General features: G+C 37.7%; 7 protein-coding genes and 1 long non-coding RNA gene across 9 annotated transcripts; 4 read left to right on the top strand and 4 right to left on the bottom strand.

The window, feature by feature from the left end:
* The first annotated feature begins 3,886 nt into the window (after positions 1-3,886).
* LOC131304524 (uncharacterized) lies at positions 3,887-10,278 on the top strand. 2 transcript variants are annotated; one of them, XR_009192421.1, is made up of 4 exons: positions 3,887-4,464; positions 8,464-8,562; positions 9,376-9,537; positions 9,858-10,278. It is a non-coding gene; the product is annotated as an uncharacterized LOC131304524 (long non-coding RNA). The 2 variants fall into 2 exon arrangements; XR_009192420.1 differs by having other exon boundaries at positions 3,890-4,464; positions 9,415-9,537.
* An 11,920-nt stretch (positions 10,279-22,198) lies between these two features.
* On the top strand, positions 22,199-23,453 carry LOC131304525 (ribonuclease S-2-like). Its single transcript, XM_058331775.1, has 2 exons — positions 22,199-22,469; positions 22,828-23,453. The coding sequence occupies exons 1-2, from the start codon at positions 22,236-22,238 to the stop codon at positions 23,233-23,235; spliced, it is 642 nt and encodes a 213-aa protein (XP_058187758.1). The 5' UTR covers positions 22,199-22,235; the 3' UTR covers positions 23,236-23,453.
* A 328-nt stretch (positions 23,454-23,781) lies between these two features.
* On the bottom strand, positions 23,782-26,988 carry LOC131304527 (uncharacterized). Its single transcript, XM_058331777.1, has 3 exons — positions 24,884-26,988; positions 24,767-24,795; positions 23,782-24,183 (listed from the first exon to the last, which is right to left on the bottom strand). The coding sequence occupies exons 1-3, from the start codon at positions 25,030-25,032 to the stop codon at positions 24,020-24,022; spliced, it is 342 nt and encodes a 113-aa protein (XP_058187760.1). The 5' UTR covers positions 25,033-26,988; the 3' UTR covers positions 23,782-24,019.
* Positions 26,989-27,126: 138 nt separating this feature from the next.
* On the bottom strand, positions 27,127-28,632 carry LOC131304526 (F-box protein CPR1-like). The gene has a single exon (XM_058331776.1). The coding sequence runs from the start codon at positions 28,573-28,575 to the stop codon at positions 27,349-27,351; it is 1,227 nt and encodes a 408-aa protein (XP_058187759.1). The 5' UTR covers positions 28,576-28,632; the 3' UTR covers positions 27,127-27,348.
* Positions 28,633-40,228: 11,596 nt separating this feature from the next.
* LOC131304528 (thioredoxin F-type, chloroplastic-like) lies at positions 40,229-43,726 on the top strand. The gene is made up of 3 exons (XM_058331778.1): positions 40,229-40,842; positions 43,274-43,373; positions 43,466-43,726. Exons 1-3 carry the CDS (start codon positions 40,517-40,519, stop codon positions 43,598-43,600), a joined length of 561 nt encoding a protein of 186 aa, XP_058187761.1. The 5' UTR covers positions 40,229-40,516; the 3' UTR covers positions 43,601-43,726.
* Positions 43,727-46,092: 2,366 nt separating this feature from the next.
* LOC131302796 (cytosolic sulfotransferase 10-like) lies at positions 46,093-46,515 on the bottom strand. The gene has a single exon (XM_058329591.1). It carries the CDS (start codon positions 46,513-46,515, stop codon positions 46,093-46,095), a length of 423 nt encoding a protein of 140 aa, XP_058185574.1.
* Positions 46,516-46,681: 166 nt separating this feature from the next.
* Positions 46,682-53,358, top strand: LOC131302797 (cytosolic sulfotransferase 5-like). Its single transcript, XM_058329592.1, has 4 exons — positions 46,682-46,778; positions 48,120-48,223; positions 51,400-51,787; positions 52,577-53,358. The coding sequence occupies exons 1-4, from the start codon at positions 46,682-46,684 to the stop codon at positions 53,167-53,169; spliced, it is 1,182 nt and encodes a 393-aa protein (XP_058185575.1). The 3' UTR covers positions 53,170-53,358.
* Positions 53,359-57,127: 3,769 nt separating this feature from the next.
* Positions 57,128-58,090, bottom strand: LOC131302798 (cytosolic sulfotransferase 7-like). The gene has a single exon (XM_058329593.1). It carries the CDS (start codon positions 58,088-58,090, stop codon positions 57,128-57,130), a length of 963 nt encoding a protein of 320 aa, XP_058185576.1.
* Between the last annotated feature and the right edge of the window lie 13,246 nt (positions 58,091-71,336).

Raw genomic sequence — 71,336 nt, forward strand, 5'->3', positions numbered from 1 at the left:
GGTCGGGATTAAAAATTCCAAAATCTGACCGGGTTCGGGGTGGAAGTACTCCTCCCCGACACACACAAACACACACACACACACACACACATATATATATTTAATTATACTTTTATCCTAATTTAATTATCATTATACTTAAAATTTAACATTTTTACCCTAATATTATTATCATTATACTAAAAAACCTTATGCTTAACTTTATATTTTCACATTATACTAAACTACCATTTTTTTATAACTATTTTCTTTTAGTTTGCTTTTGGATTACCAAATTTTTTAATTTCTTAAGGTGCGGGGCGGGTAAACCCATTCTCCAATCAGAACAGGAGCGGTGTTACCCAAAAAATATCCGATCGGGTTCGATCGGGGCCGGGGCCATGTAATAATTTTCGGGTCAGGTACGTAAAAACCCACCCCACCCCGTTGCCATTCCTAATCCCAACCCCGTGAGATATGACTGCAGGGGTTTTAAACGACAGTGCAAAAATCAAACGAAAAACCTTTGAACAATATCTTTCCTCCTCCCCTCCGTCACCAATCACCATCAGCACCCTTCCTAGCTTAGCAGGAATGGCGTCGATTGAACCAGAGATGCCGATGCCGTTGTCGTTGCCGGAAGATGTGTTGATGCTTATTCTATATTGTCTCCCTGTGAAAACCCCCATCCGATTCAAGTCCGTCTCCAAGTATTGGTACTCTCTCATCCATAACCCTAGCTTCATCTCCCTCCACCACAACTGCGCCCAGCCCAACGACTGCCTCATCGCGACGACACAAATAGTCTCGGATGGACCCCGCCACGACCAGTGGTGGATCCAGGAATTTTCGACAAATGGGTCACTCCTTTAAAAGCGACCTTATATGTTTCAAAGTTGTAGGCTAACTCACATCAATTTTTATTATTTAATTAAAAAATGAGTGTATATATTCATCAAATATTTTTCTTGTTAGTGGTAGTTAATGTTAAGTTTGTAAAAAAAATATTAAAGAAAAATACATATTTTTATTTTATTTTATGTGGAACTTAGAATTATAGTAATTGATTTGTGTAGGAAATTACATTATTGTAAATGACTTTGTGGTACCAATGGTAGATGAGATAGTTTGGGTTTGAGGTTTGTACACTAAAATGGGTTTGAGGTCTTTACACTAAAAAAAAAAACACATGAAGAGGTAGTGTTTTAACCATTAAACACAAAAAAAATAGAGAATGTAGGCGCTAAGATTCGAACCTGAGCTTAGACTAAGGAGATGCTGCTTCCTTCCACTGGAACAACCAAGTACATGTGAAAATATTCGGGATATTTTATATATATTACAAACTTAGACTTGGGGCCCTTCTTTGGGACCCAATTTTCAGCTGGGTCACGTGACCCACCTGTGCCTGTGCTTACACTGAATCCGCCCCTGGCCACGACGACGGCACCGTGCTTCCCGATGGAACCAGCCACGACGACGGCGCCGAGTTTTCCATGTACCTGGTGCCCTACGAAACTGCTTCTCCTATCCAAGACCTAGATCTTTCTTTCTCCGGTCTGTACGCCAGCGGCGACGACATCACGTGTGTCTTTTTCTTGGGTTGTCACAACGACGTCATGTGTCTCGCCAATGACGTCATCTCCACCATCGTGATTATCAACCCGGCTACAAGAGAATTCAGGGCACTCCCTCAACCCCTTTATGAATCAAAGCACAGTAGCTTTTTAGCGTATACTTTTGATCCCAAGGCTGATGATTATAAAGTCATTAGATTTTGCACATTCTATGAATTTACGCCATTTGTTGGATTTTATGATTATTATGACCCTTATAACGAAGCATGGTTCAACTATGAAAACTACCGTCGCGATCAGAAAGTTCTAATCTATGACAAAAGTACCGATTCTTGGAGAGAAACCAACGCCGTTGTGCCCAAATATTACCCCTACTGCGATGAACCTCATTGTTGCACATCTTTGTCCGATGGGGTTATCTACTAGTTCGGTTGCGCTTTTGGCTGTTACGATTTCAATTTCGGTGCTGCTGTTAAGGCAATTAGTGCATTCCGCACAGTTGAAGAGGCGTTCGAACGAATACCCTTGCCCGATGGCATTTGTTATAAAACTGACTAACGACCAAAACCTTTGCCTTTTGCATGATTCCCTTGCCTTTGTTTTGTGTAAGATTGACGATCCGCTAGGGGAGACACATGTTGACGTATGGTTAATGGATGAATACAGAGTTAACAAGCGTTGGACTAAAAGATACACTATTGGACCCCTCTTAGGAGGTCACAATGTGTTGGGGTTTCGGCCAGATGTGGAGGTTCCTCAGGAAATTTTTTGACAATGGACAAATGGTGTCGTACAACCTTTGTACTCATGAGGTAAAAGAGTATAATCCGTTATGTGATAGGCTGGAATTGAGGTCGTTCTATGAACGACAAGTTTTTCCATGTGCAGAGGGCTTAATTTCAGTTAAGAGACGCGTTGATTGAGCTAAACTAGGTTGTGACTGCATATACTCATACCTAATCAACAAGGGGAATGTGAAAAGTGGTATAAATGGAAGTTTCCTTGGAAGTCTTCTGCTCAAGCATTGGGGAAATAAATGCAGTTTTATTCAGGTTTGTCAATGCATTGAGAAAAATGAAGAGTTGAATTTCCATTGCTTTGACAATGTACATATAATTCAGGTTTGCCAATGCGTTGAGAAGAATGAAGGGTTGGATTTCCATAGCTTTGACAATGTACATATATCCAGTTTCATTTTTTCTCATCTTTGATTGGTTTTTCTTCCATAGTTACTGAAACAGTTATTGTACAAGACAAGTAGTACCTCAGTCATTCAATCTTTTTGACCACTTGGTTGTGTTTCGCTTTTTTCTTTTGGGTTCTTTTTGACAATCTTGGGTTGATTTTTTAAAGGAAAAATAATGGTCAAGGACGTGTTTTGATAATTAATATCTGTCAAAAATATTTTCAGCATTAATAAATATTTTAAATATATTCTTAGCGAATACTCCCTCCGTCCCTAAATAAGTGTCCGGCGCGCAAAACTAGGTGTTAAAAATGAAGCATTTGTTTTGTTAAAAAAATCAATTTTTTTTTACAAATCAATAGATGGCAATGAGTTCTATTATATTGTGAAAAAAAATTAAAAAATTTTTAATAAAAAATATGCATGTTTTGTAAAGCTTAGTTTTGCGCGCCAGACACTTATTTAGGGACGGAGGGAGTATTAATTATTAAAATACGTCTTAAACCGTCATTTTTCCTTTTTTAAAGGGTTAACCCAAAGCGTAGGCTTTGATTGGTGGGTAGCAAAGTAACTTGGTAAGACCAAGGTCAATCCAAAAGGGGCGGGAATTTCGGAGTAAAAGTCTTTAGAGTTCGTTCCAGAATACATTCTTAAAAAATAAGTACTTATTTCATATTTTCAAACTAAAAAATAATGCAATTTTTCAATTTTTTTTGCACCATATTAAAGATCTCAATAGAATCTTTCAAACAAGATCCATATTGTATATTTTTAGATTTCAATAAACTTATCATTTTTGAGCTTGAAATTGACTTTTTAAAAAATAAGTATTTATTTTGCGTTGCGGAACGGGGCCTTATTCTGGCCATGGCTAATAGCTGTAGGTTGCTAACCCTTTTGGTTTTTCTTTTGATTCGGTAATTTTTTAGATGGTCTCTGCAGATGTGTAGCTTAAGTGATCGCAAACGTCGAATGAAGTTTTAAAGAGTTCAGATTTATTTTTAATTTATGACTTGCAGTAAACTATTATGATCGATAACAAATTCAACAAATCTGAACTATTGATTTTCTAAGATGAACTTTTTGGTTTTTCTTTTGATTCGGTGATTTTTTAGATGGCCTCTGCAGAGGTGCGGTTCAAGTAATCGTAGACGTCAAATGAAGTTTTTAAGAGTCCAAATTTATTTTTAATTTATGACTAATAGTAAATAATTATGACCAATAATAAATTTAACAAATCTAATCTACTGATTTTTAAGATGAATGATTTAGATAAATAAGGGCACGAAAGGTACAAATTTCTAGAAATAAACCACAAGGCTCTAGCCAAGGGAATAGGCCAGAATCCCATACAAATTTCTAGAAATAAACCACAAGGCTCTAGCCAAGGGAATAGGCCAGAATCCCATCTCTCTCATTTCTTTTCTTTTTCATCGCAGAATCTCTCTCTTTCTCTCTCTCTCTCCTCTTTGATATTAACGCCTGAATCGGCAGCCCTACTCTCCAAAGCAAACACCATCTCTCTCCACCTCTCAGTCCTACGCGCCACCACCCACGCCCCCTCCGGCCGTCGGTTAGATCGACGCAACTACGGCCCTGGGTTCTCTAACCCAACTCCGGCCATGGGTTCTCTAACCCAGTACTGATCGGAACAAACCCAGTATCCTCTCTCCTCTACTGATCGGAACTCTTTTCTTGTAGCCGGCGTCAGTGACCCATGAGGTATGTAGTACGATCTTTTTCCGGCGTCGGACCTGAGATTTGTTTTGTTTTCTGTTGTGCTCGAACCTGAAATTTCTGAATCGATTGAGGTTGCCCGCATCAGTTCTTCTGTTTCGTGAAATTTTCTGAAATTTCTGTTTTGTTTTCTGTCCTGTTGCCGGCACAAGTTCTTATTCTCTCTCTGTGCCAGGGAGGGGAAAGAAGAACGCGGGCCCGTAGGGGTATTTTGATAATGTGGGAAGGGGGATAAGATTTATCCTAGGGATATAGAAATCCAGGCTATAACATATCCGGGTCCAACAATGAAACAAACAACGGATTTAAGGCACCCGGATTTTTATATCTGGCATCTTCCTATTTCTGTTTGCAAGTAGTAAAAGCAGCAACTAGAAACTAAGAACCTGAAAATATGAAGGAAAAAAAAAAAAAAAAGCCTTGAAAATGTGTTGAAGGCTTCCACATGCAGCCATGGTTTGGCTCTCTCATGCTCTGTTTTCTCCTACAACTATGATAGAAATGTTTCTTTATATTACTACTTTAACCTTCATAATGCATGTCTGCTTTGTCACGAGTGGCCAAAGTGGTTGGCTTGAATTCTACTTGATTTGGTTTTGAAACCTGGTAGTTACAATAGCATTATTTTTGGGGAAAAAACATTTCAAAAGAAAAAATTACCCAGAAGACTTGTACTCGGACACTCCATATGGACTAAAATCAATTTACCATTGAACTTGCAAAGACATTTGTGTTATAATACGAACAAATAATATTTATACTAATTTAGAAATAATATTGGAGTACCACTCATGATTCCAGAACCTTGTTGTTGTAACCAATTCGTGAGTTGGCTGAATGTCAAATACGGGACTAGTTACAACGATGGGTTCTAGAACCATGAGTGACATTCTAATGGAGGGTGTTTGGAGGCACAGTATGATCAAGTTGCATTCTTCACGGTTATAGTGGATGATAAGTTTGGTTTACTTAAGATTCTAAGAGCAGTTGGAATGTACCACAAAGGTGCTGGTGCTTTCATGTGATTGGAAATATGACTAGTATTTAAGTGGAGATGCAAAAATACTCAAAAAGGTTCGAATTCGTTTCGACGGTGATTGATTGTCCTCCACATAATGACCCCAATGATTGTGTTGGCCCAGTAATCTACCTTCTTTAAAGATGAATCAAGCGTCTCTCCCTCTGGTTGGAGGAATCAAAAGTAATCCAGGGAACAATTAGATCTCTCTTCTTGTGATAATATCTTGTAAGAAAACCTTGAAAAAGACACTCTCTCTCTCAACCGTTTCTCATATCTCTCTCGCCCCCTTTATAAGGGTCCTTAATATTTTGCTAAGACTAAACCTGTAAACCACATGAAATTATTGATAAAAAAACTCCTTTTCCTAGTTTTTGCCTTTCTCCTAACTACTGTTTCAAAAACACTATGCACTTGGGATTTTGGGAAGTTGGCTTGCAATGGCATCGTGCATTTCCTCAAGGATTCCATCCACCCAACATGGATTTCACCATCCATGGCTTATGGATTGAAAATTTCATCAGTCCATGGCCTGACCCGCAGAGCCCCTACATTAGAGGCCTTCGCTCTACACGTAAGTACCTACATGCTACTCGATATTTTCCTCATTTTCTTGGTTTGTTGCATTTGCTGTAATCCTTCCATTTTTTTATGTTTGTCTTTTTAGTGGCCACAGCTATTCCAAAGGCTCCAAGTAAGCTGGCCGTATATCAAATGCAAAGATGCTCATAACGAGTGGTTATGGGGAAATGAGTGGCGTTCCCATGGAGGGTGCTTAGGTGCACTATATGGTCAAGTCGGATTCTCCCAATTGGCTGTAGATTTGAAAGATAAGTATGACTTACAAACAAGTCTAGCAGCAACTGGATTCTAGCCGGACTATTAGAACTCCGTTAGTTTGGCAAAGTTTAACAATGTCATAATGGCGGCTGCCATGAAGGTGCCGGTGCTTTCGTGTTACGGGGAATACAATGAGAAGCTTTCGTTGAAATACTCGTATTCCCAATAGCACGTAAGTACCGGGTCCTTTGTGGTAGTTGCAATGATGGCATTGTTGAATTTTGCCAAACTCACGGGATTCTGATAGGCCAGCCAGATTCTAGCTACTGCGAGACTTGTTTTTAAGTCATACGTATCTTTCAAATCTACAGCCAATTGGGAGAATCCGACTTGACCATATAGTGCCCCTGAGCACCCTCCGGGAACGCCACTCCTTTCCCCAAAACCACTCGTTATGAGCATCTTTGCATTCAATATTCGGCCAACTCACTTGGAGCCTTTGGAATAGCTGTGGCCACTAAAAAGACAAACAAAAAAAATGGAAGGATTACTGCAAATGCAAGAAAATAAGGAAAATATTGAGTAGCATGTAGGTACTTACATGTAGAGTGCCTGTAATGTCGGGGCTTCGCGAAATAGGGCTCTGTGGGTTAGGCCATGGGCCGGTGAAATTTTCAATCCATAAGTCATGGATGGTAAAATCCATGTTGGGTGGATGTAATCCTTGAGGAAATTTTCGATGCCATTGCAAGCCAACTTCCTGAAATCCCAAGTGCATAGTGTTTTTGAAACAGTAGCTAGGAGAAAGGCAAAAATTAGGAAGAGAAGTTTTTTTGATCGATAATTTCATGTGGTTTACCGGTTTAGTATTAGTAAAGGACCCTTATATAGGGGGCGAGAGAGATATGAGAGACGGTTTAGAGAGAGAGTCTTTTTCAAGGTTTAGATAATATCACAAAAAGAGATATCTAATTGTTCCCTGGATTACTTTTGATTCCTCCTACCAGGGAGAGACGCTTAATTCATCGTCAAAGAAGGTAGATTACTGGGAATCATTGGGGTCATTACATGGAGGACAATCAATCACCGTCGAAACGAATTTGAACCTTTTTGAGTATTTCCGCATCTCCACCGAAAGACTGGTAGTCGCCGCTATGGTATTGTTGAGCGATCTCAAACCCAAAGGGGCAGAATAGATCTGGTACATTCCAATTGTTTTCATTATTATAAAAACACCAATTTGGTGAATTTAATGGCATGCAGCATCTTCTAATATTAAGACTTCCCTTTTTATGTTACACTAGTGAATTACCTGTACTATGCACAGGATGGGTGAACAAAAATATTGTAAAAATAGGTTCTACAAAATCAAAATACTCCAATGCTTTCACCAGAGTATTACATCCACTACTACTAAATTTGTTTTGTATGTTCCTTTAAGGAATGAACCACATACCGATTAACTGAGAGGAATCTGCTTGATTATAGTTGCTCTAACCATCTGAAGACAACCTGCACACCAGGCAAACTTTTGAACCAAAAGCAAACCCTTTACAAGGAAAGGCACACACATCAAAATCAAGATGGATTAAATTGCATTCTCAAGCTGTATGTTGGGCAGTGTACATATATAGCTGGTGTACCCATAGCATTATTGTTTTCCTAAACATTCTCAGCAACCAAAAAAGAACATTCTAAAATCATATGAACAAGCTAAAATGGAATTAACTAGAATAAGAAAAGTGACAATTATGAAGTTTTTTCACCAATTCAATGCGATTGGCGAGGAAACTGTTGTTCCTCGTTTATCACTTTTTTATTTTAACAAATTTGATAATGGTATTAAACTATGCAGTTGTAAATGTCTTACCATCGTGATATTACAAATACATATGAACATAATTAATCATGACTTATATATCAAAAATTCATGAGTCCTAAAAAATGTGATGAAATAATTCATTGCCAAATGTAACCTTTTGGAGAAAAAAATAGATTTCCTCGCCAAAATGTTAAATTTGGTGAGGAAGTTATTTCCTCACCAAATGTAACCGTTTGGTGAGGAAATTAGTTTTTCCTCGCTAGAAAAGGCGACGAAATTGAATTTTCTCGCAGATAATGTACTTTTAGCGAAGAAATTCATTTTTCTCACAATATTTTCTCACCATCGCCCTATCATGTTGTAGTGATGGTTGATACTTCATATAGGCAACGCTACGTGGTACTCTGGAAGCGCTGAATAAATAGTTGTTCAAAACACACCCGTCGCTTTCCCTTCAACTTAGGTAATATATTATGGGTGTGTGTTCCCTAAATTTCTTTTGGTATTTTTGCCTAAATAGCATTTTTAGGACATTTTATCTTTACATTGAAGACAACTCTATTCTCTTCAAAAAATTCTTTCGGTGTTTTTTCCTTTTTCGTAATTTGTTGTTTACCTTTTTGTCATATTTTTGTTGAGATTAATTATTTGGTTGAGCGAGTGGGAATAGAAATACATGAAAATGTGAACCCAACTTAAAAAAATTAAGATAGGACGATAATAATGACAAAACCTCTTTCAAATTTTTTTCGTCATTAGTGATTTGTTTTTTTTTTTTTGCTTTGGAAGGTTTCATTTTTTTAGACTCTTGTTGTGATGAATGCGAGTTTCGAAAAAAATAACATGAATATAAGAAATTCAAAACAGATGAAAAGACCTAGCAAAATTTCTTGGAAGAATGAGCCTATCAAAAAAAAGAAAGAATGGGCCAATAATGAAGGGTATTTTGGGACTTCTGATAAGACAAGAGTACCCCAAAACAATTAGTGAGAACACACCTTATTACAGATATATCAAGGCACAACAGGATGTTTTTAGGGTCGTTTTGGGCTCATCCAAGGTCCATATTTGATTCAAAATACTCATTTTATTAATACGTTGAATTAATATTATTTAAAAATTACACTGATTTGACATCCATAGTACATGAAGGAAAAATATTCAGTTAGGTAAAAACTGGGATCAAAATCTGTGAACCGAAGAAATCATTTTATTTTCAAATCATACCCATCATGACACAAATTGAATGTGATTCGTTAACATGTTTGTTGGAAAGTTATTTTTTTTGAATTAGGAGATGGTCTTATTGATTCAGTGAAAGCTCCACAGTAGAAGAGAGACAAGCAGAGTTATGCCATATGGAGCAGAGTTATACCCAACCACGCTATACCCAACCGAAAAATAGAATGTCACCTGGAGCAGAGTTATGCCATATGGAGTATGTCCATTTCCTTTTGTTTTTCTTCCTAGATCAAGTTCTGCGTCTCTGAATATGTACATTGAATTGATTGAGAAGTAAGAACAAACAGGTAGAAAAATCAGTCTCAAATGCATCGGTAAACTCCACCTATAATACAAAAAGCTAGCGAGATTTCACTACTAGTGGACAAAAAACTATGACCAAATTCAATATCCAAGAAATCTTGCAACTTACAATCCTGAGATTCCAGAATAGTTCGAAATAGAAATAGCAAACTAGAAACAGTGATCTGATCAAGAACTGATTCAGTTAACCAAACTGCGGTCCGTGTTTCACAGGTGTTCTTAAAACACGTTTGCCTCCTCTCGGGTGGTGCTCAATGTTTATCCCAACATATGTATCCCAGGATACAACAGTTTCTCGTAGTCCAACCACACCACGTACCTACTAAAACTGCCTAGCTTACAGAATTGCACCCGGACTACTCCCTCACACCGGAAGAACGAAGCTAGAACAAAAATGGAAGGTACAAATAGAATTCTGGTGTAGGCATCAAGTGGGCGATTGACCTCTCAGTAGCAAACACAATCTATCCGTCAGAATGTATAAAATCAAATCTATTCAACCGTGAGACTATGATTTGATTCTGATTTTGATCCACTTGATACTTCATGTTGAGAAAGTTTCATTCACAACATTAGAAGCAACAAAGATTTGCACACACTTGGATCGATCTAAACTCGACAGGAAGCAACTCTCAGTTTATACGTGTGCCATCATATATTGATATATAATCAACAGGATAGTAGATCAAATCAAGTAGCATTAATGACACATTTTTATAGTCTGGTTTCTTCTTAGCTAGAGTATGTAGCAGCTGGCTCAGATGTTTGTTTGTAGTCATTTTCGCACAAATTTTTGTTTTTTGGCAGATGTAAACTGTGGAACGTGCCATTAATAAATTTAGGGAGTAGGATTACATATATATATAGTCTACATATATATATATATATATATATATGTATCCTCGATCGGATGGTACGTAGCTGAAAAAGACTTTTACTCTTCTTGGTCTAGTAATTACTACTAAGTACTTCCAAGCTATTGCATATTCTCTTCACCTTCTTACTTGGATGCATATGCAGAACTATGTACTTTTCTCTTAATATAAAAATGGCTTTTTTCTAGTATAGAAATAAGGAGAAACAATCCAAGACGATTCATACTACTTATGTGTGTTTTCTTCCATTTTTTCTGTTCTTTTTGGTGGCCAGATGTACAAAAGGATGAGGGCCAGCTGGCCGGAGGTCAAACGCGGTGCCCACGAGAAATTCTGGACTTATGAGTGGCATACTCACGGAGGCTGTTCAGAGTCGCTATACGATTAAGTTGCTTTCTTCACCCGTTGCACTGTATTTGAAGGATAGGTTTGATTTAGTTAAGATTCTAAATGCAGCTCAAATGTGTAATATTACACATTTGAGCTGCATTTAGAATCTTAACTAAATCAAACCTGTCTTTCAAATCCAGCACAACGGTAAAGAAGGCAACTTGATCGTATAGTGACTCAGAACAACCTCCGTGAGTGTGCCACTCAAAGCTCCAGAACTTCTCGTGGGCACCGTATTTGACATCCGGCCAGTTCGCCCTCATCCTTTTGTACGTCTATGGCCAGCAAAAAATGGAAGAAAACATATATTAGTAGTATGAATCCTCTTGGGTTGTTTTTCCTTATTTCTAGACTAGAAAAAAGGCTTTTTTATTTTCATGAATGTACATAGTACTACAAATGCATCTTAAGTAATAAGAAGATGAAGAGAATATGCAATAGCTTGGAAGAACTTACACGACAATTGATTAGGACAGCAGTGAAGGGGGTCTGTGGAACGGGGCTGGCCACGGCCCAATGAAATCTTTGGTCCATGACCCATGAATAGTGAACCTCATGGGTGGGGGGTACAGTGTAACCTGGGTTAGGAATTGTTGGAGGCCATTGTTGAGCTAGCTTCCAGAAACCCAAGGAAGACACTATTGTTGGAGTAGAAAGAGAGTGGCAACAAGAAGAGCTTCAAGGTTAATGTTTTCATATTTTTCAGGTGCTTTTGATTCTACCTAGTTGATGATTTTACTACTTGCAAACGAAACGAGGGTCCTTATGTAGGGAGAGAGAGAGAGAGGAACTAATTAATGGTTGGGTTTGGGGAGTAAGTGAGAACTGAGAAGGGGTACTGGAGGAAGGGGCCGTGGACCCCTGAGGATCGAGAAATTAGCTTGAATGGGGAGGGAAGGTGGAGTTTTTGGCTAGGAGCCTAGGACTGCAGGTAATTAACTAATTAATTAAGTACTAATTATTTTTCTCCCTGATAACTTGGTATAATTACTAAATTACTACTACTCCCTCTATCCTCTTATTATAGTCCAGTATTCCATTTTGGGCTGTCCTTTAATAAGTGTCCATTTGGTAAAGTTAGTGGGTAAAAGTTGGTATATTGTCTATTTTGTCCCTAAAAGTAGATTTCATTTTGAAAAGTTAGTGAGTAAAAAATGTAATGATGATGAATTAGTAGGGAAAGTGAAGGAAAAAGTTGATGTGAAAGGTATAATAATGATGTTTTTTTAATAAGTTGGAGTTACGAAGTAGGGCATTTAAAAAGGGACGGAGGGAGTACTATTTTGTTCCTCCCTTGATAACTCGGTACCTGACGTACTTGACCGACTATATATTAGTGGCTTTATTTGATAGACATACGTGTGTTGTATGGTTTGCTTAATTTGAACGACATAAGACGGGGGGCGGCCGGCTCTTAATTACATCAGTATGCCAGTAAAAATCCGTATCATGGGACTTTTATTTACTGTGAGTTGGGACTTTTATTTACTGCGAGTGATTGTAATTATACGTACTATACACAAAAGAAAAACAACTAGTAAAACATATGAGTATATCTGAATTGAATTACGGTATTACAGTTCGACAGTGAGTTCAAACGTTAATATATGTCCGTCTCCTAGTTTTTTAAATTTGTTCATGAATTCCTTGCACTAATGAACAAGTACTGATCCTCCCTCTGTTGCATTTATCTCTATGGCCGCCTAGAACCCCGCGCGCCTTCATAAATTAAAATTAAGCTAGCCGGCCACCAACCTAGCTAAGAGCATGTACACCAATCAATAGGTATTTTACCTACCTAATAATTTACTTTTTTCATTTTACCTACTCAGATTTCTATCAGAGCAAATACACTAGATGAGCAAAAATACATTTTTTGTTATTTTACCTAAGAGAAACATAAAAAATAGTTTACACCAAATAAGCTAAAAGAGGAGCTAAAATGCATTTGTGAATAGTTATTCTCTATTTCTACCTATGCACTATTTTTGCTCCTTTTTTTTTTTTATTATTTCTTTCTCTCTCTTTCTCTCCTCCCTCCTTTCTCCTCTCTTTAAACAATAAAGATAATAAAAAAATGGGTGAAAAATATATTTTTTAATTGGAGTTAGGTAAAATAGATAATATTGGTGTAGCATTAATAGAGATGTGAGTAGATAAAATGAAAAAAGTGCACTGTTGATCAGCATTTTTACATTTTCATTGGTGTACATGCTCTCAACCTCACACCAATCCTCTCTATCCTCCTCTCTATCTCTATTAAATAATAATAAATACTACCCAAAAAATACAAATATATATGTATGTATAATGTATAGGTTTTAAGAAAAACCCATGTGCAATCCCATTGGCTCATACCGCCGTCGACCGGTACTCACGTGCGGTCGTCTATCAAATTGAGAACTCTACAATTACTGTTTTTGTGTTTTTTCACCGTTAATTAGACTAAGAGTGGGTAATAGGTAATTTCGTGTCATTTTCGTGTTATATATCAAAATCTTATTTATAAAATCCCACAACATTTTTTAACTTATCAAGTCTTTCGGGTTGTGTCATTTTCGGGTTGTGTTATCATGTCAAAAAGTCCTACTTTTCGCTAAATTTTTATTTTTTTTAGTTGACAATTCATCAAACTAATGTCCAATGTATAGAATTACCCATAAAAATATTTATTTTTAACTCAATTGTATGAATTTATTTTGTTTTTCGCGTCAGGCATGCCCACCCCTAAATTAGACTATACATACACTGCATGAATATTTCTATATGCAAAGGCAAAAAAGAAAAACCAGAGGAAAATGGAATTTGGTTGAGGGCTGAAGCTTCTATATGTAAAGAGAGTCTAATTACACCAAGGAATCGAACCTGGGAGTGCTAGAGAAGAATCAGATCGCTGGAGAAAGAAACCTAGTTTTTCTTCGTTGGAGAGAACCCAAATCGCCAGGCCTCGCCTTTCTTCGTTTCTTCGCCGGACCCAGATCGACTCCGGCGAACAGTAGAGAGAGAAACCTAGATCGCCAGACCTCCATTGCAGTCGATTGATTTCAAGATCGAAGTTGATCGTTCGGGCAAGCGAACCAGGCTTTCTTTGTTTCTTTGTTGGAGAGAGAGAAAAAAGAATAAAAAAGCCTCGCCTTTCTTCGTTTCTTCGCCGGACCCAGATCGACTCCGGCGAACAGTAGAGAGAGAAACCCAGATCGCCAGACCTCCATTGCAGTCGATTGATTTCAAGATCGAAGTCGATTGTTCGGGCAAGAGAACCAGGCTTTCTTTGTTTCTTCGTTGGAGAGAGAGAAAAAAGAATAAAAAATTGGAAATTGATGAACAGTTTCTCGGTATAGGTAGCGAGGTTTTTTCTCAAAGGTATTTTATATTGCTTTTTACTGAGTCTAGTGCATAGCAATTTTGTGCCCTTCCTAATCAAAGTAGCTAAAATTGCACTTTTACGGATCCTAATGTACATGCTCTATTACTAGTACTTACTAGACCAAGGAGAAAAGTCTTTTTCAGCTAGGCACGTACCATCCGATCGAGGATACAAATATATAGTAATGCTACGCCATAAAATTTATTAATGGCACATACCACACTTTACATCTGCTCAAAAACAAAAACAAAAACTTGAGCAAAAGCTCCGTTCCGGTTTCTATAAAAAAGAATTTTTAGAAAATGAAAATTTTAAGCTCAAAAATCATATGTTTACATAAATAATTTTTCTATTAATATGGATCTTGTTTGATAGTTTCATTAAAATCTTTTAAACGGTGCAAAAAAAATTAAAAAATTATTTTTTATTTTCATTATATTTAAGCTTGAAATTATCGTCTTTTTGAAAAAAAAAATTTAAAAAGAAAGCGGAACGGCACCTGTCTAGCAACAAACATCTGAGCATAGTATGTGTTATTAATGCATGCTACTCTATTCTGGAGGGAGTAGCATATACTCATGAGCCTTCTCTGATCATCTCTCACTGTCTGATGTTAGTAAAGAGCCATCTCTCTCTCTCTCTCTCTCTCTCAGTGGAATGGTAACTTGACTGTACCCTTGCCTACGGTTAGGCACCAAGCGAAGTTATAACTTCTTTCCAAGTGTAACCCCAGTTGTCTTGGATTAATGATCATTGGAGACTGAGTGTAAGTAATCGTTAAAGATTAGGTAATTAATTGAGTACTGGATTAATGCGTTTGTTGCTCTTTCACCATCAACATTTCTCATATTTATAGCTACTTTGGCGTAACGTTTTACAGCGCGATCATTTCTTTTATTTTTCTTACATTTGCATAAGAATTCCTACGAATTAATTATTAATTCGTCTGATCACCAAAAGCCAAATCTTCTTGAATAGGTGATTCGTAGTTTGTTAATTAATGTAATTATTAACGGGGCTTTTATATAGCTTGGGCGTGTTGTTATGTGTCCCATGTTGATAGGCGCATAAATGTTCACAAAAGCGCCCTTTAATTTATCATTGTTACGTCCATATATATTATTACTTGGAGTTTTATACTTTATTTTTGTGATTGTAGGTATTTGGACAATTTGATATAAAAGCCACGAAGTTGAAATACTCGAAGTTTAGCTCATGCCACAAGCATGGCTGCATGAGTACAGAGGAAAAGGAGTAATATTTGCAAGTCAATTGGCCAAAGAATTAGACTATCTCTGCTATGTTTGGATTAGTGTTTGAAAAATATTTTGAAAAATAGTAGGGGTAAAAAGTAGATAGAGATAGAGAGAAATGTTGAAAGTATGAATTTTTTTTTGAAAAATTCTCTTTGAATTGTAAAGAGAACAGGCATGAGTAAAAATAACAATTGGCCTTGGACTTTCGTACACAAGTGGGCCCAATAATTAGTAATTATTTTGACTAAGTGGGCCATGGAGGGAAATTGGAAGTACACGGCTAGGTAGTACTGGGAGTAATAACTCGGCCAATAGGGTTTTTGTTATGGGAAGGCAGCAGCTTATAAAAGGAGGAGGCATTACACGCAGAAGGGATTCCCACGCACGAAAAACAGAACGAAGAACGGGGCTGCCGACGAGTAAACAAGGAGCTGCCATCGGGAGGATTTTGCCGCACATTATTGAGCAGTTTCTAACTTCCGTTGTTTTTTTTCAGAGTTGTTTTTCCTTTCACGTATTAGAAGCATGTTTCACGTTAGGTTTCTTTCATTTATAGTTTGATAATGAATGAGTAGTCGTATAGGTAGGGTCGCGGGGTGATTGGCACGCAGTGACCAGTTTAGACACTGCTCCTATTTTCAAACAACCATGAAAAGGCAATTTTAGGTTATTAAAATAATTCCGTTAGACGAATCCGGACACTGTCGGAGCTCATGTGAACGGGGGAATGGGGTACCAAAATTTATTCTCCGCTGCGCGTGGATAAAATTATACCCAAATACAAATTGGATGAGATATAAACCAAAAATAATCTCTCAAATTTCGGAAAAGCTTTTCAGGCTCTCATTATTAATGCACAGACTATTAATTAACTTTACAAGGGCCAAATTTTCTTATGCACATCATCATTCAAAATAATATAGTAATAGATTATCATTATAATATCAAAATATAGCTGTTGATTTTGCCACTTCCTTTTTTATTAACGGCACTGCCCTGCAAATGTATTTTTGGTGCAAAAATACACTTGTAGGGGAGTACCGTTAACAAAAAAAGAAGTGGCAAAATCATTTCTCAATATTATAAGCATACTCTTAAGATTAATCTAAAAGTTACAAATTTACAATATAGTAATTACTAGCTTCCGAACACCCGTAGTTACGTATGCGATGTGCTGATTATGCCTCACCTCCATTTATCTATCACCGCACAACTTCCTGTAATGCGTGATCTAACTAAGAGACGTTCTGGATTTTCTTGCATGTATTGAAGATATATTTGTTTTCCACAAAAAGTGCAAAAACCAAATCGGCTTGGAATCATGGGCGTGCCAGGGCAGAATTGCTGCCCAAATTTGCATCAAGGCCTGGAAGCCTCAATTTGACTTTTAATCGAATGAAAGTGCACGGCTTAAGGATAAAACCGTGAGGAGGTTCGTGGTTTGCCTTAACGGAAAAAAGGACTTAAAAATTTCCTAATCATTGTTAGAAAATGGAAAGAAAAGTATAACAACGCTTAAAACAGACTTAAAAGGACTTCATTAACGGTTTAACAAAGTCTGATTACAAGGAAATAAAATAAATTCTAGGCTTGGCTAGATTGAGTACAAATTTTGCTAGAAAGTAAAAGTAATTGAAAGATAAGCCGTGGGCTTTGATGGTCGTGGACTTTTGCCTGGGCCTTCAACTTTGGTATTTTTAGGTAGAAGTTCCAGCCCTTGAGTTGCTTCCACAGGCCTTCATGCATGGCTGCCAAGTGTCCTCCTAGTAAAGGCTTAGGCTTGAGCTGCTTCAACTTCCTCCAATGAGTGATTGCCACATGTCCAAGTCTTGCTCCTCACTCAAAGAAATCATTTGAGGCCTGAAAGGCCTGAAAAAACTCTCATTTCTTGCATAAAAATTTGTAAAAGGGCAAAAGGAATTTTGGCTGTGTAGAATCTCCAGGCCTTTTGAGATACTTGTAAGCTGTTTGAATGCCTGGATAGAAGATCTTTGGCCCACCAAGGTTAAAGGCCGAAGTTTTTCCAGGCCTTTCAACCATTATATTGACTTTTGAGTTCCTTTTGATGGCCCACTTGCTTTAACTTCAATCACCAAGCCTGGTTGAGCAGCTTTTAAGCTGCTTGAATAATGTTAAAAAGAATCTTCTAGGTCTTTGAACTGCTTGCAACTGCTTGTGAGCTATTTGGAATGTCTTTATGCATGGCTGCCATGTATCACAAGCTTTGCTTTGTGATGAAGGATAGTAAAGACTCAGGTCTTAAGCTACTTGTAAGCAGGTTACCTAGACCTACTAAGTAAGAACATTCTAGGCCTTCGAGCTCGTTGTGAGCAGCTTAAGGCCTTTTCCTGCCTAATTGAAGGCCATATGCGACATTGTAAGAAGCAGGTCCATCCGTCACTTGGGCCTGAGCTTGAGGTGAATCATAAGCCTCCATCTTTTGTAAGCCCTGTGAACCCAAGCCTGGAGAAAAACCCAGGCTTTAATTGATTTGGATATACTTGAAGGCCTTATTGTTTTTAAGAATTAGCCTAGGCCTGGATAAAATGCTCAGATCTGGGTCGACCCAAGACTTTGGCCAATACTGGGCTCAAATTTGTGAAAGTGATATTTTGGACATTAGTTTGTCCCAAGTCTTTGCAAACTCAATTGGCCTTTTTGCATTCAAACTGGCCCAATTCTGCAGGTGATCGATTTATAAGGCTTCTCAAGGCCTGAAACTACCTCCAAGGCCATTCTTCTTTTCTTTTTCTGATTTTGGTCAAAAATGGGCGTAAACAATATTCCACTTAATTTTGTAATTAAATGCCGGTTGCATGGGATACCTAACTCCTTGGCCACGTGATCACTGGCCGTAAAAAGCAAATATAATATTGTGTGGTTATATATCAATTCCACTACTATGCGATTCTGCAATTGTAAGACAAAAAGACCTCCCGTTAGAAAATGACAGGAATTCATAGTACTGCTAATGCATGCACTACTTGTATAGGCAAATTTAGATAGGCTGCCTCAACACTTTGATTAATTAAGCTCCTTTTTTTTGTCCTGTCGACTTCTCTTGTAATTAAACGTAGGTGGAAAACTTAATTGGTTAGTAAGATAAAAACATGCACCCAGCCCTCTAAACAAATTAGAAGGTAAAAAACATATATAGATGGTAGTTAGGACAGATCAAACACCCCACCATGCATGCATCTATACAAACATAGATGGTTGAAAAGAAAGGTGGTGGCCAGCCCAGTTGGTAAGGGCTGCTGTACGCTCCACGCTTCAATGGTAAGAAAAAGAGACACCCACTTCTACCTCTACACAAAAACGTAGGTGGAAAACTTAATTGGTTAGAAGTAAGACAAAAACACCGAACCATCTACACAAATTACAGGCTAGGGGGCAAAAACAGGCTAGGGGGCAAAAACTAATAAGAGACACTACGTAGGACAGAAACAGCCCACCAAGGGAAACATTGAAAATGGAGCATTGTTTGATGAGTTCAGATTGAACCAATACTTCTTAATTTGGGATGACGATCCCTGTCACAAGTGGGCCTCATAAATAATGCTAATGAAAGGTGAAAAAAACTTCACTGTCACTAGTGGGCATGGTCATAAATAATGCTAATTATGAAAGGTGAAAAAAATTGACTTCACACATATATGCACACTTCTTCACGCTACTAAGACGTCACGCTGACTCACACGCATTATACTGTATCAACAGGTAGCGAGAACCAATAAAAGAAACAGCTTTTTGAAGTTTAGTTTCTCTCCCTTTTCATTGTTGGATGTGCAAACTAACAAGCCGAGTTGAGCCATCAGGAGTATTAACATATTTAAGTTTGTTTAATTTGATACTTAAATATTTAGCAAGCTCGAGTTCGAGCCGAGCCCAATACTGACCTAGGTTTGAGTCGAACTCTAACATGTTCACAAACATTAATGAGAAAAAAATGTCATCCGTTTATCTTTGCACGTGGATTTATGGCTGCAAATACTACAATTTTTCATTACGTAAATGAATAAGTTCATGCATACAAGTTATAGAAAAGGTCTCAATTCCGAAATGTTTTAGAAAGAACCTACTATCTTTTTCTTGGGGTTGTACGTCAAAACACAAAAATTCAGATTATTGAAGCCCTTATTGAACCTTTAGCAACAGAGTCTTTATTGAATTCTTATCGAGCTGAGTTGAGCCAACCTGCGGTAGCTTATTCGAGCTCGGCTCATTTACGAAACGGATTTTAAATTTTGGCTCAAGCTTATTTGTTAACTTTATATACGAACCGAGAGTTGAGCCAAGCTCGTGAATTAATGGATCCATTTGTTTGCAGCCCTAGTAATTGATGAAGGTACGTCATGCATGCAACAACTTCATATAAATTTAGTTGTTACGTTCTCATGGTAGCTAGTGAAGGGCAGGGAGACTGATAGACAAAAGCGAGAATTTGAAGGTCCACATCACAAATTAACAAAAAAAAATTTTAATCAGCATAGAAAGATTTCCATATCATTAGTAACTTTTCCACACTGATATGTTAGCTATATATTGAATTACACGGTTATATTTTGCATGGAAAAAAAAGGCTTATATGACCACTAATGACCACTACAAGAAATTCAGGATCTCTCAACGGTTTTTTTCGCAACGGTTGAAAAAACCGTCGCTATAGATGGTGTATAGTAACGGTTTACAAAACGTTACTAGAAACATGACTATAGCAACGGCTTTCGTGTGACCGTTAGTAGATTACAACACTATAGCAACGGTTTTCATTAACCGTTAGTAAAAACTGACCTATAGCAACGGTTTTCAATAACCGTTACTATAAGCTGGATTATAGCAACGTTTTAAATAACTGTTACTATAAACTAGACTATAGCAACGGTTTTCATTAACCGTTAGTAGAATTTTACACCGCCAAAATCAATTTTCTTTCATGCGATCGGTTTTTCAAACCCGAACTAACGATCGAGACTGTTGATTTTTTTTTTCATGTTGATTAAATCGTTTTCGTAGAAATTTGGCTCGGTCAGATTTAGAAAATTTCTTTATCGATACACAATTTCATTAATAAAATGAGTTTTTCTGTCCGATAAGTGTGTAGCGATACTCGATTAACTTCATTCTTGAACATACTTTAGCCCCTTGACCGTGACACAATCATGATGATCGAGACCATTGCTTTTGTTAGGGCTATTTTTCCTAAATTTTTGTTGTGGTATTTTTTCCGGTATTGTTTATTTAACGTATTTTTTTAGCATTTTGTGGTAATTTTTGAAACTAATCTCATTTTGGGATTAATCATTCATCTTAATAAGAATAAAAAAAGTATAAAATTGTGGACCGAAGTTGAAAAAAATATCATATAAGATGACACTAAAGACAACAAATGTTAGTTGTTTGATATTTTTTTGCCCATATTGATTTTTTATGCTTTTAATTGCATTTTTTATTTTATTTTTTAGACTCATCTCATAGAAATGACTTACCAATAAAAAAATATTTGTGAATCTAACAAAAATTTAGAAAAGGCAAAATTAATATTGAAAAAAAATTAGGAAAACATAGAGGTTTTATTTTTTATTTTTATGTACATGGTGCAAGTCAATTTAATTGAAGATGAGTGAATAATGGAACTATTTTTCTCACACAAGATATCATTTTTTGTAAATGAATATTACAAAATAAAACACCTCTCAAAATTATTATCCTACTTTGCATCAATCTAAATAATTATAATTTCTGTTAAAAAAAAACAATTATAATTAAATATAGTATCATATATGATTACATGCATACAGTCTTGTGCATTTATACCAATTTTAAAAGGTAATTATTGAACCTAGTGAAAAAAATGATATTAGTAAGTGTTTGTATAGTATAAACCGGATTTAAAAAAAAAGATTAAAAAAATCCGGTTAGTATAGTATAAATATTAAAAGGTGTATGATTTTACACAAGTTATGGGCTAGCCTAGTTGGTTCGCGCGCGCGAGGTCGGCGGTTCGATTCTCAGGAGGAGCAAGATTATTTCTCCTGCCACGCGGGCTGACACGCGGGTGCCACGACAGCGCCACGTGGCTAGCACGTCACACAGTGGTTGGCTTTTAAAAAAATAAAAATTGCCTTTAGCAATGAACCGTTAGTAAAAAAAAAAAAAAATGAAAATTACCTTTAGCAACGGTTATATGAACCGTTAGTAAAAAAAAAAATCTGTACCAACGCTCGTCAAAACCGTTGCTATACCTCTACAGCAACGAATATATTGCAACGGTTTGGCCAACGGTTCGAGAACCGTTTGTATAGCCTAAACGGGTCTCTACCAATGGTTTTTGAATTTTTTGGCGACGCTTTCGACCGTTGTTATAGAACGATTTTCTTGTAGTGGACGTTATGAATGTCTTTGTACATGCAAGCATGTAACATTTAATTTCTAGTCACTTAATTGGGTAGCTCTTGGTGGCATTGGCAGCTAGCTAGGGAGTCCCTCAAAAGAAAAAGCTCTCTCTCTCTCTCTCTCTCTCTCTCTCTCTCTCTCTCTCTCTCTCTCTCTTTGTGTTTTTATTCATTTTCAGCAAAGAGAATGTATTGACTGAATAGGATAAAATCATATACAATAGGCTCCCTCTCTCTCTCTCTCTCTCTCTCTATAAATACATGGGGTCTTTGAAGACGAGTACAACAAAAAATCCTAAGTTTGAGTCATGAGTAACTTAAAGCTTTCCCTCTTCATTGCCATTCTGCTGGTGGCTGTACCGACGGCATTCTCGTACGATTACCTGAAACTTGCACTTCAATGGCCGCCAACAGTTAGTCGCGACAAACAGTTTTATCCCAGCTCGATGGACTTCACAATCCACGGAGTGTGGCCTGAAAATTTCCTGGGCCCGTGGCCTCTGCCGCCGTGCCCTCTACAGAACCCCTACGTGTCCATCACGGTAAGTAGAGTATACATAGGACTACAGAATTCAACTTTTTAAATTTTAGATTTTTTTTTTTTGTTTTGGCACTTGGCCTTTCATAAATTATTCTCTTTTTTAATTACTCTCATACACAAATCTTGTACGTATATCATTTGATTCTCAACTTTTGATACCAAATATTAGTATTTCATTTCTACTACTCGCGAAATGAAATGCATGCATGCATGCAGGTCCAATCGATCACCAAAATAGTTGCCCCTTAATAACTATTTGAAACTCCCTACTAATTAACGCAAATTCCCAACTCCGCGACTAGGTGTGATTTCTTGTTTTTTCAACTAATTGTAATTAATGAATGACTTTTATTTTGTAGGATTCCAACCTGCTGTCAAGACTCCAAGTGAGCTGGCCGAACCTACTCGGATCTAATGACTGGTTTTGGGGTCACGAGTGGAACAAGCATGGTGGTTGTTCTGAAGCGGTTTACAACCAAACCCAGTATTTCGAGTTGGGGCTCGAGTTGAAGGACCGGTACGAAGTTCAAAAAATGCTCGGCTTGAGTTTTATCTTCCCAGGCATGCGTGTCCTTCTGAGCGATATCGATGGCACAATTCGCTACCGCTTCCACAAAAAAGCTGAGTTTGGTTGTAACAATGGACCCGTTTTCGAGCTCAGGGAGATCCGGATGTGTTTTGATCCGAGCCTTGCACTGATTGATTGTCCCCCCCGCTCCGGACCTCTGGTTTGCTCAGCACAGCATGTCTACATTCCACGGCCGTAGCACCAATTATGAGGCTGTCCGACACCTAATAATTGCTTAATAAACGCTGCTGATAAAAGAAGGGAAATGATAACACCCCAAGTTTAATTTCCATAACAAAAATATACTCTAGCTCTGGTTACTGTGCTCAGCGCGTACGGGACGTCGCGATTCTTTAGTGGCGTTTTGCGATGGGTTCCCGTTTAATGAAATTCTATAATATGATAGTGAAACTAAAATTGACGTGGTCTTTTTTACTTCAGCTTCAACGTACTTTTAACATTCATCTAGCTAACAACCATCACTACTCAAATCAAGCTCAACATATTACGTACTTTCGATACAGCATAATATTTCAGTTTCAAGCTTTCGACCCTTTACCGAACCGATCAAAGCACGACGCAAACCACACACACTACTGAATTTACGTTCCTAGCTCCTCGATTCAGGAAAACTCGGGCCCAAATGTCTTATTTGGCATGCCAAGGAAAGGATTCCCAAAATCTGCAGCCATAGAGGCCAAGAAAACTAAAACTTACCCAAATTCAAGTCATAACATTAGAACTTTTACCCACAAGTCAATGCATACTCATCATTCAAATGAAGCCCAATATAGAGATCTTCTTGTATCGATCTAAGTTTTACAAGGTAAGGGAAATCTTACCAATTTCATCAATCATCAAAAAACACAACGGTGATACTAAACATGAACAACAACGCCACAAATATCTTCGCCCATCAAAAACAAAAACGCCGCAAATTGTAGGAAAAAATATAACTCGAGATAATTTAAGGAGTCCACGATTCAAAACGACTGGGATTTAAGATTCAGCAGACATATAAGCAAGGACATCACTAAACACATCAGGCGATTATATAGCTTAGTTAATCCGGGCATTTTAAAGCAAAAGCTCCTTGACACACTTGAAATGCCATTCTCTTGTATGCAAGTTGATACCGGTAGCAATCCTGAAACATACAAGTAAAAAGAAAGGGAAGAAACAATTAAGAGAATTCATGTTGCCGTGATTTAGTCAAACAAAAAGTCAACAAACGCAAGTCCAAACACAACTGTGTCCAAAGCCGTTCAATGCATGTGGGCCCATGTGGATTGACCTTTAGATGGTGTTGGTAGCTTTGTTCGACCTCTAGATTGTAATTCATACACCTAAATAAAATCTACGAACTGATCTATGTTCCAACATGAACAGGGTATCCCATAAACTGAAGGCAGTGGGGAACAAGAGGATTATGTTTAAGGAAGCATCATCCAAGGATATTGTTATTTAAGTGTTGTCATGTGCATAACCAAGGGACTCTGTCACGCTAATCTCACTATGTATGAACATGTCTGATTTCCAGTTCAAATTAATGTACATAAAAATAGTCAACCAAACAATTCCATATCCATTTTTGGGAAAGATTGCCAAGAAATGATGGCTAAGAATCGTGTGCATCTGAAGAAACAAATTGCGAGGAAAATTCTTCTAAACGAGTATGAAGCACCAAATGCAAGCATTATAGAAACAGAGTACCGAATTCATTGTCTTACCTTCAATTTGAAGCTGCAAATCTTTGCACCTAAAAAAGGATATACTAACTTCGATCCGGTAAAATTCGCCAAGCACAAAATGGAAAAACAAAATGTAAAGATTCAATAAGTTTTAACCTCATTTTGCAGGAAGTTTCCTCCACAGCTCCATCAAAGAAGCATGACTGCGTGAGTATAGCTGAATGTGACAAAGAAATTTGTGTAACAAAAAATCTCCATCCTCCACCCACATCCTCCTGCTGTTCGGAACGTGGAACAATGGTCATTCGACATGTGAGTCAAAGTGTATTTTAGTTTCACACTTTCAACCCTCTATCAACCAATGCACGATTTTTTTTAACAGATTCATATCATTCAAACGCCCGAAGGCAATACGGATGTGTACCCGTTCAACGAAATTCTACAATATGTTAATGAAATAAAATTCCCGCGGCCTATCATTGAGCTTTTAACATTCATCTAACAACCTTCATTCAAATGAAGCGCAACACAGAGATCTTCTTGTATCTACATTTTACAAGGAAAGGGAAATCTTACCAATTTCATCAATCATCCAAAACACAAGGAATAGTGATACTAAACGTGAACAATAACGCCACAAATATCTTCGCCGATCAACAACAAAAAACGCCACAAATGGTAGGAAAAATATAATTTGAAATAATATCAGGAGTCCAAGATTCAAAACGACTGGGATTTAACAGACATACAAGCAAGGACATCACTAAACATAACAGGCGATTAGTATAGCTTAGTTAATCCGGGCATTTCAAAGCAAGAGCTGATTGAAACACTTGAAATGCCATTCTAGTGTACGCAAGTTAATTGATACAGGTAGCAATCTTGAAACATACAAGCAAAAAGAATACATGCAAGTTTGACTAATCAGGTCACAATGATTAGTCAAACAAAAAGTCTACAAACGCAACTCCAGACACAGTTGTGTCTGGAACACGTTCAATGCATGTGGGCCCATGTGGATCAACCTCTGGATGGTGTTGGTAGCTTTGCTCGACCTCTATATTGTAATTCATACACCTAAATAAAATCTACGAACTGATCTGTGCACTGACATGTACACGATATCCCATAAACTGAAGGCAGTGTGGAACAAGGGGACTATGTAGAAGGAAGCATCATCCAAGGATATTATTATTTAAGTGTTTTCATGTGCATAACCATGGGACTCTGTCACACTAATCTCACTATGCATGAACTGGTCTGATTTCCAGTTCAAATTAATGTACAGAAATTTTTGGGAAAGATTGCCAAGAAATGATGGCTAAGAATTGTGTGCATATGAAGAAACAAATTGCTGAGGCAAATTCTTGTGAAGGAGTATGAAGCACTAAATGCAAGCATTATAGAAACAGATTACCGAATTCAATGTCTTACAGTCAATATGAAACTGCAAATTTTTGCACCTGAAAAGGATATACTAACTTGGATCTGGTAAAATTTGCCAAGCACAAACTAAAAAAACAAAATGTAAGAGATTCAATAAGTTTAACCTCATTTTGCATGAAGTTTCCTCTGCAGCTCCATCAAAGAAGCATGACTGCATGAGTATACCTGAATGTGACAAAGAAATTTGTGTAACAAAAAATCTCCATCCTCCAACCACGTCCTCCTGCTGTTCGGAACGTGGAAAAATGGTCATTCGAGATGTGAGTTACAACATATTTTAGTTTCAAGCTTTCAACCCTCTACTGACCAAAGCACATTTTGTTTTTTGTTTTTTTTGAACAGATTCATATCATTCAAACTCCCGAAGGCCATACAGAATTCATTACAAGATATAAGAATGAAGCAAAACTATCAAAACTTTGACGCAAGCACATGCAACAGTCCCAGACTCACAGGCTCAATGGCACCTACTGCAGAAGCAAGCACATGCAATAGTCCCAGACTCACAGGCTCAGTGGCACCTACTGCAGAAGCAGGCCGGTGAGAACGCGCGACATAAGAACAATCCACCAGGGACTCCCAGCTCAAACCCTAAATTAAGCACAAATGAAAACCACACATACTACTGAATTTACATTCCTCTACTTTATTGATTTACTTTCTTCAAACACATGATAATCCATTAACAAGAACTCGTGAATTGGCTAAAAAGCTGTCAATTATTAATGCCAACTAGTAGTCTTACACGGCACACCTATATCATTACTGTCATCTCAAGTTCTGGAGAAATGGTCACAAGATTTTAGAAAACTGCCAAGGATTCCAAAAATCTGCAGCCATAGAGGCCAAGGAAACTAATTTTCCAAGATTCAAATCATGACCTTAGAACTCTACTCATGAGTCAAAGCAAAAAATCATAACTTCCACAACAGCAATAGCAATCATCAAATCTATTTAGGTGAAGTTGTACATTATAAATCTATTTAGGTGAAGTTGTACATTGTAGCTGTGGAGGGAACACAAGAGCGGAGTTGCATCCTCTCTGGTTCTTCAAATTACCAAAACACACAATAATCTCTCCCTCTTCTCCGAGACTACTCGCTTAGCAAAATGTGAAAGCAGCAATGCCCTATATATGTTCCAGAGGAGATTCGATAGAAGAACTACTATCTTGGTCAATGTGTCTGTCTCTTGACTGGCACTAACGACTCTGTGTAAGGAAGAACTTGTAAGCCCCGTACACAATATTCTGATCCAGGCACATCGTATACTTGATACTCTGTTATTACTCCAGTATTAAGGTCATAAGACACCATGCGCCTTTCTCCGCACCTCAAAAGAAGGAACTCGCCATTTTGGCGTGATAGCAACGGATAGAGGTACCCTTCTGAGAAGGGTCCAATAGTGTACTTTTTATTCCAAGAGCCCTCAACGCCGTATCCATCCATTACCCATACGTCAAAGCCTGCGCCTTCGGACGCTGGATATGGAACCCAAAGATACGGAATGGTAACAAACGCAAGCGCATCGTTTAACGTAAACAGGTTAATGTTAAACCACGACTGCGAGCAGACCTCATGGGGCAAGGGTATTTGTTCGAACAACTCGTTCGACATTCGAAACCCGATAATCACCTCATCACGGGGTTGATGATGATCCCAAGGGGAGGCGAAACAATAGGAAACACCATTCAACGATGCGCAAAAATTAGGATGGCGCTTGCACTGGTACTCGCCGGGCACGACCGGGTCATCTATTTCTCTCCAACAATCACTACTCAGGTTATATATTTCAACTTTCACATCGACGGGCATATCTTGTACAATCCCTACAGCAGCAGCATCATAGGGATTATCAGGAAATTCGTAAGGCTTTATATCCAATTCGAAAAGTGTGGCAACCCTAACCACTTTGTAATCTTTAGTAACCGGATCGAACCCGAACCCTAGAAAGCTCGCGTACCTCGCGTGATAACGAGGTTGAGGGAGCAGTCTGATTTCTCTCATCAACGGGTTGCATAGCGCGATCGCAGCAGCATGCCTGCGTTCCTTACCGGCGAGGCAAACGATGCCGTTGCAGGAGGCCAGGAGGTCGAGATCCCAGACGCTTGCTCCGGTCGTGGAGGAGACGTCGAGCAGGTCGCAGACCGGGGTTCTTTCGTTGGGGGGGAGTGTTGACAGGACCGAGTCGCGAACGTCGTCGGTGAGGAACCGCTTGACTAGGAGGCAGTCGTTGGTGGTGGTGGAGCGGTGGAGGTGGAGGGAGACGAAGTCGGAGTTTTGGATGAGAGAGAACCAGTTTTTGGAGACGGATTTGAATCGGAGAAGGGATTTCACAGGGAGACGAGAGAGGATCTCCGCCGTTACGTCTTGCGGAAGGGGCGGGGCGCCCTCGATCGCCATGTGATCTGAATCGAATCTCTCTCTCAGAGACCAGAACCGGACGTACTCCGAATTAGAATCGGTGCTTCTTCTCTTTTTTTTCATCTATATAAAACGGCTTATTTACCTTTTTGGTCCCCAAAGTATTAGCAAGTGATCAATTTCGTTCTCAATCTAAACATTTATCCACTTTCGTCCCTAATGTTTAAAATGTGTGTCAATTTAGTCCTCACCCTTAATGCAATCCATCTTGTCCGTCAAAATGGAAGGCATTAATGGTATTTCACCCAAACACTATAACACAAAAAAAAAACCTAAAATTATCAACACGTGCTGCCAAGCCTACGAAGCCAAACAATACCACAGACCATCCCTATTTCTCATATGGTTCTACACCACCTGTGTGATCTATCCTAACCTTCTTCGGCCAAAACCCCTATCTCTCCAACGAAGCTTGAACCTTCAACCGCTGGACGATCCCGTCCCTCTACGCATAGGCTCTCCTTCAGTGCCTTAGTGCATTCCTCCAGACTAAGAGCGTCATCATTCCGACAATGATGATTTACGGGTTCACGGCCTTGTTACACGTCCCAGTGTGTTGGGTTTTAGTTTTCAGGCTTGGTATAGGGAGCAGGGGAGCTGCGGTTGCGAATGGGGTGTCGAATTGGGTTAATGTGGTTTTGTTGGGGGTTGTGTTAAGACTTGGACCGAATTTTCGAATGAGGGATTGAATGATGTGGTTGGGTTTTTGAAGCTTGTTGTTCCTTCGGCTATTATGATTTGATAAGTTGAGTTTCTCTTGCATTCCTTAAAGATCCCCAATTAGCTGACCCAAATACATTGGCATCAACGACTCAATTGATTAGCCGACCCAAGCATATAGGGGAGTAATAGAGGGGGTGGAAGTGGGGTACGCCACCAGTTGTGGTGGTGATGGATGTAGAGGTGATGGTAAGAGGATGGCAAGGGGTGAGCAGAGGAGGAGAGACGGAAATAGGAGTAAATTTTTTGTTTTTCTAATTTTTTTTCATTTGTTGTAGTGTTTAAGGTAAAATACCATTGGTGCCCTCAATTTTAACTTGCAAGAGGGACGGCGTTAGATGTGGAGACTAAATTGACACATATTTTAAATATTGGGGATGAAATTGGACAAATGTTTAGATTGTGGATGAAATTGACCATTTGCTAATACTTTAGGGACTACAAAAGATAAATAAGCCTATATAAAACTGTGTTTTTTTTTATCCGCTATATAAAGGAGGATGATGCTATGGTGTTCCCGGTCATTTTGGGGACACCGTAATTTTTGGCATAACTTTACCATTAGGAGCATAATTAAAATCAATTACAAGCATAATAGAATCCAAACAAGGCATAACCAAGGAATATTCTAAAAACCAACCAAGGCGTAACTAAACCCAACCAAGGCATAACAAATAAGTTGTGCCTTGCTATGGTTTTGGTTATGCCGTTCTATGGTTCTGTTATGCTTGTAATAGGTTTTGGTTATACTCATAATAGAATCCAAACAAAGCATAACTAAGGAATATCCAAAAAACCAACCAAGACATAACCAAACCACAGTAAGACATAACAAACAAGTTATGCCTTATTGTGGTTTTGGTTATGCTTTATTATGGTTTTGTTATGGTTGTAATGGATTTTGGTTATACTCATAATGGTTTTGTTATACCAAAAGTTATGGTGTCTCCAAAATGACCGAGGACACCGAAATCATTATCCTATATAAAACTATTTTTTGAACAGGCTATATAAAACTATTGGGAAAGTGGTTTTTCTTTGCCCAAAATACGAAGAATCGGTAACTCTTTTTGGGTAATTATTCAGTACTTTTCGGTGCATACTCTCTTCTCTCACATAATATGTATGAGACTTTTATGTGAGTCCCGCATGAGCTTCAAATGTTATGTGAGGCGAGAGAGTGTACACCGAGAGTATTGAATAATTTTTCCTGTTTTTCTTACCTTTTTTTTATAACCATTAACCATGCCCTTTTTGGGGGGATAATGCAGGGAAGGGCTGTTCACGTACCCGACCCGACCCGAACCGACCAAAAAACGGAGGTAACGGACGGTTCCGATCGGGTGTATCGGTCGGATTCAGGTCTAGATCTGAGAAAAATTGTGTGTGTCGGTCGGGTGTCGGATGCAGAGGATTTTTTTCCATTTGACCCGATCCGATCGACTTAGTACTATATAACGCAAAAAAACCCTATGATCTGGTCTTCCCTTTCCAATTCTGCACTTCCGCCGCATCTCTCTCTGTCTCTCGCTCCATACGGAAACACCCATCTCTCTCTCTCTCTCTCCATCCATCCATCCATACGGAAACACCCACCCCCAACCCCAATCACCCACCTCCACCCCCAACTCCAACCCCAACCCCAACCCCAATCAATTCCCACACTTTCAATTTCCACCTTGACTGAAACCTAGGGTTTCCAAATTCTCACACAAAGATTCCTCCATTCGCTTCTCTCTCTCTCTCTCTCTCTCTCTCTCTCTCTCTCTCTCTCTCTCCATCCATCCATACGGAAACACCCACCCCCAACCCCAATCACCCACCCCCACCCCCACCCCCAATCAATTCCCACACTTTCAATCTCCACCTTGACTAAAACCTAGGGTTTCCAAATTCTCACACAAAAATTCCTCCATTCGCTTTAAAATTCACTCGATCTGTGCATGGATTCTTGGGATTCGTCCACCGTTCTGGTTTTCTTTGATCTACGATGACGAAGACGGTGCTCTGTCGAGGACGATGGTGTTCTCATAGTGCACTTGTTCAACCTGCAATTTTTGAAGTTTGGTGTTCTTGATCATTAGGATCTGTAGTATTTATGTTTTGAAATAGAAATTGATGTTACTTATGTTCCTCGATCTGTATGTATATGGGTTCCTTGAGCTCTCTCTCCCTTGATTTCTATATGAATTCTTTTCTTTTTTTTCGAGTCCATCTGATTTCTGTATGAAGTTTTTTTTTTTTTCCCCAGTCTGACGACCCGACCGAACCCAACAATTTCAACCCGAAAATATTTCGGTCGGAGCCCGACCAGTGGTTCGGTTGGGCTCGGGTGCATATTTCCAAATCCGACAAAAAAGTCGGGTCGGGTCCAACCCGACCCGAACCCGAACAAATCCGACCCGTGGACAGCCCTAATGCAGAGTGTCCCGGGTCATTATGCGCGCATCTCGAACTAATCCCTATGGCCTATTCCACAATTCTTGACAAAGAGAATCGAACATGAGATCTTAAGATGAAATAAACATCTAAGTCTGAGAGGTTAAGACTACTTGTCCCATCCCTTGGGATTCACATACCCTTTTTTTTTGGTTCTTTTGTTATTTGAATTTACATAATTATTCCTTATTTCGTGTACTTTTCAAGGTCTGCTCAAAGCTTGCAAAGTATTTACAGTAATAAATAAACAAATTTAAACACGTTAAAACTCCTGATGGCTTACATAATTATTCCTTATTTCGTGTACTTTTCAAGGTCTGCTCAAAGCTTGCAAAGTATTTAATAAATAAACAAATTTAAACACGTTAAAACTCCTGATGGCTCAACTTGTTTGCACATTAAAGAATGAAAAGGGAAATAAATTAAACTTGAAAAAGTTGTTTCTCTTTTTTGTTCTCGCTTCTTCTTGATCGTAAAGTATAACGCGTGAGTCAGCATGGCTTCGCAGTATCGTGAAGACATGTGCATGTGATGTTTTTTTCACCTTTCATTAGCTACAATAGACACATTTATTTGAGTGGGTATCATAAGCATCTTCAAAATATTATGATTTATAGAGAAAATGTTATGAATCATAATGTCAATATTTTCCCCTCCCCTTTGGCCCTTTCTTTATTTATATAGATGGTGTATCTATTCCTACCATCTAAGTTTTTTCCCTCCCTTTTGTGTAGATGATTGGGTCCTGCTATTCATGTTTTTCCTCTACGTTTTTAATTTCCGTAGATTAGTGGGCTTCTTTTTCTTTTCTTTTCTTTTCTTTTTCTTTTTTTTTTTGTTTGTCAAAATGATAAGAGCTTTATTGATAGAGATAAAACCATACAAATCAGAAGAAGCTGCCATCCTCAAAGCGAGGGTTGGACAGCCATTTGGGCGGGTAGGCTTCCCAAAGAGAAACCCCTACACCTCCAAAACCAAACCCTAACAGGCCACGCACTGAAGCGGACAAACCCAACGCGCCTGACAACACAGAACTCATGCACACAGAAACCAGCACACCAAACCATCATCAGAAAACACCCACAAACGGGTGAGAAAGTCTCCCACAGGGGAGAAAGATAAAACTCTAACCCTAGGAGCAACCTTCACCATTGCCGTCACACCACAAGACCGCCGTCTTCGTGCAAAAGCCACCAAGCCATCGAGCAACCCACCACCATTAGAACCGCAGCCACCCAAATGCCATCACCACCATGACCCTTGAAAAATGCCAAAAAAGACAACGATGCGGAGTGGAAAAAACTACCACTGCCGCTACTAGCACCACACGAGGACAAAACGAGTGCGTAGTGGTGAGGCTCCACCCCTCCCCTGGTAAGGGCGGTGAGGAGAGAGAGATTCACAATCTTTGGGGTGGAAGAGAGAAGAGAAAATGATGAAGTAAGGAAAACTCGTAGGGAGAAAAAAAAGGAAGAGAGAAATACCCACAAAGGGGAGGGAAAACCCTCCCCTCCCGCCGCCCATAAGGGTTCCGAGGGGATGGGAAGTTAGAAGATGGGCGGCTGCAACTCCTAGGGCTAGAGAGAGTGAGGAAACCCTACCGAGAGGAAATGCAAATCTATTTTCGTGTCTTTTTATTACCATTGAAGGTTTGTTTTGTTTTTCTCTATCAAGAATGAAATGTAGATAGATGGCAAGAATTTTAAAAGAGAAGTGTTGGGACAGCTTATCTTTGCCTGGACAAGGAGCAAAATTGTCAATTCCGTACCGGTCAGCGTACCATTTTCACTATTGGAATGATACGTACCGGTATCGGTCTATGTCTCGGTACCGTTTCAAATTTACCGCACTCAATATATTAAATATATTAAATATATATGTTATCTGGTTGCAAAATTTGAAGTATAAACATAAACAAAATGTAAGCAACCATTCCATGAAAGGAACAGGATTTCCTATTGTAAATCCAAACCCAAAGATGACGCCCTCCATAATCGACACGCAAAATCGCTGCTATCCATTTTCCCTCTATATTGTGGTTTAGTTCTTACATTGGGAGTCTCTATGTGCAGAAGGTGGAGAGGCTGAAATCTATATGCCTTTAGTATGCAGCAGCAACTCAGTGGTTTGTGGTTGGTTTCATCTTCCATTGACATTACCAAGATTGGCACGTCCTCTGATGGTACATTTGGGATGGAGAAGCTAAAGCAACTCAAACTAAGGAATCCATCTCAGGCTCTGAAGTTAGACGTTGAAAATGCATCAGTAACTGATTCTATTCTGTTATACAAGGCCTTGCTGATTTTTATTTTATTCAAACGCGATGGGTGTTTCACTAATGCACGCAACGGTTAGTTTGTTGCGTATATTGCAGCACCCGGCTGTTTCGTTTCTTGCATCAGCTTGTTAAGCTGTCCTAAACTTGTAGTGATCGCGTATGTAGGGAAGTCACCAAAACCAACTCATTGCGGACAGAGTCGAGCTAGTTTTACAACATAGACAGCAAAGACATCAACAAAATGATGCGAAACCTGTACTGGATACGCAAACAGAGGATGTATGTCCGCAATTTTTTCTTCTTCTTTCTTTTCCTTTCTTAAAGTTGAGGAGGGCTAGCTGATGTTCTGAATTTTAGCATTGAAGTTAAAGCAAGTCTATGCCAAAGATGGTGGCTTTTGATTTGTACTGTAGCCTCGGCCACATGCTACGCACGTGTTAAATAGCAATAACCACATGCTATTATTTAGGGGGTGTTTGGAAGGCCTGGTTTTACATTTTTCAATTGCCATTTTCGGATTTTGGGTGTTTGGTAAGAAGAGGGAAAATGGATTTTCCAATTTGCTGTTTCTTAAACAAAACGGAAAAAGAGGTAAAAGAAGCTTTTTGAATTCCCATTTTCGAATCCAGTTATGCCAAAAAGACAAGGCTGCCCTCTCTCTTTTCGGATAATTCTCACAAATGCCATGGTTTTGAACGTTCTCTCTGTCAACTGGAATTCCTCACAGTTCTCACATACGGATATGACCAGAGAGCAGACACGAGAAGAGAGAAGACGGATCCGGAGCAGACGACTGGAGGTTCGACGAAAGTGGGGAAATCGTTCACCTCTTTCATGTTCTTGCGTCTTGTTCAGGTATTTTTTCACCTCCCCCACCAGTAATCGTTCCTAGGTTGTCTGTTTCCAATCTCAGATCTGGAAATTTTTTTGTCGAAGAAATTAATCATGTGAAGAAGTTATTTATGTGAAGCAGAAGGTCTTGGTTGAAGTACTCACACAAATTTTTGAAGAATGAATGAATGACACGAAATCTCTTTGTCCAAATAAAATTCCAATTACAATACTTCGGGTTCGCCTCTTTCAGATCTGTTTCCAATTTCACCTCCTCCACCAATTTTAGATCTGGGGTTTGCATGTAAGAGAAAAGTACCCCAAGTCTTGACCACGTCTCTCCTCAAACCTCTCCTTCTTCTCCTCCACCTCTGTCTGAAAACCCAAACTCAACAAAAAAAAACAGTCCAGGAAATCGCGGATCCTTAAATCTTCGAAAAATCTCTCCGAAAATCCCTACCAAAACGTAAGTGTAATGTGTTGGGTGTTCGTTCATGATAAGTTTTTTTTACTGGTAAATCCCTTCATTCTGCGACTCAATCTAAGTTTGATGTTGTTGTCTAATGTTTGATCTTTCTTGTATGAGATCTGGTTTAATTTCCTGTCCTATTTTTTTCTGAGCCTGTCCGATTAATAGACTGAATCATTAGAGAAGAGATGAAAGAATAATAATATATGGTGTTGCTTACAAAGATCGTTTAAGCAATGAAGTTAAAGTGGTTTTACGGACACATGCAATTTCTTGCCTTCAGATGCTGGTGTGGAAACTACAGCACTTAATGGTCAACATGGACACGTGTTCGTTGGCGATGATCAAGACATGGAAAATGTAAGGGCTTCAATTCGTGATTGGATTGTCGCTAACCGTATCCGTTCGATGAGTTGTTCGGTGTGGTAGTATATGTTTGTTCAATTGGAGTATTTTTTTTAATCCGAACTTCTGTAATATTTGGTATTGTATTGTAGTTTGTAGTATGTTTGTTCAATTTCTGTAATTTTTGGGTTAATTTTAGAAATAGTCCCTCTAGTTTCCGTGTAATCTCAATTTCATCCCTATAGAATTAATTGTGTCATTTTAACTCTATAATTTATATTTTGTCTTAATTTGGTCCCTCTCACTGACGGCGTTAGTAAAACTAACGGAACTCATGAGTAAAATTGACATTTCGCTCTTAGAGGGACGAAATTGAGACAAAATATAAACAAGAGGGACTATTTTAGAAAATTTGTATATTTTTATTTTGCAAAGACAAACTCACACCTAAAATTTTTCTCTAATTGAATAATCAAAATGTATTGAGGAAATTAAAAAATTTATTTTCAAATATATTATTGATAATATTATGAAATTCGATAACCATCCCTTAGTTAAATATCTTTGCATCGATTTTTTTCCACTGGATTTATCTTAATTTTTACAATCCCGTTACATATGTTCTTTTCTATGCGATTACAAAAAAAAAAAAAGTTATGAAACACTTTGTAACCCCTATATGAAACATTTTTCTTTCTTTCTAATAGCGAAAATAAAGATTTTTTTTTTTTGGTGAATAAGGAAAAAGTTGTGATGAAACATTTTGTTACGAAACATTTTTCTTTTTTCTAATAGAGTGAAAAAGAACATAATGGGATTGTACAAATCAAGATAAATCCATTGAAAGAAAAAACTCAATGTAAAGTTATTTAACTAAGGGATTCTTTTCAAATTTCATAATATTATCTGTATTATATTTTAAAATAATATTTTTTTATTTCCCCAAATATATTTTGATTATTCAATCAAAGAAAAATAATTAAGGTGAGAAATATATTAAGTACGAGTTTGTCTTTGCAAAATCAAAAATAAAATGTAAAATTTTTAAAACAGTCCCTCTAGTTTACATTTTGTCTCAATTTCGTCCCTCTACGAGTGAAATATCAAATTTTCCCCAGAGTTCCGTTAGTTCTAATAACACTGTCAGTGAGAGGGACCAAATTGAGACAAAATATAAACTACAGGGTTAAAAATGACACAATTAATACTATAGGAACGAAATTGAAATTGCATGCAAACTAGAGGGACTATTTCTATAATTAACCCTTTGGTTTAATCCGGATTTAAGTAATATTTGTGTTGTAATGTTGTAATATTTAAATTATAAATTTCTCCGCTTCTTGTACTGTTTGGTTTTCCCATCACTTTGGTTTAAACTTCATTGTTAATTTAATTTATAATTCAAAAACATTTTTGATGAAAAAGTAACAACAAACAATAATTGCAATAATAAAAATATAATTTAAAAAAAAACGGGGGACACCAGTTTCATGTACATAGTAGAATTTCGGAATTAAATTTTAAATAAATTGAGCCCAAACATTATTTATCACTACTACAATAAACCATAAAGATCACAGTTATTGACCGTGATTGTAAGTTTTTCATCACGCTCTTGCTACCGTGATGAATTTGAGTGTGATTGTAAGTCACTCTCTTTTATCACGGTTATAAACCGTGATTGAAAGAGAGAAACAATTACGGCCAAAAGGCGTGATCATTTCTCTTTTATCACGGTTATAAACCGTGATTGTTTCTCTTGAGCGTGATCATTTCTCTTTTCTGGGTGTGATTGTATGTTACTTTAGATCACGGTCTACAACCGTGATAGAAAGTTCAAAATGATCACACCACTATAAACTAAGATGGAAAACCATTGTGTGTGATCTTTTCTTTGTATCTACTAGACCATCTTTTCTTGTCATTGCTAAGTTTCGAACCCACAAACCCTTAGTTGATTTTCCAAGCCCTTACCACTAAGCTAGCCAAGAACTTCTGTTAAATTAGGAAAACAAAAATATTTATAATTACTTCCTAAAGTGAGGAAAAAAAAATTTCTCTTAAAATTTGCTGAATTTTTTGGAATGCAATTAACATGATATTAAAATATATAAAAGTACATATATAAACATTGTTTAAAAAAATTTTAAAATATAACAGATTTTTGCCAATCAAAATTAGTTGTTGTCACCAAAAGATTTTCTTGGGGTGAAAAATTTAGTCTTAGCTAGTAAATTTAGTTGACAATAGTATTTTTTTTGTTATAGTGTGAGCTTTGTATTTTTATAAAAATTATCACAACCTGCATATTGTAACATTATGGACAAACTTTAGATTTTTATTTTATTTTATAAACTAACCATTTCACATGAATTTTGTGTTTATATTGAATTTCAATTTCAATGGTGGCTTCTCAATTGGAATTTAATCTTTTTCAAATAAGGTTAAGCCATAATAATATAATTGCTTTTTTACCTAATGTGCATGTCAAACATATACTTGGAAGACATCCGAATTACTAAATTTCACTACTACAATAAACCATAAAGATCACGGCTCACCCACGTGAAAATCGGGTACTAGTGGAATAGTCCGTCCGTCGTCGAAGAAACAATTGGGCACTGGTGGAACCCAGTTGTGGGATTTGCCTTCTTTTTCTCTCTCGATCTTTTTGGGCATGAAGATGAAGATGAAACGTAGAGATTTTTTGGAATGAGTGTAATTAGAGCTTATCTTCTTACCTTTTGTAAAAAAGAAAAAAAAGATCTTTTCAAAGTTCTTAAACGACATCGTTTTTCTTACATAACTTTTCAAAGTCTGCTTAAATGAGTACCAGCCCGCCTACGTGCAAATTCAAACTGCGTGCCTAAATAGGTAGGCTTTTTATCTTGTCGCAAGAGTGAGATCATTTATCTTATTTTTTTCCGCTCTAAAGTTTTTTATCACGCTACAATGGTGAGATCATTTCTCTTTTATCTCGCTACAAGAGCGAGATCTTTTATCTCATTCTCTTCCGCCCTAAAATCTTTTATCACACCTTAAGGGTGAGATCTTTTCTATTTTTTATCATGCCACAAGGGTGAGATCTTTTCTCTTTTATCTCGCCACAAGAGCGAGATCTTTTATCTCATTTTTTTTCGCCCTAAAATCTTTTATCACTCCGCAAGGGTGAGGTTATTTTTCTTTTATCTCACCGCAAGAGTGAGGTCTTTTATTTTGCGCTAAAATCCATTTTTTATCTCAGTTTTGGACTTAAACTGAAATAAAAAAATTTAAGCACCACTTTTTATCACGCTTTCACTGAAACCGTGATATTTGTGAATCTCTTAGTGTGACGCATATCTATTATTGTAGTAGTGTATATACATTATAAACCATTATTAATAACCGGGGGCAACATAGTAAAGAACCAATCCATAATTCATTTTTATTCCATATCTTCCAAACACTACTCCTACTGCAAAATGCATCATTTTGCACATATCATCCAAACACTCTACCAAATACAAAATACATTCTGATCATAATCTCAAAAGCCAAAAAGACAAAAAGTGAAAAATGAAAAGCCAAAAAAGTTGCCTCCCAAACACCCCCTTAATCTGTTATCATTTGTTGCAGTGCCCGCAAAAATAGCAGAAACATGTCAATATTTGTGATCCCAATTTCTCCAATCATTAATCTCACTCACCTCATTACCAGCATTTGATTTTTACCACTATGTTTGTTGACCTCGTTCGAATCATTTACAATGATTTCTATAAATATCACTACATTAGTTCACCTCGTTCGAATCATTTGCATTGATCCTAAAATTAATTAGGACGTGGCTACTATGCCATTGGGACTTGGGTGTTGTTCACTCCTTTGTGTTATGATAATTACATAATCTGAATCGTTCATATTTTTTTATCTTTGTTGAGATATTCGTCCTTACTAAAAGTTATTTTCATCAAACATTTATAAGTACATGATCACAATCACAATCACTTCTGATCTATAAACTGGGTTCGGGCACACCCAATTTATTTCGTCATTACGGATTTGATATAGGGCGCCAGCGTTTTAATTTCATATTTTTTAGTGATTTTACTTTATCGGCTTTTTTACTTACTTTTGAGTTGTTTGAGTGATCCTAGTTCGAAGTTGGATATGTGGCTATTAAACATGAAGCACACAAGAAGACCAAATTGATGTAAAAGGGACACCCCGGATATTCTCCTAGTAATGCTCATGATTTTGAGGGTAGTTCCGACCTTTCACAAATCGAATCCAACGGTGTAGTTTTCTCTGTCACTCTCCCCTTCCCCCTCGGGTTAAGTTTCAGTCCAGCTTGGTTGTGTCCGGTTCGTGATTTTGTGAGCCCATCCTGGGCTCACAATAATTATTGAAACCGTTGATTTGGTCGAGCTTGTCAAAAAATACCAACTTACATTCGTCAAATACCCATCAATATGTGTTCGAAACACATTTATTTTGAAGAAAATTGGTCAGCTCCAGTGTCCACGGTGCATTTTTTCAAGAATGGTCCTAGAGTTATTGATCAATATCTAATCGACATGATGTTCTGACTAGTAGAAGATCTGGATGAGCTTGATAAAATGACCAGTTTCGATCATTATCGTGACCCAAGATAGGCACACAAAATCATGAACCGAACTGTATCGGACACGACCCAACTACAGTAAACCTTAACCCTTTCCAAGCGCACCAACACCACCAACTACCAAGTTACTCTCTCTCTCTCTCTCTCTCACTTGACAAATCCACCATTGGCTCCCTCTCCATTTTCTTCTGAAACAACCAAATTGAGAGCTTAATAACTTGTAATAATTAAGTCTATGGCACTTCAACTGCAAGTCTCTCTGAGTACTACTGCCTGCTCCAACTCGCCGTTATGGCCCACAAAGCAGCGTTCGATTTCCGAGGTGGGTTTTACCGGCGCCGAAAAGAGGAGAGAGAAGATGGGCGTGAATAATGTTGGTGGTGCCGGCGGGGGCAAACGGTGCTCCGTTTTTGGGATGATGAGGCCGGTGAGGTGTAGCCTGGACACGGCGGGGCCGGTGGTGGCGGTGGGTCAGGTGACGGAGGTGTGCAAGGACACCTTCTGGCCTCTCGTTAAAGCAGCTGGGGATAAGGCCGTTGTTGTCGATATGTACACCCAATGGTACATCTCTCTCTCCTCCTTGAATATTGAATATTTTATTAGAAATTGATTTTGGCACCAAAAAAATCACCGTCGGCGCTTCCGAATTCCGAATTTGGAGCGCGAAAATCAAAATCCTATTTTATTTGCTCAGGACGGATCGAGAGGCGGCTGAGTCAGGACGACGGTCCTACTTAAGTTTCAAAATTATATAAGTTCGCCCACCCAACACATTTTCAAATAACTCTAGTATTCACCCATCGGAGATTTTTTTCAAGAAATTCGATAATCGTCCTCCTACAATGGTATGCATCTATTAAAAAAAAAAAAAAATTCAACTATAGGTATCTTTCATATGTGACAAAATGTTTGATGTTCGCAAACCCAAAGTTGAATTTCTGCGTCCGTTCGTCCTTGCATCCCTCGCCATAGCTTAATTTGCAGTGTTCTTTTGTAGTACATGTAGCTGAGAGAAATAGGACCGAGGTGGGTTCCGTTTTGTGTCACTGGAGGAATCACACACGATAGAATCTTAATTCAAGTATGCTGGCGTGCAAGGATTGGATTGTGATCTAGTTTCCATGTAGGCATTGATTCCATATTATGACTATTAAGATGTGTGTGATCTAGGGTCACGTTTGGTTGTCGAATTATTTGGCGGGATATAACTCAATCCCGGACTAATGAAACCAAGATTTTATAGCAGGGTGGCGTGTAGAAAAGGGGAAAAACTAGAGGAATATAAAATAGGAGGCAGTTATGCCATTTTTTGCAACTTGAGAGAATTTTATCTTAGGCTTGATGTGAGGATTAATTGTGATCAATAAAGGTGTAAAGGTCATCTATGGTTTGGTGTATCAAAAATGTGAAATCTGTACTTAGTTACTTACGCTGGATTAATTCGCATGTATACAATTTGGGAAAAAGATAGTTTAGCGATCATTACAGAATTTCTTCATATGATAGGGGGTGCCAAAGTGGAGGGTTATCAAAGTTTGGTGCATACACTTACACAGGGCATTCTATCAAAGTCCCTGTACACAGAGTTCCCCTAGTCCGGGACTAGCAGTCCTGGGATTGTTAGTCCATGGACTATAAATGACAAACCAGCCCTTTGTTTGTTTGCTTAAGTACTATTTCTGAATCTAGTCCTGTTCTTGTTTGCTTCTTTGGACAAGTAATGGGATTAAGGTCAAATGGACCATAAAACCCCTCTCTGGTGTAGGTGGCTCTTGAATTCTAAGGGCAAGAAGGTCAAACGATTTTTAGTCCAGAGAACCAACTTGTCCCCCTAAAATAATACCACCCCCTAGCTTGGACAGCCTAATCCAGTCCATAGGCCACCAAAGTAGTTAGGAAGGATTGAATCCCCCTGGACTGCAATTGAACGCGTGATTAGTCTAGACTGAATGGGCTATCTTCTAGTCAGGAGCAAAATTGTACTGCTTTCAAACATGCCCGCCCAAGGAGTAAAAGCCACAAGCGGTTCTTGCTTTTGACTCAATGAGGACTCAAAATTTTCAACCGTTGTTGAAAAATGAAATAAACTTAAAGATCAGCTAAGTAAGTTATACCCAAACCAAAGTGGAAGACTTCATTAGTGCTGAAATAACAATGGCGTTGAGATGGAATTTACATGAAGATATAAAGGTGATAGGTGGATGAGGCTTTGAATGGAAGTAAAGTTCAAGTACATTGAGCATAAGTGAGATTAAGGTAATGGACCAAATAGATGTATTGGATGCTGGATTCTTAGCATGGGAGCTCGGGATTTGGCTTGCGAACTTGTATTTATAGGCTGAGAGCAAGTCTGGTTCAGGCCTCAACTGAATGTCCTTGTCTTTCTTAGGGCTTGACATTTGTCCAACGTTTGCCCTTCATTCTTAGTCACTTCCCCACATTCTTGGATCAGGAGCAGTAAAACCAGGTCAAATGGCCAATTGAAAAGAATCATAGTGCTGAAGGAGGTCTTCTGAAGTCGCCAAGGCTCGCCAAGTTTCCCTTTGAAGCACTCGGTCCCCATAATGCAGGGCCCGTTCGTACATTTCTGGAACTGGTCCTATTTTCCTCAACACACTAAGAAGGCACTTAGGCCATGCAATATCACCTACCTTGACATCTGAAACCATGTCAGATTCGTTAATTGCTATACCTATCGTATCTGTGCAACTGCGACGAATTCGTTAATTGGCATATATAATGCTCTCTGTGAGAATGGCAAATTGTAGTTCTCCACTATTACGTTAGGCTTCTACTGTTCGATTCGATTGAACCAGGTCCGATCATTTATGGGTAGAATTTTAATTTTTTGTCACAATATTTAGTTTGGTTGCGTCAAACAAACTTGTTAATGACCCTTAAGCTTGTAACAGTGCATTTGTAATTTCGTTGGATCAGCAGATTCTGTTTTCTTCCCTGATCTCTCGAACCCTTCCACGGAAATAAATTGCAGGTGTGGTCCTTGTAAGGTGATGGCTCCAAAATTTCAGCAGCTGGCTGAAAAGTATCAAGATGTCGTCTTCCTAAAGCTTGATTGTAACCAGGATAACAAGGTGGGTTTTTGATATTTCAAATCTCTCTCTCTCTCTCTCTCTCTCTCTCTCTCTCTCTCTCTCTCTCATGGTTACTCTGCTTGTTGTTGCAGCCATTAGCAAAGGAGCTCGGGATAAAAGTGGTTCCGACGTTCAAGATTCTTAAAGAGAGTACAATTGTTAAAGAAGTCACTGGAGCCAAATTTGATGATTTAGTTGTTGCAATTGAGAGTGTCCGATCCAGTTAATCTGCTGTTTGTTTCTCACAGCTGTAACGCTGTTGTATGATAGTATAAAGAAGTTCTAAGGTATTATACACTCTTGTTTATGAAGGGAAGTTGCTTTGGAGGAAAATGGAGGTACCCTTTCTATTCCATTCATCGTTTTTTCGCTTTTGTTAGCTATAAGGTACGATGGAAATAGATGAAACATGGAACCAATTCAAAGTAAATCGTGACGTTGAAGTTTCAGGATGAAAATAGATCAAACTTAAGGTTCTGTTTGCAGGCTAATAACACACTAGCACATGAAAAATCTGATGAGAATAGGCTTCTTTTGTGTCTCTCCACTGGAAAATTTTCGACAGAGTGTTTTCGGATTCTGGGAGTCAGTTTTGCTTCTGTCTGAATAGCTTTATCTTGATTATGCTGTTTCTTTGCTCTGTTTGCTTGTGTGTTAGCCTGCCCAGGTTGTTGGGTTTATGATCTTACAGTGGGCCTTGCGGGGTTTTTTTTTTCCCGGTAAAAGTCATTTTATTCGATCCAAACACAAACACTCCAGGGATTATGTGTTGTCCGATATGGAGAAGATACGACTGTTTGATCTACGACACGAACAATAAAGATGAATGAAAGCAAGGCAAGAAGCAATCACACAAGAACACATGATACTTGGTTTGATACACTGGCTGTATATCTACTCAATGGGGGAAGGGACAGATCAATCCACTACAAACGATAAGAATTTCAAGCACTCCGATCTCCTCTCTATTTGTGTCTTTCTGTTTTTCGAGGTTTCCCCTCACAGAAACAAGCTTACAAAACCCTAAAACCGAACAGAACGATATAGTAGTGGGTTAACAACCAAAAGGAGTTCGAAGTCACTCCATAGACTCGAACACCAAACCTCCCCTTGGGAAGCCAATGCGTACAACTAGATGGCTAAGAGCAACATCTTTTAGCGCTAAAGTTTACAAAGGGGGAAAAAAAAAAAATCACTGACTCCTTGTTAACTGAAGGGGAAAACAATTGGTTGCACAACTTGCACTGACCATTTTACCTTTTTGAGATGGAGCAATTAAGAAGGGGAATATAGAAAAATGAAGATGGAAACGAAAAGAAAATTTGGATAAGCGTGTAACTAGAGCATATATACTGCGATGTACAATGCTGTGAGTGTTGACCATAGTTCAGTAGGTAGAGAATTTGTTTCGGTGTGATTACAGCAGTTTTGTACCCAGAAACAATTTGCCAGAGTTGTGGAAAGGCCATTGGCTGCTGCAAACTTATTATTCATGGAGGATTCGTGAATAAATACTTTTTCTTCTTTGTTATATCCCGTTTTGCTTAACTTTTTGCACCTTTTGTCCTTACTGAAATTTATTTTTTTCGCGTTTGTTAATTTTGCGCCAAATTTTTGAGGATTATTAACTCTTTCGACCAGACGAATTAGAAAAGTGATTTTTTTTTGCGAAAAAGTGATTATTTCCCAAAATATTTGGGTAAAAATAAAAATTTACTCACTCCATCCCACTTTAAATGTTTGCAATTTTAAACTCCCAAAAAATATATTTTTACATATTATTTTTTTAAATTTCTTACACAATTAAAAAATAATAATATATAGAAATATTTTTTTTGAGTTTGAAAAGGCACATAATTCCATAGGGGCATTTGAAGTGGGACGGAGAGATACTTTTCCGATTCCTCTTATTGAAACAAATCAATAATCTACAAAAGTTTGATACAAAATTAATAAATACGAAAAAAAACTCAAATGAGAATAAAACCAACCTATTTCTCTAAAAATTAAGTGGAACACCACCTCTTCAAAAAAAAAAAGTGGAACACCACCTACTTGCATGCACAAAACTTGAGGTAGTAGTACTATTTAGTACGAGCCCTACCCAATATAATTTTAATCGGCCAAGTACATTTCCATTACCAACGAGCTCTTAGCTCAGTTGGTATTCCCATCGCCTCCCTCAAAGGAGTTATGGGTTCGAGTTCCGCGAGAGGCAATTTGGGGTTCAGGTCTATAAATAGTCTCTGAATCTCTTGCATGTAGACTAACATACTGACACCCCGCTAATTCCTCCCGATGTACATGATATTGACAAAAAAAATTGAGAAATATAAATAATTGAAAATAGTACGCAGAACCGCAGTGAAAATTTAAAAAAGAATGGAAGAAGTAGTACTTACCGAAAACATTGCACTAGAAAAGAGAAAATGCATTGATACAACTTGAAAGAGTAAACTAAACAAGGAGACGTTAGATCTTAAACTTTCAAAAACACACCGCCCGCCTACCCATTAGCCTCTAGATTGTTCATTTAGAAATCAAAAAACAATGCATGCAATACCTAAAACAAAACAACACTGGTTGAGGAAGCAGGAATGCTACATACACTACACACTTTCACTACACAATTCACTACATTTTTTATGGGACTCATTTCGGATCCAACAAAAAATACAGAAAAATATCTATAAATTTTAAAACAATATTTTAGGGGGCCCTATAAAAAATCAGCTTTAACCGGTATCGGTATCGGTAAATGGGTGCTCAGAAGCCTAGTTGACGACGCGGTGTTAGAAGGAAAACGTGGAGGGGAAGAATCAGAAAGCGGTTCTCCGTAGACTTGTAACTCAAGCGATGGCACAATCTCATGGGGGTGGCTGGTGGTTAGCAACTGGCTTTTAGAGGGGCGATTGACGATGGAGTAGAGGAGAGATTTGAGCCAGGTGGTGCCCATTTTAGGAGAAGAAGCCAGGATGACATCGGTAGAGAGCGGTTGGAAGAGGTCGACGACTGGTTTAGAGCCATGGATAAAACTTGGAAGGAACCAAAAGCCTTGAAACTGGGAGAGATAGTCTTCTCCCCAGTTATGTACTCTTGGAAAGGATGAATAGAAGAACTCTTGGTCTTTAATCCCCACCATTATTCCTGACTTTTAGTAGCAAAAAACAAAAAGGATGCTATGAGAGAGAGAGAGAGAGAGAGAGAGAGAGAGAGAGAGAGAGAGAGAGAGAGAGAGAGAGAGAGCTGTGAATCGGTGCGTGGCTAATTCGGCTCTTGTGGCCGAAGCACTGGCATGGAGAGTGGCAATGGTTTTTTCAGAAGTTTTGGGAATGGATTCGTGCACAATTGAGGGTGACTCACAAGTGATGGTCAAGATTTTGCCCAAGTTTCTGGTGCAACCGGGCAAGTTTAGATTTTAGCCATACTGGCAATCTATGGAAACCATGGCTCATACTACCTTCCCATCCTCTACTATGGGCATTGGGCACATTACCCGTGAAACATTCTCTACCTTCATGTTTAGCCTGATCAAGACTCAAGAGGGCAGGTTATGTCATCGGTTTGTACAAATGCAAGTGAACACGAAGATATACGAGGATGGAATAGGAGTGGATGAACCCGAGCGATCGCCCTACTTGTGAAAACTTATATCCATTTCAAAATCAATCTGTAATGAGTGAAGAGGTCTCTCATGAGATGAGAATATATTGGACTTAAATTAGATTGTTCAATTGCTGCATGTTTGTAAGAAATTGGGGTAAAAATGAATTTTTGGGTTCCGAGAGAGAGAGAGAATCTTGCCTGAGAGAGAACATGACTTTGGAATCTTCCACTTCGTCTGTTACGAGCTTTTAATTGCCAAATCTGGTCCTGGTGATTTTAAAATTGAAAAAACCCGGGAAGTATCATTCAAATCATCGGCCTGGTCCTGGATGTAGCCTTTCCGCTGGGCCAAGTCAATTATTTGCATCCAATAGCCATGTCTAAATGTGGTTCGTGGTTTGAGTTGAACGCATATATGGGTAGATGGAGCTTTTTTCTATTGCGTCAACTACTAATATTAATTTCTCGGTCACTGTGCGGGCAGCGGGTACGGAGGAGAAGCTGCTTGCTGAAACTTATGAATTGGCTTCCAACGTTGTACCATAACGAAAACTAGATAAAGTATAGCATTATACTACTTCATATATATATTTTTTTAATATCATCCTAGTAACCCGTATTCGGATCCCGTTTTAATTTACTGGCTCTTGAATTCTGAACAACAATAAAGAACACCAAGAATATAAAAGAGAACTTAATTGTTGATCCACATGCAACAACAATAAAGAACATCAAGAATATAAATAATAGAACTCGAAAGGATCTGGGGTGCTGTAGTGCATTCCGTATAGGACAGCACAAAGCCGTCGATCTCATCAATCAACGGTTCAGATTAAAAATAATCTTTTTATCGGTAAAAGATATTTATTATCAGTTAAAGATTAAAAACACATCGCAATCGTCGATTGACGAGATCAAAGGTCCGTGTTTCGCAATGCATGTGCACTATACTGGGGTACAGTACAACATTATATTTAACTCATTGTTCTTGTAGAAAGTAGATATATCTAGATAGTACTATAAGCACCTCAAAACGAGATGTGAAAACACATACTTAATTCTTGAAGCCGCCACTGGGCTATTTTAGTGTGACGTGAAGACTAATGATTAGAACTTGATGGGTTTTGTTAATTTTTGTAGGTTCAGATGTGGATGATGAAAGAAACAACAAAGAAACAAGCACAAGCTTCCCACAGAAGAAGAAGCAGAAAAAGAATACCGATACAATCCCCTTTATTTTAACTGTCCCTTTTGCATGCTTATATTCTTATCCAGAATAGGGAAACTAAAATATACACTCAATGCATTCGAGTACAATTTTTAATCTGGACTTTGGTAGATTAATTTTGATAAGATTTGTGTTGAATTTTATTAGCCCAGTCATTCGGATGCTTTTGCGTTACATTGCTTTATTATTATTATATTATTATTAAGATCTCGCAAGAAGAAGTTTCTCAATGCATTTTTTTTCCTAATGCATCATGTTGATTTCATTTTGAATATTTCGGGATGAATGAAATTAGTTTTGCCTATAAAAAAAGAAAAGAAAAGCAATGTATATAAATGGAATTAATGTCTTCTTCTTCTTTTTTTATTTATTTTTTGATACATTGTTAGATAAGGAGAAATAGGTCCTCTAAAAATAGGGCTGTAAATGAGCCGAATCGAACCGAATATTAGAATGTTTAGATTAGTTCATTAAGTTTTTTAGCGAACTCGAGCTCGAGCAAAACTCAATGAAAATTATGACGACCCGAACTCAAACTGTGCTTACCTAGGTTTGAATCGAACTCGAACTTGTTCATGAGCCTTAACAACCCAATAATATTATATATTTATGCTCTCATACAGATCTAAAGCTGCAAATAAAATTGTCGATGAGTGATCTATAGGAGTGTATGGTTTACCTGACTTATTGTTGTGTGTATAATTAAATTACTGTTCCTGTACTTGATCCCCACTCACGTTGTTTTATTTTTATTTTTTTGAGTTCGGTCAATCAGCATCGACCTTCTCCATCTTGTATTAGTGATGGATTCTCTTCAATCATCAATGGCAATTTTCGTCATTGCCGGTTGAGATTTGTCACCTTCTTTTTCTATGTCTTGAATTATTTTGTTTGTAGAGCGTCAAAAAATACATTGTTGGTACTCTAGACTCGGGGACGTCGTTGTGCAAGGGTGCACTATAGCTAGACGTGTAGTCCACAATCTAAGTTGTCTTTTTATATAATCAATGTTCCAAATTTCAAACGTCATCTGCGGGATCATCTGAGGGTAAGATAACTTGTAGGCTACTTTGAAAAATCCAAGACATTAAAATCACTTTTGAACAGCTCAAAATGAACGCTACAACTCTGTAGTGCACCCCTGCTACAGTATCCCCGGATCCCGATATGCTCCACTAATATTACAAGAATACATAATATTGCAAATACTTCGCTCTCCATTGTGGGCTTGCATGACCCAACAATTACGTAGAAAAGTATCGATGTAGGTGTTGGGCTTTTGTTTTCTTGGGGTATACATTGAAATTGGGCTCTTGAAAGGCACAAAGACCAACAAAAGATACAAAACAGTCAAGTCTTGGGCTGTTATTCAGTGGGCTGCATGCCTTAAATCTTCAATTCTTTTACAATTTTCAAGAAATTTTTTTACTCTTTGCACGATGTTCAATAAGTTTCTGTATCTATCTCTCCCCACTCATTACCACACGTTACATCAAACAAAAATCTCAAAACTCAAAACCAAACAAAGTGATTGCTTTTGAATCCCCAAAAAGTCAAGGCCAACATGGAACAAGGCCTAACAAGGAAGCCCACTAGCCACGGACCTAATGATGGTGGGTTTGCTTGAAGTAATATAAGAGTTACGAATCCTAACGTTTGACCTCTCAAAGCATTATCTATAATTTTTAATTCGTAATATTTTTAATATGCAATATAGATTTTGTTTGATAGATCTCAATTAGTTTTATTATACAAAATCTTCAAAATCATAAAAAAAAATTATAAAATGTAAGAAATAAGTATATTTTTTTAAAGATATGAATTTCGATAATTGGACAAACAAATTAGGATGGAGGAAGTAGTATTTTTTGATGTAGTAGATCCTCGATATGAACAACTAGTGCAATTTTATTCTATTGCCATTAGTATATGTTACTTTCTAGTTGCTACTATTTTATTTCGGTGGCACTGACCTCCGTTCTTCTCCCCATCTGTTCGTAGTAGATTTCAACATTTGCGTATGGGAAAATTTCAAAATACCTTCGACTTTTATTCTAAATTTCAATTAGACTTTCAATTTTTTAAAAAAATCAATTTTACTCTCAACGTTATCTTCCATTAATCAAAACGCCCCATTCCATCCGATTGAATGACTAACGGATTTCGTTAAAAGCTCCGTTAAATAGCGTCTCGATCGAATTTCGATGATCCAAGCCGCTCAATGTGATCAGAACGGGATTTTTTTAAGGGTACTCGCAGAAAATCAGCAAAAAAAATAAATTGATCGTGAAGGGCTTCATCAGAACAATTTTTTATTGAATAGTTCAATAAAAAACTGCTCAAATGAAGTCCTTCTTGTCATTTTTTTTGTTAATTTCTAGTGGGTACCCTTAAAATCACGTTCTAATCACATTGAGCGGCTTGGATCATCGAAATTTGATCGGAAAAGGGGAGGTGCAGACCGAAGCAAATCCGGACGTCCGGACTTGAACTAAATCCGGATTGATCCGCACCTCCCCTTTTCCAATCGAATTTCGATGATCCGAGCCGCTCAATGTGTTTAGAATATGATTTTAAGAGTACCTGAGAGAAATCAGCGAAAAAAAAAAGATTAGGAATGACTTGATTTGAGCAGTTTTTTATTGAACTATTCAATAAAAAATTGTTCAGATGAAGCCTTTTCTGGTAATTTTTTTTCTTGATTTCTCTAAAGGAACTTTAAAATCACATTCTGATCACATTGAGTGGCTCAGATCATCGAAATTGGAACATAAAAGGGGAGTTGTGAACACATTGAGCACATTGAGCGTTTCGGATCATCGCAATTATTCTTAAAATCACGTTCTGAACACATTAAGCGTTTCGGATCATCGAAATTCGATCATGACGCTATTTAATGGAGCCTTTAACAAAATCTATTAGTCATTCGGACGGAATGAAATATTTTGGTTAACGCAAGATAACGTTGGGAGTGAAATTGATTTGTTTAAAAGATTGGAACTCTAATTGAAATTTAGAGTAAAGGTCCTGAGGTGCGCAAGATTTCAATGTTAGCTTTATGCACAGTATTTGACTAGAGAATCTTCACAAGATCTTCAGCATGTGCTCTTTTTGACTCATATGGCATAGAAATAATTGATGCTTTAGCTCTCATCAGTCTTGAATTGTCTACTGCTTATCCTCGATCCATAGGTAACTAGCAAATCACCAAACACTTCTTATTCTTCTTCTTCCTCCTCCTCAGCCTCATTTGATGAGCTCCCTAGGGAGACATGGTGGGAAAATGTTGATCTCTACAAGTGCGATGGGTTCTGGTACGGGCTTCCCCACCTTGTTGCTGCCATGGAAGCCCAGTCGAGCTTCAAGGCCCGTGACGATGACGTTCTTCTGGCGTCCTCGATGAAGACCGGAACGACCTGGCTCAAGGCTCTGATTCCCTGCATCATGGACCCATATGCTCGTTTGCTTAATGATGATGATGATGGTTATCAAGATCCACTGATCCAAAGCCACCCCAACGAGCTCATCCCTTCTCTAGAAATACAGATCTTTGCAGAAAACTCCACTTATGATGTCTCAGGTATATATGACTAGTGTTGCAAACCAACATAGCTTTTTGCGAGCAGCTCGAGGCTTAGATCGTTATTAGTTTGGCTCCGCTTGGCTTGTTAGTAAATGATTCGAGCTCAAGTTAGTTGTAACTTGACTCGTTTGTCAAAGCTCGATTCATTTCTAGAGTTTCGCCTTGTTCGAAGAGGTTCGTTTATATACATATTTGTAGATATTACTTATTTATTTTCTGTATATATGTTTATATTTATATATTATATTTGTTTATATATAAATGCTACATGATTATTTATAAACATATATGATTAAAAAATCAATATAATATTATACTTTAGTGTTTGAAGGTTGGTACCTATGTTACAAATTTGTAGAGAGAGAGGATGAATTTGAAGGTTAGGTTAAATTAATTTGGTATTTGCTACCTCTGTTGGAGCACCTAAAATATGTCGAAGGTAACAAATTTGGTGTTTGTTACCTCTGATGAAAATGCTCTAATATTCACAATTGTGAACATATATGATCCAAGTGTCTTGAGGAATGTACAATTTCATTTTCAAAAAAAGGGATGTACGCTTTTCTTATAAAAACTTTGTCCTCCATCAAAACTTCAACTCTCTGCCTAACTTGAAGATTGTGATTTGTCTTGTTTTTAAAATGGTTAAATGGCCAAATTTAGTGATATGTAGTAGACTAAGTACTCAAAGATTGGTTACAACATAAGTTTCATACTAATATGAGATAGTTTTTGAGAATGCACTTCCATGTTGCGTGTGGCGTTATTATTGGTACTCATAACCAGGTATGCCGTCCCCTAGGCTCTTCCGAACACACTTGCCCTACACAAAGCTGCCAGAATCCATCAAGAGCCCCGGCAACAGCAAAATCGTCTACATCACTCGGAATCCAAAGGACACGTTTGTCTCCCTATGGCACTTTTTTAACTCCATCCGGACAGTTGAACAAGGCCCATTGCCCCTAATTCAAATGTTCGACAAATTCTGCAATGGGGTTCATGCCTTTGGTCCCTTCCACAACCATGTTCTCGAGTACTGGAACGAGAGCGTAAAGAGGCCTGAAAATATCCTCTTTTTGAAGTACGAAGAGCTGAAGAGGGATCCGAGGGGGGAAGTGAAGAAGCTGGCTTTATTTCTCGGAAGGCCTTTCGGAAAAGAGGAGGAGGTTGATAAGGTATTGTGGAGGTGCAGCTTTGATAGGTTGAAAAGCTTGGAAGTTAATAGGCATGGGGTGGATACATGGGCTGGCTTTCCCAAAACTGCATATTTCAGGCTTGGTGTTGTTGGGGATTGGAAGAATAGCTTGACAGAGGAGATGAAAGAGAGACTTGACCAAATCACAAGCAAGAAGATGGAGGGGTCAGAGTTGGATCTTTGATTAGTGTTTGAATGTTTGGGTGTAAATTTCATAGCAATTCCTTGAGTTAGATTTTGGAGTTGCGAAATTCCACCTCCTGTGAGTTAGCCTGCTCACAGGAGGTAGGGCTCATTCTAATCGTCTTTAATCGGTACTTTATACAGAGTACAAGGAAAACAAAATCAATAAAGGGGTGTTTTCAAAGAAAAATTACCCCCTCTGTTTTTGGAGTGGTACAGTTTGAAATAATAAGCGCTATGGCGAAAACAACTACACAAAATTGAAAAGGATCTCAAATAAATACACCAGAATTGGTTATGTTTGGAACTTGTGGAAAGAAGTGGAAAAGAAGGGGAAAGTGATTAAGAGGGAAATGAGAGGAAACTAAGTCAATGAGAAATTGAGAGAAAAATTGAACTTGTGTTTGAAATCTTCCCATATATTTTTGTAAGAACCAAAAAAGGGAAGGAAATTGAGGTTTTAAAATTTTCCGCTCTTTTCCACTTCTTCCCACAAGTTCCAGACATATTATATTTTTTTCACGGTTACTACTACACTACTACTGCAATCCACAATCAGATTATTTGTTTAACAAAAGTATGTCCTTGGAGTATCCTTGGGATTTCTTGCAACGTAAACAACCCGACAATCCGAAGAATTCACAGCTCTACCAAGGATCTGATACGGTATATGGGTGCTCAAAATCCTAGCGGACGAAGCAGTAGAAAATGAGGAGTGGAATTAGCGCAAACTTGCAATTGAATCGTTGGCACAAGTTCATGTGGGTGAGATGTAGCTAACTGGTTTTTCGAGGAGCGATTGGCAATGGAGTAGAGGAGAGATTTGAGCCAGGTGGTACCAGTTTTGGGGAAAGAAGCTAGGATCACATCGTTAGGAAGTGGTGTGAAGCGTTCAAGGACTTGTTTGGTTCCTTGGAGAAAACTGGGGTGGAACCAAAAGGCTTGAAATTGGTAGACAACTTCACTTCATTCTTGTAAACTTATTTATATTATCATTTTTCGTTTTGTGTATTTTGTACATCTTTTCTAAATTTTTGTTAGATTCGAGTGATATTTGGATTTATCATCCGTCTCAACGAGACGAGTCTAAAAAATACAAAATTATGACCGAAAGAGTAAAAAAAGTTCACTAGAGAACAGCTGTCTTATTTGTCTAGCTAAAATGCAGTCTTATTTGAATTTTTTTGACATCGGTCTATATTTTTGTACTTTTCCGATTCGTTTCGTCGAGCTGAATGATTAACCCCAAAAATTATGACGAAAAGCTAAACAAAAAGTCATAAAAATAAAAAATACGAAATAAATTTCAAACTTGTAAGTTTACAAGCTCTCGTCTTCCCCGGAAATTGCTTTTGGGAAGGATGGATCCACGTGAGGATTTTGAATCTGCATTAGGGGTCAGAATCAGGGTAATTCTGTTTGCAGCGAAAAGGATATTTGTAAATTTTGGTGACAACATGTACAGACGAGAAGAACAGAGACAATGATCGAGAGGGAGAGAAAGAGATACAGAAAATAGGAATATCTTTGAATATTTTGAGTGAGAATACAATTGGGTTTTTGTTTACTTTATAGTATGAATCCGTTTTTGAGGTTGTTGGGGTTGGAGAATTTCGTGTTTGAATAAGGAGGGAGAGAGAAAGATGGCATGCAAATAAGGTGGCAGAGAGTTTTACGTGGCCGGGAGAGGAGGAATTCATTCATTTCTTTTTTATTTTATTTTTATACATCCAATTAATGGCCTTGTAACATGTGTTTGTGTTAACCATGCTTTTAACCATGTTTCTGTCCGGATGAGCCGGACAAAGGTAGTTTTCCGCCAGCACCTCTCGTGGGTTTTCTTCGCGCATTTTTTGAATAATATAAATCGTGCATTTTGTAGGGTCTGTTAAATAATGTATTTATGCAAAAAAATCATCTTATCCGGACATTAATAGGTATGTCAAAAATTGATTTCTAGACGAAAAAATGGACGGCCTAGATCTGTCAATAGTTTTTTAAGTTAAATTGTCTACAGAAATTCATTTTTTTGTCTAAAAACTCAACTATTGACAAACCTATCGATGTCTGAGCAAGCTGATTTTTTACATAGATATATTATTTTACAGGTTGTACAAGATGCATGGTTTGGATTACCCAAAAAAATATGCAAAGAGGGCCCATGGGGGTGGCGGAAAACCCCCATTTTTTGGCTCATCCGGACAGAATTTACACTCTTTATTTCTTAGCACTTTCTACAATTTTTATGTTAATCAAACACTAAAAAGTGTCATATTTTTCTCTTTTTTGCATTTTTTCTTCTATCACTTTCACTCTAGTCAAACAGACCCTGAAAGAAAATGTGTTTCCCAATCCCAAATGTAACGATATCCATTTTTGGCTCAGTGAAAATGTGTTTCCCAATAGAGAACTAAACAAATATTTGAGCATTGGTCGAAAATTGGGTTTTTTATTTTGCTCAGTGAAAAACAGTGGGAAGTGGCGTTTTCAAAACAAGGGTAAAAGTGAAAACAATTAGTTTTATTCCAATCTCCCTCCAAGGCAAACCAAACAGGTTAATAATAATTCTATATATGGCCTAATCCTGTAAAAACAAACCCAAAAGAATGATTCATCTTCACATTAATTAAAATTACACTTCATTATCAATTATAATCATAATCCCGCCTCATTTGCAATCCCTAGCTACAAAATTAATGAAACTTGCTATCAAACATGTTCTTACATAGAAAACTTTCCCCCACAAGCCAAAATAGGCACATGCAGGCCGGCAGGGACGGATGCACTAAGGGGCACGGGGCACGTGCCCCCACTCAATTCAATTTTTTTGTTTACAAAAACTACTCTAGAAATTAATTATGAGAGCTCTAGAACCAAAAATTAATTATGATTCGTAAGGATAAAATGATCAAACAAATATGATCTTCGCATTGGTTCGAACAGATTGAAAATTGGAACACTTAAGTATCTGCTTTTCATTTAATTCTACGGCTCTCTTAGGGTTCTCATTTGAGAGCTCTAGAACCAAAAATTAATTATGACCTTTTAGGATAAAATGATCAGAAAAATAAGATCTTCGTACCAATTTACACGGATTGAAAATTGGAGCACTTAAGTATATGCTCTTCCTTTGATTCTACGGCTCTTATATGAGATCTCTAAAGACAAAAATCAATTATGACCCTTTAAAATAATATGATCAGAAACAAGATCTTTGTATCTATTCAAATTGATTAAAAATTTGAGCACTTAATTTTTTGGACAATGTTATAAGCACACACAATCACATAAATAATTCACTAAGGAAAAATATGAGCATTATTTTTTCCAATTTTGCCCCTTGATGGTGGCTCTCATTAGAAAAGCCGTAAAGGGATTATAACCGTTTTTGCGTTTATTTTTAGGAATTTTTTGAAATTATTTTCCTTTTCTCATATATGTAATGAAGTTTAAATTTATATTGTGCTTGATTGTAAATTTTTGTTCAAGTGTAGTAAAAATTGTTGCCCCCACTAGAGAGAATTCCTGGATCTGTCCCTACATGCAGGGGGTTGAGTTTCGGAGTGCAGGCATGACATGGGTGTATATAAGGCTAGCTTAAGCATTAAACAAACCAAACAACTCGAGTTCGCTCTTTAAAAACTTGTTCACAGTTGGTTTTGTAACATAAGCAAATTAAGCTTGAATATTTTTTAATATACTATATTTCAAACCAAGTTTTATCAAGCTAATACTCAGCTCGTGTAAGCCTGTGATCAATAAAAAAAAAAACCACAATGGTCAAGGTAGTCCTCGAAAAAGCACACAATTAGGTCAGCCGCCAAACAAGCAGGCTGGCCTCAAACGGCAAAAGATAGAGGAGTCATGGCAGCTAGCTGCGAAACAACATTGGCTAGATCAAGCTAGGAATCATTATATCTCCAGTAAAAAAAAGAAAAGAAAAGGGAATCATTATATCATTACGACATCGAATTTTCTCCCCAAAGATTGATCCCATGAAATTTTTCCTTCGTAATTGCATCTATCCGCTCGATCATATCCTTGGTTAGGTAATTCATGTGATCCCCAACCAGTCCTTTTCTGAACAAGGACTTATATTGCACGAACGTCCAACTTGGCACAATGCTAGAATTGTTCACCTCATGTTTCTTCAGAGTCTCAATACTACAACTCCTCACCACCTCCTCCACTTGCTCTTCCATATCCTCACCCAAAAAAGGACACCCCAAGAACTCGGCCAATCTCTTCACGTGAATGTTGGGATCACTCTTTAGTTCCTCATATGTTATAAAGAAGAATTTCTTGGGCCTTTCCAAGCTCTCTTTTTGGTACCCCAACACATGGTCAAAATAAGGCCCAAAAATCACAGTCCCTTTGCAAAACTTGGAGACAATATCCTCTATTGGCTGGGGCTCCCATTTTTGCCCCAAATATACTGAATTTGCAAAGTGCCAAAGCGAAATGAGGGTATCTTTTGGATTTCTAGTAACGTAAACAACCCGACAGTCCGATGAATTCAAAGTTTTGCCAAGGATCTGGTATGGTATATGGGTGCTGAAAATGCTAAGGGATGATGAGGTGTTAGAAGGAAAGTGAGGAGGGGAATTAGCAACCAGTCCGCCATAGACTTGCATTTCGAGGGATGGCACAAGCTCATGGGGGTGGCTGGTAACGAGTTGATTTGTGGAGACGCGATTGACAATGGAGTAGAGGAGGGATTTGAGCCAAGTGGTGCCGGTTTTAGGAAAAGATGCTAGGATTACATCATTAGGAAGTGGTTTGAAGTGGTCAAGGACTTGTTTGGTTGCTTGGAGATGTTTAGGGTTGAACCAGAAACCTTGATGAAATTGGTAGGGAACATTTTCTCGCCAATGTTTTACTTTCGGAAAGCATGACTCGGAGTCGTGGTTTTGAATGTCCATAATTCAAAACCACGAATGTATAGAGAGAGAGAGAGAGAGAGAGAGAGAGAGAGAGAGAGGAGGAGGAGGAGGAGGAGGAATTTATAGAGGGAGAGGACTCTGTTGGCTGGAGTTCAATATAGCACGTAATTCGCGGAGGAAAAGTCTCTCCAACTAACCCACATTAGAGGTCAGGACATACGTAATGTGTGTGCAAGTTAGATTTTGTAAAAATTTGCACAATAGCTTTCCGTTTGATGCTTGATCAAATTTTCAAAAACAAAATCCAACTTGCACGAGCATTGCATGTGTCCCGGCCTCTAGTTTGTAATTAAAGCAGGTTGAAGAAATTTCATGTATTTTTTTATTGTTCGATTCAATAATGACGGCACTTTGAAGAGATTTCAGGTTTTTTTTTTTTCATCCCAACTTCTATACTTCAATTACCCATAAAGAATGGGGGAAATTAAGAAGGACATAAACAGAGAAAGTAGACATTAGTTTGTAGGAAAACGAACACGGAATAGCAGAATAAAAGAATTGTAGACTAACCAAGAAATGTGAAATTCCGTGGGCAGTGTTCCTAACGTAGTAAACTGAAATATAGGAAGCAACGGGGCGGTTCCGAAAAAGGTTGAAGAACAGAGAAAACTAAAGTACCTTTGCAACCTGTGGTTTGTACGCCAAATTAGACGGTTTTGATGGCAGTGGGAGTTGAATTAGTAGTGGAATCACTTACACCAATAGAATTAGATTAGACCAATTTACGTGAATCACATAAATTAGACGGTTTAAAAGTGGACTGTTTTGTACCTGAGTAAAAGAGGAGTTCACAGATTTTGCAGGTATGAAAGTGGAGTATAAGGTAAATTTCGGGGGGAAAAGGTTGAAGAACAAACAAAGAGAAACGTATTTCTGTTCCAAAAAAAGAGAAAGGTATTCGGTGGAGATGGAGAGGAGACGTAGTGGGGGAAAACTTCTGGTAGCAATTGGGGAGGGGAGAAGAGAAAATTGTGTACGTAGTGGGGTGATAGAACTGTTTTTAGGTGGGTTTTTTTGTATTAAAATGTTCAATATATCCTCACAATTGTATTACGTTTTTTTTCTCTTATGAAGGTATTTATGGGAAAAGAAAATACATGACAAGGAGACAACAAACTGGTGCTCCTCTTTATATATTATAATAGATAATATCACATGTATTTGATATAAATCAAATCTAATTAAATATATTAGGGTAAAATATTAAATTAGAACAACAATTGTGTCTCTAGTTTGCTTGATACCTCAATTTCATCCGTCTGGCACCAATTGTGTCAACTTTAACCCTATTTTTTATAATTTATATTCTGTTTCAATTTCATTCCTCTTGTTGACATGTACAGTGTCATTGGACTAGATGGAATTCAATTGCAAAATTGTTATCTCCCCTCTAGAGGAACAAAATTGAAATTTCATGCTAATTAATTAGAGGGACTGTAAAGATATTCTATTTTTGTTGCCAAGCAAAAAAAAAAAGATATTCTATTTTTGTTTATGCCAAAAAAAATTCTCATCTCACTTATTTTCTTATCTTATCGATTAATCAAAACATGCTGAGGTAATTTTAAATTTTCATTTATTCCATATTGCAAATATGTTAGCAAATACGAAATGAACCATAAAACTGACTTTGTATCATGTTTTGTTTTCAATGGATTTATAGGGATTCTTATAATCTCCTTATTCTCTTTTTCACCCAAATGAAAAGGGGGAATTGATAGAAATCGTTCTTCAAGTTTCAACCGCGTCTCATTTTCATCCTACAAGTATCAATTACTATTCTTTTGATCTTCAAATTTGGTTTTCGCTCCTAGTTAGTCTAATTGATAACATCTATCAGCCAAACTGACAAAAAATTACATATTGACCTTCATTTGGTTCTACGGCTCTCTTAGGGCTCTCATATGAGAATTCTAGAGTCAAAAATTAATTATGATCCTTTAGAATAAAATGATTAAAAAATAAGATTTTCGCACCGGTTCTAGCAGATTAAAAATTAAAACACTTAATTTTTTAATCATATTTTTTAATATATAAAAAAAAGATTAAGTGCTCCAATTTTTAATCCATTTGAATTGGTGCGAAAATCTTATTTTTCTGATCATTTTATCGATCCTAAAGAGTCATAATTAATTTTTGGCTGTAAGGCTATCATATGAGAGACCTAAGAGAGCCGTAGAATCAAATAAAGAGCAGATACGTACTTAATTATGACAGCATTAGAGACAAATATTAATTATGACCTTCAGGATAAAACGATCATAAAAATAAGATTTTCGCACCTTTTCAAACCGATTGAAAATTAAAGCACTTATTTTTTATAGACTGATTATGTCTATAAAAAATGAGTGCTTCAATTTTCAATCTATTTTAACCGGTGTGAAGATCTTTCTTTTTTTTTTTATTTACATTTTATCCTAAAGAGTCATAATTAATTTTTAGCTCTAGGACTCTCATACAAGAGCCCTAAGAGAGACGTAAAACTAAATGAAGTTGAATATGCCATTTTTCGTCAATTTTGCTAACAGTCGTTATCAATTGAACCATCTTGGAGCGAAAACCAACCTTAAATGTCAAAAGAGCAGCAATTGAAATTTGGAGGACGAAAATGAGACTCAGTTGAAACTTGGAGGACGGTTTCTATAAATTTCCCAATAAAAAATTGTCCAAAACCATCTAGTTAATTTTTGAAATAATTTCTGTAGTTTGTATCAAATCTCAATTTTGTCCCTATTGGGAGGGAAGATAATTTTGCTTATGAATTTCGTCTGTTCCAATCACTCCGTTAGTGAGGGAAAAAGTTCGAGATAGATGCAAACTAAAGGTTTAAATTTGGCATAATCAATCAGTACTACAGGGGCAAAATTGAAATTTCATGTAGACTTGAGAGACAAATTCTAAAATTTTCGATTTTTTGTACATGCACATGCTTGTTTGTCTAGTGGTCAGTGATCTGAGGTCGTCAATGATGCACATAAAGTTGGGATGACAAAAAGGTCTTGTCCTGGAATTTATATAATTAGGGGTTTTATTTTTCCTAAAGTCTCCGGTTTGATTCTCCTTACCAGTAATTCTTGGTGCCACCTCACCCCCACACGTAAGCGTGTGAATTGACTATGGAAGGGGCTGTAAAAATTAGTTCGAAATAAGCGCAATCTAGTCCCAGACACCCTGCATTACCAAAAAAAAAATTTATTCCTCAAAGTTGTAACTTTTTCCTTTATGTGTGGGTCCATGTTATTATTTGAAGATTTTATTGATCACATCTATGATTCCACTATAGGAATATGCCAGCGTTCGTCATTTGGTGGGGTTGATATGTCTGAATTAATCTCATCACTCCTCTCTCAACCTCAGCCATTTGGGTTGCCGTAAACAGACAACCGGCCAACACTATACTCAACCACGCTGAAATTACTGAGCTTCCATTGAGCCGTCGCGGAGCCAGGATTTGGCATAGGGGGTGGCATTTTTCGATGGAAGTCTACTATACAATATTTTTCATAAACATACAAAGGGAAGTGTAACGTTAAAAGTGGCTTTGTCTCGAGTTTTATATATTTTTATCTTTAAAGAACAAAGACTTTTGGTTCAACTATCTCGTGATCTTCAAAAGAAAGTTATTGGGATATTGTTTATATGATCTAAACCATTTATTTTATTAATTGTGTCCACCCTGGACATCTGCAACGTCCTCCCACGCCTTTTCTGAAGATGGGAAAAAGGGAAGGAAAGGATTGCTTAGTTCGGTGTTTGTGTAAAAAAATCAAGTTGTTCAATCGAATACCGATAAGCACCAAATCGATTTTCATTAGTGTATAAAGTCAAAAGAGATAGGAGTCCAACTTATTGGATTTTCTTAGATACGCTTACCAGTAAGAGAGAGCAAATCAAAACTATTGATTAGTGCAATGAATGATCTAGATTTAAATTGTTTCCTCCTATCCAAAATGATCGAACTTGCACCCGATCGAGAGAATCCGAACCCTAATGAAAAATTACAAGACGCAAAAGAAATTAATGAGAGATGCTACATACACTACATAGTTACACTACACGTTACACTACATTTTATGTGGAGCTCATTTCAGGTTTCAAAAAAATCCAGACAAATATTCATAAATTCTAAAATATTATTTTATAGGGCTCTGTAAAAAATTAGCTTCAACGGATATTGGTAATTATTATTTCTAGATTCGTAGTGCCGAAACTGCGCAATTAAGCAATTTCACTCTTATAAATCCAAAAGTAGTACTTACCAAGATTCATTGGAGCTAATTTTTTATAAGACCCCATAAAACAATATTTTAAAATTTATCGGTATTTTTAAAGATTTTTTTGGGACTCAAAATAGGTTCCACATAAGATGTAGTGTAACTATGTAGTGTAAAAAGGTAGTGTACCTATCTTTAGTGGAAATGAGAAATTAAAAGAGATAAAATTGTGAATAATTTATGACCTAATATGGTAATGGCGCCCGTTTGAAAATGATTCTGAGACCAAAAAAAAAAATAGTGACAAGTACGACTCTAAAGAAAAAAAATTCCGAACAGAAAATATGACAATTAATGGAAGAACAATTGCAATTGCAATAGCAAATTAAAACCAGCAGCAGCAACCCTTAGGATGCCCAGAACCGGCCTTCATGATCCACATCTTCAACAGAATCAGAATAAACCATAGTTAATCAGACCACAACAAAAAAAAACCCAGCATCAAACAAGCGGGGTCGACCTTGACTTTTCGGGGGCCTAAAACAAAAATTAAAAATGAGGCCCTTTTATTGGGGGAAAGACTACAATATATACACATTCCTTATTTGGGTGTGTATTATATGTATCCCCAAAATATTTTGAATCATAGAGAAAATGTTACGAATCATATTGTTAAAAAGTTACGATTTTAGTATAAGAGTTACGAATCCTAAATGTTACGAATTGTATTGTTAAAAAGTTATGATCGATTTTTAAGTATAAAAAAGTTACGAGATTCGCCAAGATGTTATGAATTATAATGAAAATGTTACGAATCGTATTGCTGAAAGGTTATGAGTTCTAGAACAAAAGTTACGAAACACACTAAAATGTTATGAATGAAACATAAAATAGGTGCACATGGTACACACTTTTATGGGGTGTGTATTATAGACTTTTCCTTTAATTGAATTATTGTAAAGAATAAAAAAGTAGGTGGGACCCTTCAAATTCAAAATTTTTTAAAGGCCTAATGCAATCGTAACATGAGCTTTAGCTGAGGGCCATCTCTGCAAACGAGTAGTAAAATTGCAGCACATTGAAGCAACTTTTTCCCCAACTTGAAGCTAGCCCAGCTTAATTGTCACATTGAAGCAACTTTTTTTTGGAACTAAATGTTAGTTTTTTCCTATTAGTGTGGCTCACTAATCTTCACGTTTTGTGCATGTGGGACTCCACTATCAAATAAGCCAATGAAGTGATATGGTTCATTACGATAACTAATTAGAATTATAGATGAAGGAAAACTCTTGATAATAAAAGAGACCTTGATGGACTAGGTGTCTTTTAATAATTATGTCTAAGGCCCTCTTCTCTCCTCTATTAAAAGTAGAATATCCAACCCTTATTCCTACAGTTTTGCCATCAATTAAAGTACTGGGGTATTCTACAAAAGTAAAGACAGAGAGAATAAGGTGAGCCAAGAATTAAAGTGTTTCTAATTAAGGGGTTTGTTCTTTCTAATCTCGGACAACAAAGGTACGTCATTTATTGTTTATGATCGTTGAATTCAAGATCCTGCTATATTTGTTTTTCGAATAATAGATTAAATACATATATAGATTTACACTAAATTGCAGATGGTGGGAGACAGGCTTTTAAGATTTGATATTTGCTCCCCCTTTTGAGCTGTTTTTGGTCCTTTGAAATCAATCACTCCACGTGAAATGCGATCAGGATTGATGAATAAACCATACTACAGTATAACCAACAACAACACTTTTCACTGCACCAACAATAATACTCCAATTTGCAGAGTGGCCATCCATATTATATTCGTGTTAATTTCCTCTTTTAAATGTAAGGGTCTCCCTGAGTTAGGGCTACTAAACGAACCAAACAGGTCGAGCTCAGCTTAAACTTGACTTGACTTTTAGCTTGTTCAAACTTGTTTATTAAAAATATAAGCCAAGCTCAATCATATTTTTTCGTTTGTTATTGAATTCAAGCCAAGCTTGAGCATGTAGGTGTGTGGCTCGATAGTCTCGTGAACAAAGAAGTTATTCCGTAAATACTAAAAATATAGGGAAAAATTAATAAATATTTCAAAATATAAGATATGAATCTGCCTTTCATATAGATATTTCACCCGTTTTGTAATACTATTGCATCCAAATAAGAATCATTGAAGAAGCCTTATCATCATTTATTTTTTTATTATGAATCATAAAACTTAGTCATATTCTTTAGAGGTAGTTAGGAGGTAATTTTTTTTATTATTTTGCTTATGATGATTTTAAGACAAGTTTGACAATGAGGGTATTTAATTATTTTGATGAATGGTAGCTAGTAACTGAATTTTATATTTATAATTTTTTTTGGCTTAGATTAATGATGCTGGTTTTTTTTATGGTTTTAAATTAGTCCCATTTTATAACTTAATGAGCTTAAGCTCACTCGTGGTTGGCTTGTATATTTCACAAGTCAAGCCAAGCTTCTTACGAACACAAAATTTCAAGTTCGAGCCAAGCTTGAACAATTAATTTTAAAAAAATTCTCAAGCTTAAGCAAGCTTGAACACATGTAAGAGCCAAGCTTAAACAATGTTGTACTTGGCTTGTTTGGCTCAATTAACACCCCTACCCTGAGTGGTAAATTAATTAGGACGTACGAGAAAAGTAATCCACATGTTTTTCATCAAAGTAGGGTGGACGTGAAAGAAATTAAGAAAGAAAGAAAGGAGAATAAAGCCATTGATGAGAAAGCATCAAAGTTCACTTATTTACCTTTTTGGTTCATAATGTATTGAGTGAGCGTCATTTTCATCCATATATAATAGATCAGTTGCAAACATTTTTAATGATAATAGAGCACTTATTTACCTTTAGTCTCTAAAGTTCAGAGTTTGTGTTTAATAAAAATGTACTAATAGTCTTCATCCACGATAAAATAAAATAAAATAAAAGAGGTCGAACTTATTAATGATACAAAGTAAAAAGTAATACCGAATCTAACTACCTGTAACTTGCGAGTTTGGGCCTTCGGATGTCTATGCTGGACTGGGTTTTGGTTGCGGGATGGTGGTTGCTATGTCTGTGGATGTTGTGTGGAGTCGGTGTTGATGGTGGTCGGAGTGGGGGTCTATTGCTCTGACGATTGCGCTTCTCTTCGTACTCAGATCTGGTTTGTTCCGCCCTGGCCGTGGTATGTTTTGGCGGTTTGGAGCATGTGTGTGAAACCCCTCTTGACGGTGACGGTGGCGGCAGATGGTGGTGGGCGGTGGTTGGTGCTTCTTTCGGCGGTTGAGCTTAATTTCATGGGTGTTCTGCAGCGGAGAGTTGGTTGTGGTCTATTGCAGTTTCAGCATAGGTGGCGGCGGCGGTGGACGGGGGTGCTGGTGGCGGGCAGCTAGGGTTAGGGTTTGGTTTTTGGGCTTTAGGTGTTGGGCTATGCCCATTTTGGTATATTTAGGTTTGTGTTGGTTTCTTACCAATCTTAGGTTGTTAGGTGTTTTGTTTCCTCTTGGTTTGAGCTCAGCCTGTTGAGCCTAAATCAATACCTCCATGTGGTTTCGGAGAAGAGGGTCTTGGGTGGTCAGACCAGTGTACCCAAAACCCTATTAGCTCTGTACTTCATGTTATGAGTTAATGAATCTTTTTTTTTTTTTGCTGGTCGAAAAAAAACTTCAGTTTTGTGAAGTTATTAACGTTAATTTTGTTGGTTTGGAATATTCTCCATTAATTCGAGGGTGAGGTCCCAAAATTAATTATTTGCATCCAATAGCCAAATAAACTATGGTTCATGGATATTCCTAGTGATTCTTTGTGGACCATGAGGAAGATCCTTGGTTTAAGGAATTAATTGTGTCAACCTCTTATTAGATATCATGTTGGTAATGAGGCAAATACCTTCCTTTGGCTAGATAACTAGCACACTCTGGGACCTTTGTGTGCTAAATTTGGTGAGAGGGTTGTGACTAATTTGGATAGAGCTTTATGGGCTAAAGTGGCTACTATCATTGACTAAGGAGATTGGTGTTTGCCCAGATTGAGAAATCAGTCCATTCAAGCAATTATGGCTCATACTCCTCCTAGTTTGAGACCAAATCTTAATGTTGAAGACTCTATTAGTTGGATACCTCACCTAAGCGGCATCTTCACTGTTAGGTCAGCTTGGAATGCCATTAGGAAGATGTATCCTATTCAGCTTTGGCACAAGATTATATGGAATGGTGATGCAATGCCTAGATGGTCCTTTATTCTTTGGTTGGCTGTCCTTCAAAGACTAAGCACAGAGGATAGGTTGAATAGTTGGGGTTTGCACTTGGATGGAACTTGTTCTCTCTGTAATTCGGCTGCTGAAACTCATCAACATTTATTTTGTGAATGCTCATTTTCAACTGTTGTGTGACAGCATTTGGTTAATAAGAACATGGTTTTGGATATGCCTAGCAACTTGGTGGAGGTCCTTGATTGGTATGGTGTGTAGGTGAAGGATAAAAGCTTGAGGTGTATGAGTCTTACGTGTTCTTTAATTGCTACTGTTTATGGGCTTTGGAGAGAGAGAGGAATTGTCGAATTTTCAAGGGGAAAGTACGTGCCAGGTGATGAAAGGCATTGCAAATGGTGTTAGAGATTTCCTTAGCAGATGAGCACCCAATATTGTAGATATTTGGTGAGACTAGTCCCGTTTTATATTGTTTTAACTTGTGTTTATTTAGCTTTTATAGCGATATTACACGTTAGATAGGTTTTTGTGTATTTCAGGTAATTCGTATAAATAAGGTGTGTTTGAACGCCAACGAATGCTCCAAGTGCAACCAAGTACTCAAGGCCACGTGCCACCCCGTTGTGGTGCTTGAAGAGATGGTTTGGAGGTTGCTCGGGTAGCCCAAGGGTCAAGAGAATTGAAGGAGAAGTGAGGATTTTACCAAAGCTACTCATCTTCCGACCAGCTGAGGGTAGACATCTTCCGACCAGCTGAGGGTAGAATTGTCATATCTTTTGATGTGCAAAGTACTTTTGATCCAAACCACTTGGGTTAGAAAGTAGACTAGGCAAGCTTTCCAACGGTCCAAAGAACACCCAAATTCGAGTTTGGGAGTATCCGGAGCGAGCCCGCGAAATTGCCTAAAAAATCTGTCAAGCAGGTACAGGTACTAGGAATTCCCAGTACCGGTACTGGCAGTCCAGAGATTGATTTTTCCAACCCGATTGAAGACCTAGTACCGGTACTGGGAGTTGGCCAGTACCGATACTGGCTGGGAAAATTCTGCAAATTTTTGTTAACTTTTTCAACCTTCCATTTATGAAAATTTTTCACTTGTGGAATGTTTTTGGGATATTTTAGGGACCTTTTGGTCTTTTGTAAGGGATATTTGGCAAGCCCTATAAATAGGCTTGTATGCCATTTATAGAAATGATGGTCATATAGCATAACTTTAGGCCTAAGCTTTAAGCCTTTTTCTTCCTAGGACTCCATTGTTAGTCTTTCAAGCTTTTGAGTGTATTTCCTTCAAGAACTTCTTAAGGTAATTGTCATATGTTATTTTCTTGCTTGTTAATGTTGTAGCTACTTTTTGGATCTTCTATAAAATCAAGTTTATTTTCGTTTCCTAGGGTTAAATCTAAGGTCTCAATTTCCTAGCATGCTTTACTCTTGTTTAATGGTTGAGTTTCTAGGCTTCGTCATGGGATGACCTCTCTCCCATGATTTAGTAGTTTTAATGGTTTTTCTATGACTTGATCATGATTTTAGCAAAGGAATAGCTTAATCTCTAATTTTCGGCCAAACCCAATGGCTAATACCTTCTTTGACCGTGTGTTGGCCGAAGTCTTAACCTTCGTCTTGCATATGGGGCTAGGAGCTTTTAACGCTACCCGCATTTGATTTAAATGTTTTTCAAACGAGATTGAGTTATTTCCAAGCTAATACCACGATTATGCTTGGCTTTTAACGTTGAGTGCTTCGGATTAAGATTGTCTACGTCTTGGCTTGGAGTTGTTAGAAAGAAACAGTTAAACCGGCTAAATCATCGAGCGTTTTTAGCCCCTAGACCTTGCCGCCTATTTAATCTAAGTTCAAACCTCTTTTGATCTAGTCTTTTATCATAGTTTTCCACTTTCTAAAGCAAAACCAAGTTGGCCGTCTTAAACGCCGAAATCCACCATATAAACCTACAATCCGATTAAGCTATCTCTGATTCCATGTGGTACGATCCCGGTCATACCGGTTTATTATGCTACCGACAATCTAGCCCTATGCTTGAGGTTTTCAACTTTATATTTGAAGGCGAAGTTGTGGTGTTAAGCATTAGCACAAGGAGAAATGTAAAGCAATTTCTGAAGAATCAAGACCTATGCAGGCAATAGGGCTTACCAAATAGGATTTTCTTCCTTGTATAGTTTTCTTTTGGTTTTCTTTTGTTAGATACTGGTTGTTTTTGTGGTTGTGTTTGTTGGTTGTTGTATGGGATTCCATCCCTAGACAGTAATTTTTGTGGTTGAGCTTAATTAGATTCGCACTTATCAAAAAAAAAAAACTGTGGTTCACACTCAATACATGTGCAAGTTGGTTTTTATTGAAAGATAGATAAGTGGTTGCTGATATTAATCGTGTCATCTTTTGTAACCAAATAAATAATGGTCAGCTAAATATCATATCAAACGAACTATTTAATAACTGCGACAACAATATATGTGTATACCATCGTGATAAATTTCATATAATCAGTTAATTTTCATGAAGTAGACATGTCAATGCAAGTGTACGTTAATATGAGATGTGGTAGGTACGTTACCATGCTAACGTTGTCGCCGCCGTGTTATTTCTGAAATTTTTTGGAATCAGCTCTTGAAAATGAGTCCCCTGAGCTCTAACGGAAAGCATCCACTTAAAACAATAAACGACGTCTGTATATCTTTATTGCGGACATAGACAGTGGAGTTGATATTCAAAGCTAAAAATATTTGCAAAGAGGGGGGCCCTTAGAACCTCCAATCCACAAATATTCAAGGGGCTGTTAATATTTTAAATTTTTCTTTAAATTTTTTTTTTTTTCACCTTTGATTCATACAAATCCACTTAACTTTATATGTGATATTTATTATATCTTTTGAAGTTTGGAGGGGGCAAATATACTACATTATGACTATTTAATGTGCACTTGATGGAATGTAAGTGGAGTCTCAATTGGTTGAGCACCCTTTAAAGCATCTTTAGTCTTCACCTATTTTTTTTTTCAAATTTGAGTCAAATTTTGGGTAAAAATCCATTTTGGATAGGCACATCTCCAACCATCATACTCAAATTCACTCTCCCCCTCTCTCTTTCTCCTCCAACCCACCACCACCGACCCCCACCTTCACCGCACCCCTCTGTCTCCCCTCTCTCTCCCTCTGACCCACCACCTCTACTACTATGACACTCCGGTGACTCCGACAGCACTCCGGCGACGATTCTGACTACGATTAATCTAAGAAAATCACCGACCCACCACCACTGACTCACCCTCTCTCTCCTTCAATCCACTGTACATTTCTCTCTCTCTCTCTCTCTCTCTCTCTCTCTCTCTCTAAGTAGCCATTGGGGAAATGGGGAAAGGGTTTGGTTTTGCCCAAATTTGGGCAAAGAAATGGGTAAAACCAAAATGAGAAAGCGTTTGGATAAACAATTGGAGAGAAGTTTTTGTGATTTTTGCCCAAATTTTGAATTTGGAGAATGGTTTGGGTCAAAACTGAAGATGCTCTTAGTACCCCATTCGTTTGGCCTGAGTTCGATTCCCACGCCTGCCCCATTCATGTGGTGACCTAGGTTCAAATAGAGAATAATAGATATGATATTGCTATGTAACTAAACAAACCATGAGAGAGAGAGAGAGAGAGAGAGGACACCAAGATTTTACGCGATTCGGCTTACTTTTCATGTAAACATACTTTTGCACGGACTGTCATACGATCGAGGGTTTTACTTTACGGATTGAAGAAACATATTTAACATAAACAAATTAAGCTCGAATACATTTTGACATTTCAAACCAAGCTTTATCAAGCTAATATTCAGCTCATTAATTAGCTTGCTATCAATAAAAAAATCACAATGGTCGAGGAAGCCCTCGAAAAGCAACACAATTAGATCAACCACAGAACGAGCAAGTTGGGCAAACGACAAACGCATAGGAGTATGTTGTGGCAGCTAGCTGCAAATCAACATAGGCTAAAGCGAAGAATCAATATCATTACTGCATTCAATTTTCTTCCCAAAGATTGATCCCGCAAAATTTCTCTCTCGTAATTGCATCTATCCACTCGATCATATCCTTAGTTAGGTAATTTATGTGATCCCCAACCTGTCCTTTTCTGTACAAGGACTTATACGGCACAACAGTCCAACTTGGCACAACGCTAGAATTGTTCACCTCATGTTTCTTCAGAGTCTCAATACTACAACTCCTCACCACCTCCTCCACCTGCTCTTCCGTATCCTCACCCACAAAAGGACACCCCAAAAACTCGGCCAATCTCTTTACATGAATGTTGGGATCACTCTTCAATTCCTCATATGTTATAAAGAAGAATTTCTCGGGCCTTTCCAAGCTCTCTTTTTGGTACCCCAACACATGCTCAAAATAAGGCCCAAAAATCACACTCCCTTCGCAAAACCTGGAGACAATATCCTCTAATGGCTGGGGCTCCCTTTTTTGCCCCAAATACATCGAATTCACAAAATGCCACAGCGAAATGAGGGTGTCTTTGGGATTTCTGGCAACATAAACAACCCGACAGTCCGATGAATTCAAAGTTTCGCCAAGGATCTGGTATGGTATATGGGTGCTGAAAATGCTAGCGGATGACGAGGTGTTGGAAGGAAAATGATCAGGAGGGCAATTAACCACCGGTCCTCCGTAGACTTGCATTTCGAGGGATGGCACAAGCTCATGGGGGTGGTTGGTAACTAATTGATTTATGGAGGCGCGATTGATAATGGAGTAGAGGAGGGCTTTGAGCCAAGTGGTGCCGGTTTTAGGGAAAGAA

The sequence above is a fragment of the Rhododendron vialii genome, chromosome 10a (genome assembly GCF_030253575.1).
Source record: "Rhododendron vialii isolate Sample 1 chromosome 10a, ASM3025357v1".
Lineage (NCBI taxonomy): Eukaryota > Viridiplantae > Streptophyta > Magnoliopsida > Ericales > Ericaceae > Rhododendron > Rhododendron vialii.

Coding starts and splice junctions, on each gene's coding strand:
- LOC131304525 (XM_058331775.1), top strand. CDS start 22,236: ATGAGTAACTTAAAGCTTTCCCTCTTCATTGCCATTCTGCTGGTGGCT. Junction 22,470..22,827: donor ACCCCTACGTGTCCATCACG/GTAAGTAGAGTA, acceptor TTTATTTTGTAG/GATTCCAACCTGCTGTCAAG.
- LOC131304527 (XM_058331777.1), bottom strand. CDS start 25,032: ATGACCATTGTTCCACGTTCCGAACAGCAGGAGGATGTGGGTGGAGGA. Junction 24,796..24,883: donor GAAACTTCCTGCAAAATGAG/GTTAAAACTTAT, acceptor ATCCTTTTTTAG/GTGCAAAGATTTGCAGCTTC. Junction 24,184..24,766: donor TTTGCAGCTTCAAATTGAAG/GTAAGACAATGA, acceptor TGTATGTTTCAG/GATTGCTACCGGTATCAACT.
- LOC131304526 (XM_058331776.1), bottom strand. CDS start 28,575: ATGGCGATCGAGGGCGCCCCGCCCCTTCCGCAAGACGTAACGGCGGAG.
- LOC131304528 (XM_058331778.1), top strand. CDS start 40,517: ATGGCACTTCAACTGCAAGTCTCTCTGAGTACTACTGCCTGCTCCAAC. Junction 40,843..43,273: donor GTCGATATGTACACCCAATG/GTACATCTCTCT, acceptor AATAAATTGCAG/GTGTGGTCCTTGTAAGGTGA. Junction 43,374..43,465: donor ATTGTAACCAGGATAACAAG/GTGGGTTTTTGA, acceptor TTGTTGTTGCAG/CCATTAGCAAAGGAGCTCGG.
- LOC131302796 (XM_058329591.1), bottom strand. CDS start 46,515: ATGGTGGGGATTAAAGACCAAGAGTTCTTCTATTCATCCTTTCCAAGA.
- LOC131302797 (XM_058329592.1), top strand. CDS start 46,682: ATGGTTTTTTCAGAAGTTTTGGGAATGGATTCGTGCACAATTGAGGGT. Junction 46,779..48,119: donor CAAGTTTCTGGTGCAACCGG/GCAAGTTTAGAT, acceptor TAATTTTTGTAG/GTTCAGATGTGGATGATGAA. Junction 48,224..51,399: donor CAATCCCCTTTATTTTAACT/GTCCCTTTTGCA, acceptor CTCGATCCATAG/GTAACTAGCAAATCACCAAA.
- LOC131302798 (XM_058329593.1), bottom strand. CDS start 58,090: ATGGACATTCAAAACCACGACTCCGAGTCATGCTTTCCGAAAGTAAAA.